At 43.1% G+C, this 72,089-nt stretch overlaps 7 protein-coding genes and 1 long non-coding RNA gene across 9 annotated transcripts in view; 5 read left to right on the top strand and 3 right to left on the bottom strand.

Annotated features, from left to right (window-relative positions):
- Positions 1–13,281: 13,281 nt before the first annotated feature.
- Positions 13,282–14,232, top strand: LOC134179573 (uncharacterized). Its single transcript, XM_062646509.1, has one exon. It carries the CDS (start codon positions 13,666–13,668, stop codon positions 14,230–14,232), a length of 567 nt encoding a protein of 188 aa, XP_062502493.1. The 5' UTR covers positions 13,282–13,665.
- A 10,833-nt stretch (positions 14,233–25,065) lies between these two features.
- Positions 25,066–27,831, top strand: LOC134179574 (uncharacterized). The gene is made up of 2 exons (XM_062646510.1): positions 25,066–25,082; positions 26,058–27,831. The coding sequence occupies exons 1-2, from the start codon at positions 25,066–25,068 to the stop codon at positions 27,658–27,660; spliced, it is 1,620 nt and encodes a 539-aa protein (XP_062502494.1). The 3' UTR covers positions 27,661–27,831.
- Positions 27,832–30,103: 2,272 nt separating this feature from the next.
- LOC134179575 (uncharacterized protein K02A2.6-like) lies at positions 30,104–34,228 on the top strand. The gene has a single exon (XM_062646512.1). The coding sequence runs from the start codon at positions 30,104–30,106 to the stop codon at positions 34,118–34,120; it is 4,017 nt and encodes a 1,338-aa protein (XP_062502496.1). The 3' UTR covers positions 34,121–34,228.
- Positions 34,229–34,625: 397 nt separating this feature from the next.
- Positions 34,626–37,111, bottom strand: LOC134180062 (uncharacterized). The gene is made up of 2 exons (XM_062647143.1): positions 36,928–37,111; positions 34,626–35,121 (listed from the first exon to the last, which is right to left on the bottom strand). Exons 1-2 carry the CDS (start codon positions 36,960–36,962, stop codon positions 34,770–34,772), a joined length of 387 nt encoding a protein of 128 aa, XP_062503127.1. The 5' UTR covers positions 36,963–37,111; the 3' UTR covers positions 34,626–34,769.
- Positions 37,112–37,215: 104 nt separating this feature from the next.
- Positions 37,216–39,009, top strand: LOC134180063 (uncharacterized). The gene is made up of 3 exons (XR_009969929.1): positions 37,216–37,445; positions 37,508–38,003; positions 38,780–39,009. It is a non-coding gene; the product is annotated as an uncharacterized LOC134180063 (long non-coding RNA).
- Positions 39,010–61,708: 22,699 nt separating this feature from the next.
- On the bottom strand, positions 61,709–62,641 carry LOC134179942 (uncharacterized). The gene has a single exon (XM_062646982.1). It carries the CDS (start codon positions 62,639–62,641, stop codon positions 61,709–61,711), a length of 933 nt encoding a protein of 310 aa, XP_062502966.1.
- Positions 62,642–63,124: 483 nt separating this feature from the next.
- LOC134179941 (uncharacterized) lies at positions 63,125–64,069 on the bottom strand. The gene has a single exon (XM_062646981.1). The coding sequence runs from the start codon at positions 64,067–64,069 to the stop codon at positions 63,125–63,127; it is 945 nt and encodes a 314-aa protein (XP_062502965.1).
- Positions 64,070–67,693: 3,624 nt separating this feature from the next.
- Positions 67,694–72,089, top strand: part of LOC134180316 (uncharacterized) — a 4,547-nt gene continuing 151 nt past the window's right edge. Inside the window, exons 1-7 of one of the 2 annotated variants that reach the window (XM_062647447.1) lie at positions 67,694–67,813; positions 68,004–68,043; positions 68,109–68,140; positions 68,413–68,472; positions 68,644–68,700; positions 69,027–69,107; positions 71,648–72,089. The exon at positions 71,648–72,089 is cut by the window's right edge and continues 151 nt beyond it. In XM_062647447.1, coding sequence (XP_062503431.1) covers positions 67,720–67,813; positions 68,004–68,043; positions 68,109–68,140; positions 68,413–68,472; positions 68,644–68,700; positions 69,027–69,107; positions 71,648–71,886 — 603 coding nt within the window. In that variant the 5' untranslated portion in view covers positions 67,694–67,719 and the 3' untranslated portion in view covers positions 71,887–72,089. The remainder of the gene's footprint in view (positions 67,814–68,003; positions 68,044–68,108; positions 68,141–68,412; positions 68,473–68,643; positions 68,701–69,026; positions 69,108–71,647) is intronic. The other variant, XM_062647449.1, reaches the window with a different exon arrangement.

Genomic DNA, 72,089 nt, shown 5'->3' on the forward strand with positions numbered 1-72,089 from the left:
CTTCAGGCTTACAAATCTACCTACAGAAAAGAGCAACGTTGCGGAAGTGACACCTACACAAGGCCAGGTAATATATTTCATCCTGAAGGACGATCGACATACTTCGACATGACAGTAAGAAATTCTCTGCAGTTGCTATATCTTGTTCAAGCGGCACACCATGTTGGTGCTGAGCAGGACAAAGATGACCATCATGAAAGTCATGTAACAGTGGGAGGCGTCTTTCATCCTTTGGTCTGTGAATCCTTGGGCCTATGGTCACCAAACTGTCATCAAGTCATTAAAACTATTGCACGCAGGTTGTCTCTAAAGGAAATGTGACAGTCAGTAAAGCTGTTAGAATCTTCATGAACAACTGTCTGTTAAATTATGATCCTACAATGTCAAGATGTTGCTATGTAGATTAGCTTTAGACAGTAATGTCCGTGCACTTTTCGGTCTTAGTTTTATAACAATAGCAATAAAGTGCCCTATTATAACAGGTAGTGTCACAACAACATTCGAATCACATACTATCAGTCCTGTAAAGGACAAAAGGACAACACAAACAAATAAAGCTAGTATGCAGAAACAACGTAGAGTTTCTCTATTATGGTTTTTATTATCAGCTTAAACATCAATCAAAAATGCACAAACAGTCATCTCTAAAGTTGATAGTCAAAACATAATGCTTACCTTGTATTTAGTTCAATGACTATCAAGTCGAGCGTTGCTCTACTCTTCAAGAACCAAGAAGGGAATCGAGGCTCCTCAACTGCAGTCTGTCTAACCACACGCACTACACCAATAAACACGATAGATCCTCTTGGAATTTCAGTAGCAAACGGTAGTTGATTCCAGTAGCAGTGCATCTGACCAGATACATGCACTAGCTAAACAACGATACAGAAAACCCAATTTAAAAATGACAATAAAATAAGGGGCTGTCTGAAATTAATGGTCTTTTTCAAAACTAAAATCTTTTGTAAGTGGTGGGTGGGGTAAGGTAACCTCGTCCCCAGACTCACGTGAGCTTGGCAGTGTCCGGTTCCCATATGACATTTTCAACCCTGCCCCACCCCACCCCACCCCTGTAAATCTGGATTCACCACGCCTACTTTCACAGACTTACTTCACTACATGTCACCCCACATCACAGCCTTGACACACCATGTAACTAAATACTACCGACGTCACAAACTCAATTAGCTTATATCTATCTAATGTGTCACCCAGCAGATTGTGTATCGCGCAAGCCTCCAAACAGCGCATGGTGATTCTCCACGGTGAGTGATTCACCAAGTTCATGCTCTCCAAATTCTCAGGACGACTTCAGCATGTGAAAAGGTGAGTGTATTCTTATGTTATTGTCCTGCTTGTATAGACTAGCAAGTCTAGTTACATCAATCTGCACTACGTGTGTAGTTCACTCGTCGTTTCATCGCACATTTGCTATCTGCACGACCCTTCCTAGTATGCAGACTCTATTGTAAAGGCCAGTAGGGCGTGCTATGGCCACAAAAGACATTGACGTGGAATCGCAGTCCGCTCTTCGTGTTTTCAATTATGGTGACTTTTGGGAGCGTCAATTTGAAGCCTCCAGAGCCATCCTAAGGGAAAGACATCTTCGTCCGCATAAACGAGTGAACTACACACGAAGTCCGGATCACTGTAACTAGACTTGGCAGGCTCGCCAGTCTATACGAGTAGGACTACAACGTAAGAATACACTCACCTTTCCACATGCTGAAGTCATCTTGGGAATTTGGAGAGCATGAACTTGGTGAATCATGCAGTGGTTAATTACCATGCAATGTTAGGAGGCTTGGCGTGATACAGAATCTGCTGGGTGACACATTAGATAGACATACACTAATTGAGCTTGTGACGTAGGTAGTATCTAGTGATGTGGGGTGACAAAACTATGACATGGGGTGACACTTAGTGAAGTAAGTGTGTGAAAGTGGGCGTGGTGAATCCAGACTCACGAGAGGTTGAAAGTGTCATATGGGAACCGGACACTGCCAAGCTCATGTAAGTCTGGGGACAAGACTTGGGTGAGGCCTCTTTTGTTTTAAAAAACTATTGAAAATTATCCAAAAGGTATCGGCACATCCAGGTAGCTATGCCGGCAGTCCTATCTGTGAAATGTTTAAAACCACGCTGTTTGGATCGTGTACGAAGATGCCATTCCTATTTTCTAACTTGGGACAAACCATTGAACCGTACGGTATAACCAAATGTATTTGAGACTGCAGAAACAAACGGTTATATGGTATTAAGCTGTTATGTAATAAAGGCTCTTTCGAAGCTGGATCCATCTGATACTAAGATGTCCTACTTGGAGAACACACAAAAACTGTGGAAGGAAACGTACAAGCAGGATGCAGTTGCACGAGACAAGTTGTTGACAAGGTTGCCATCGGCTTCCTCCAAACAGACGTTGTACACATGCAATTCTTCCTTATTCGCTTCCTTGGTTAACCGCAAGCACCCTAACCCTATAGACCAAAATTTGGCTATCCCTAGACCAAAACTTGGCTATCCCTAGACCAAAAAAGACACAGATATAATTTTGAAAATATACTGCGGAGAGTAGCCTGAAGTTTGTTGCCTGGTAGAACTGACATAGACGCAATAGTGTATTTAATTGCTAGATCGTGACAATTAATATATTATATAAGTATTATAAACACCGGTGGTTGGTCGGTAGGTAAAGTACAAAACCAAAAATTTTGTTCTGAAAGACATCGTTAGCTTCGGATGGCCAGTAAATGAACAAAAACACACAAATTAGTATAGCAGTAGCCAACTCTACAGATTTTACAAACACTGACTCTACAAGTGTTCATCCAGATAAACTCTACAACATTAAGTTAAATAAATCTACAACGGTTTCCTTGGTATTCTTCACAAAATTAACCTCAAATAGTACAGCCAAGCATAATAAATATCACTTTACTGAATCATGGGTACTTTTACCCAACACAATGCATAAATCCTGTGTGGCAGGGCTCTACAAGGACTACTCTACTTTCCTCATGCCGGACAAGTGGCCAACCTACATTTGCTCGCCCAGCAGATTTCTCCCGATGTTCATGTGAGACTTTGTTACTGCGCTTGTGAGAAGTTTCCCAATCTTGTCAAATAATGCTCTGCACACTCTAGGGAAGCATCTGTTCTGAGATGGCACAAAAAGCCATTCATGTCACATGCAGGTCCTTCAATTCTGTGCAAGTGCAGTACTAGCCTACTAGCTCCGGATGGCAGATGCATGCAACACGTAACACTACTCAATGCTGCAGTGAGGAGTAGCCTAGGATAATTAGTAAGATGCCTGGGTTTCATCAAGTCAAAAAAGGTCATAATTCAGTCCTTGGCATGCAACGATAGTATGAGTACATGTTGATAGTAGTTTCAGTGCACATTACTGCAATGATATCTCTCAGGCTCTGTCTATTTTACTTTTGCCCAATGAGCTGTGGCTTATTACATGCCAATGAGTGTTTGTTGCTTAGACTGTACAGCTTGATCGAGTAGAGTGACAGAGACAATTGACCTCTGCTCAGCAAAACACAGTGAAAATTAGGAGCAAATAAACACATCTGTGGTGGGAAATACTCACCATTGGCATGTGGCAAAAAGGCCATAGCTAGCTCGCTACAAAGAAAGTTTAGTCGCATTTGCGAGTAAACTACTCGCCCATCATTTTGGAGGTTTCAGTGAAATGCGTAAAACAGGCAAAGAAAATAGGACTTATGCATATCAAAGTTCAACAGAGTGAATAATGGGCTGTTCTTATGTTAGTATCAATTTCATACATCTTATATAATGATATACACATTCATTGCATGATTTGATATTTAAGCCATGTCCACACTGGCAACTGGATCGCGTTAAATCCAACCCACATTGGGAGGTGGTTTTGATCGCGATCCGATTCTGATTAGTTGAATCCAATTAGAAATAGCTGAACGTTACCTTCATGCACACTACGAGTGTTGTCGGTACATCTAGCCCTGCTCACTCATCTTCGCTCTCACTCACCGTACGTCACTGTATCAATGCTTTCCAAAAGCAAAGAACCCACATGTACACATCAGTGATCGGCCACATGATACAGAAAGAGGCAAAGGTATCGTTTTCAAAATGTAGTGCGGACCTCGTTAACCCGATCAGATCACGATCAGCACAATTGCGATCCTATCGCGATTCATTCTGGTCTAGTGTGGAGAGGCCTTTATTGGATGTCGTCCACTGCATCTGTGCTGATGAAGTGTCGGTCTTCCTGGTCCATTTCAGGTGTGTCGTCTTCTTGCCCCAAATCATGGTTACATCTATAACGTCCACGTTGTCCCCGTCCTCGTCTATGCCAAATTCAATAATACACTGTTCCACACAGTCCTCCTGGAGTCCATCTTTTTTTCCAAAACTTGTCTTCCTCTTTCTCTAGGTGTTCGCACTGTTTGATCAAGCTCCAGGAGTTGCTGCTTGAAATGCAGCTGAAATCAACTACTGGAGGTCAGTTAAGCCCGGTTCACAGTATGATGCTGGCACAGCGTCCTGTGAGCGTCGGCAAAGACGCTGGCGTTGTACCATTCACAGTATTGCATCTGACGAGCGTCCATCGCACAAAGAACACACTGCGACAGTGGTCTGGTGCTACAAAGTAACCACATGTGTACAATGTACTTGCGACAGACAGGGATGACGACGTTTTGCTTTTGTTGCTGATGCGCCGTAGTCCTAAGCGTTCTACTTTATCCTTAGGTCCTTGTAGTTTTTTGACTGAACTTGTCAAATGCATGGGGAAACCACGCAGTGATGTACACACTCAATGAAAACTTCCAGTGACGAATCAATGATCGATGCCATGTGAACGAATCGAATATCCTGAATACGTCCAGTTGCTCTGACTGACTTTCGACTGGTTGAAAAAGAGCATGTGATTTCATTGGACACTGGGTCACTTCCGGCTAGAACGCTCGATTAGAACTTTTCTCTATTCCAGCGTCGGGGACACTCGCCTAGCGTCGTGCAAAGCTGACACTTGGACAGTGTGACGCTGATGCTCGCTCATCGTCAGCACCCAGGACGCTCGTGCTAACGTTGTACTGTGAACCGGGCTTAAGCCTCGTTACCAGACTCGCTCGTGCTAGTCTTGTCCGGTGACCTGCCCCTATGATAATTCCAAGTACGAGAGATGTCTGGTATCATCCTGCCTACTTCCTGCCATCTCTCCTTACTAATTGCAGATAAGTGGACCGCTAAGTGTCATCCACTATGTCACTAAATGTCACCTCCAATGTCATTAACTGTCCACTAACTTCCAAATCAAATTAGTGTGAATCAACTCGTGTCCGACCACCTGTATGCACATGGACAGCGGACGATCTCAGTTGGCAAGCTGGTTTGGAAATGTCTTGGCATGTCAACCATGAACGTATACGCAGAATGTGCATGGCAAAGTTGCCATGGTCGCTGTCTCACTCTACATAGTTCGTCGGTACGCATGAAAGCGCGGTTTGAATCTATCTGCTTGAAAACCATGTCAAGATCAACCCCTTTCCTTGTCATTGCGAGCTTTTGCTATAGACTTGAGTTTGCACGCAAACGATAATGGCTGCATATCAGACATGAGCATGTGAACTACATATGGAAGATCATCGTGATCATTCCGCCAATTGTAGGACTCGGGCTACAAGCCTACACTACACCCGTCACAAAAACTATAGACTTCCCTTCTCAACATGCTCAGTTGTCTGCAAGTCCTGGAAAATGCAACAAACACCAAGCAATGGTCATATCATCCCTATTATATGTTTATTGAATTAGTTTAATGCTTACAGCACAGTTGATGAAGTTGGGGCCGACACTTAGTGACATTGGGGATAACACTTAGAGGTCCACTTATCAGCAATTAGTACGGAGAGATGCAGGAAGCAGGGTTCTAGCCAGGTTTGTGGTGGTAGGGAGGGACTTCCCAAAAGGGCGCAATCTTTTGTAAAGGGTGCGGTTCGACGTGGTTATGGTTTGCTGAAAACGTAGCCCTGGCAAGTTTTTGTGACGCCCTCTGTTTATTAATAAATCTAGTCTGAGTAACTTGGCTGTTTTTAAGATGATCTTTGCAGAAAGAGAATTAGCTGTTTGCATTCCAATGTTTTGTAAGAGACAAGAATGTTATATAAAAATCCCACATCCTCTTTCAATTATGATGCTTCCCATTTAGTCATCATGCTTTGTAATACAATCTGTTAGAGAAAACAACACCCAAACAGTATAACTTCCAGCACAGTAAATAGCACACCTACTCAGGGTTAATTAGCACTTTCTATAACTGTAAAGTTAAAGCGAATAATGAGTAGTCCAAACTTGTGTTTCCTATCCTTGCTGTAGTGTGAACACAGCCACTAATTCCACCTGGAATGTTTGTTCCCATGGTGTGGCGATCAATCCCAAAGCATGGCAGTCAATCCCAAAGCATAGTGGGTACCTCATTTTGAGAAGTAAAGCGTGGCGGCCCGCCACCCCTTAGTATGCCTGGCTAGAACCCTGGTCCATAGGCGGCATGATACCAGACTCTCACTAGCACGAGAGAGTCTGAGGACGAGGCTAAAGGTCAGCAAGCTTAAACGTTGTATTGTGATTTCGCAAATATCGCTTCATCAGACCAAACAAGCTCAATAGGATTCAACTTGCAATCAAAGCACAACACGACCTCTGGCAGCCTCATTCGTTTGGTAGAGCTATCTGTTGGGAGCAGCGAGCTTAATCTTGGCAAATAGGTCTTTCTTCAAGTCTGTATGATCAACGGGATATTCTTCATGATCAGTTGTTCCTGCATTGCTTTTTTTGTACTAGATTTTGTTGGTACTTTTTCTCCACGACAACGTTATGATGCAAAGCATTGTTGAGTACAATTACCGAATTAGGAGGAAAGTGGGTCAACAGCTGCTTTGAAACCACTCCAAAAATGCTGTCCATTCATTTATGTGGTAGTCTGCACTTTGGTCTTCAATCAAAATACAAGTTCTGCATCCACCCTTTCTCTCAGCCAGCCAAGCAGAATAATAACATGTTGGCCTTTTGCAAAAGGTCTCTTCTAACCTCCTCTTCCTTGATCATCCACCCATAGCCTCTCTGGTGCTATGTTTGAATTTGCCCACGTTTCATCAAGGTAAATTACTGGTCTATTCTCTTTCCTGTATTCTCTGATCTTCTTGAGATAAAAGTGACATTGCTCGATAATGTCTCTTCATTCGTGGAAAACATTTTTTCATCACTCTGACAGTACTTAAAGGTGCAGGGTCATGGTCGGACATGCGCACCGCTTCCCTCTGAAAAGGGTGCACTTTTTGAAACACTCAGTAGCCGCGAGGACTTAGACGCTCTAATTTGCATTGAAGGCAAAGCTGACTAAAGTCTCTCTATAGCCTGAATTGGAACAATCAAGACGTAGTATGAGGTTGAGTTAGAACGTGACTCTGGTAGCTAAATTCTAGGCTTTTTACACGTAGCTCTCAGATTTTCTAAAACCTCAAACTGAGATTGCTACACTGCCGTTTCAGTAAAATTCATCAAGCACCCATGCACTTCGAGCCAGATCGAAGTTCCTTACGCTCTGCACGTGACCAGAAAGCACACACCATGTTCCCGTATGTTGCATCTGCCGTAGTCACGTCTTTCTCTCAGAGCAACCAAGCGTACTCCGTTCACAGTGAGCACCAAGAATGTGTATAGTTTAAAGCTCACACTGCTGCTGTGCCTGTCAATTGACACCTAAATAGCCAGATTTGATAGCAGTTTCGTCTATTGACCTTTGCACATGCGCAACATACGAACAGCATTTGAAGGGCTACTGGCGATCAAACCTGATTTTCTTGCCAGGACACTTGAACATATGTTACATACAATAGCTACGACGCAAAAGCTACCTCAATTGAGATCGGCTCATGTGCGCATGTCCAACCGTGACACTGCACCTTTAAATCACATACTTTGTGGCAGAAGAAAGACCGCTGTTCGTCCACCAGCAAATATTGTTTTCATGAATTCATACAAGAAGTTGACAGGAGTTGGATATTGTCTTTCTTCATACATCTCATGAACTGTTCTTCTAACGACTGCCCAATCAAATTGTCTACATTGATTGCTACACGAGATATTCTGTATCTCTTTCTTTTTTGGACTCATGTACTCTCCCTTGGCAAGGAATTCCTTGTGGAGCTTGGTGAGTGTTAGTAATTTAGTAGTTTCTGCTCATCTCTCTGCTACTCTGTTCAGGCTCAATCGATGTTTGGCTTAACATTCTTGCTCAAAGAACTGGCGAACTCTTTGAATAACACGCTTTACCGCAGATGTTAGGTGCATTTCTTTTTGAAATATTGTAATATATTTTCAATCTAACAGTAGATATGTACTGGTATACTACAAAGTAGGAATATGCTTTACACATGTGATCAAGCTAGGATGACGTCAGCTATGGTTGAATATTGGGATCTTTGGACATCGGTACTTTCAGAATAGGTCAAAGGTTAGAACGATGAACTACTTGGGGCATACCTGCGTGTAAGTACAGGCAGATCTGTTAGAGTACACAAACGTTGTTGAAATAACTCTACACTTGATAACATTTTGGAAGTTGTACTTCAGCACCCATCAACAAAAGCATGGCAAATATGTCATCATTTTGCGAACTTTCTGTTGCTATATTTACACAACTAAATCCAATTTCACAATACAAACTTTAGTAGAAATAAAAACATTTCTATAGAATGAGAAGAGATGTAAATATTGCATAAAAACAATAGAAACAAGTTTTACTTCATAGTAGTGACGTCATCTAGTCTTTCTAACCCAGTGGACAACAATGTAGGGAGTGTGGGTTGGAAAACTAGATGACGTCACCACTACTAAGTAAAACTTCTTTCTATTGTTTTTATGCAATCCCTACATCTCTCCTCCTTTTAGAAGAGCATTCCAGAGATATGCGCTAGCTGCTGGCTCCGCCTTTGCTTGCTAATGTGAAATCCATACTAACCAAGTTGCGTATCTGAGCGCTACCTCAGAGGAAACCCAACAGATGAACGTTAAGAACGTTTAAAACTTAAAAATTGACAGAGCCATTTCAAGAATTTCGTCCTCCAAGTGAAGTGTTATTCTTGCGTGCTATCAGATCACGTGAGCCTTAAGCCTGGTTTACAATATGACGCTGACGACACTCGCAACGCTTGCGAGAATGCTGGCAAAGTACGAGACAAAATGCTGATGCTGATGCTGTACCATTTACAATATCATTTGATGAGCGTCAGCGATGAGCCACTACGTGCATGCTCATCATGATCATATACCATGAATACAAAAGTCTGTGATTTGGTTTTCATTTCCAAAGTTTTCTCCCTCCCAAGTTGTCGCAGAGACGCTTCCACATTATTTGGCAGCCTGCTGTTGGAAGCCCGGTTTTTCGATACGTTTTCCAAGCGTTTCCTTGTGCCTCGCATCTCTAGGCTACCGTGACTTGATCTGCCGCAACTTATGGCAAGCAGCCGTACCTACACGTATACACTTTCAGTAGACTTCTCTTCCATAGTTTACTTCCAATTTTAATCTCTGATTTGTCAACAAAAGGTATGTGCTTCTGATAGACGCTAGAGCACTTCCGGCTTGGATGCTAGAGTTGAACTTGAATCGACTTTAGCGTTGGCGACACTGACGACGCTCGTGATGCAACATGCGAGTGTTTACAATATGATGCCTGCCTGAGTGTTGTCGCTAGCATCCTCGCTAGCGTCACCAGCATCCTCGCTAGTGTCACCAGCGTCATATTGTAAACTTAGCTTAACTGACGTAATCATGTTCCCGGAAATGGTCTCTCTGTTGTTTCTGTTGCTCCAAGAACAGCGGAAACCGTCGTGCTACTTTCAGACTGTCGACAGACTGACCTTCTTTTCGTGTGATATATTTCCATCCGGCACCATTTGAGACAATTGGCATTCTGTGAGATTCTTTGGCGCTAAAGGAAATGGATGCTGTCGTTGATCGTGTTCTAACAGTTTATGAAGCACTCATCCGTACGCAGGAACTCTTTCCGCAAACTCCGTCGATCACCGGACCTCACTATTTCGGCTGCGCACTATGCTTTGCATTAAAGTTGCGCAATTCTACGGAGTGTTCCTTTGATGTTTTAATTCTAGTTTAACTCGTTTTTATTCTAAAGTAGGAAAGCAATAGTTGGCAGCGTGAAAAATCTTGAATCTCACTAAGTAAATGTCGCAAACAACTAATTCTTAACATCATTAGAAAGCTACTGATGACAAGAAGGCAATTATAGAGCTTGTTTCTGATCAGTATTGTACAAGTACAAAATTGGCTACTTCCTGTCTAGCATGCTATATGACTATGCCCTAATGGCCAATTACAATGACCACCTGTGACTTCACACAAATCGCCATGTAGTATACCTCTATGTAAAGTTTGTATGTTACATTCATAGCTGATAATTCATTGATTTATTGCTGCACTATGTATGACATCAAGAATATACAATGTTTACCGCTAAACGTGCTTCTGTGGTGATGTGTAATGTAATCTACATACCTTGCTGCCTTCTAGCAGGTTTCGAAATTAAATCACTTCCAAAACAGATACTTGCTCAATTTTCAAATTAGTTTCGCTTTCGAAATATACTTGATTTACATTATTGCTATACCATCTTGCATGACCCAAATCACTGAATTAGAATTACCCAGCAATATAATTATTCTTTGCAAAAGCAATCTTTTGAAAGAACATAAACTAAATGAAGAAGCATTAAAGTGCTAAACCCTTGGCTGCTAGCTTTAGGTTACGGAACATGCAGATGCTGCACACTTACTGACACTAATTAAGAAAATTAACTAATTAACCATTTATGAACGCAGTTGTTTGGGCATGGCACCCTTTTCACATTTCTGGAAAAGTTTATGTGTGTAGCCTGAATTTTCGCCAAGTGAGAGAATTGCAAAACGTATTCAGAATTAATAGATTTATTTACACATTTAGCAGCAGCAGATATGTTTCCTAAACAATCGAAAAACACTGCCTACTCTAAAGATCCTGTCACATATTTGTACATCAGCACTCTATCACAGAAGTAATGGACTATGACACGCACAACACAATTCGACCTATTCATGCAACTACTTTGTTCATAACTTTGGGTTATATAGTGCTACAAAATACCAAGCCAACATTCTAAAAAAAATTTTCTTCTTAGCAGTGTCGACAGATTACTTGGTAGAAACTCAACTCAGCAAGAACATTGGATAATTGGCGACATCCCCTCTTGTAACAATGGCCGTGTTCACACTAGAGCTAGAAAACCAAAATTTGCGCTAATTAATCATAACACCCTGCCTTGCTCTCATGCGCAAGGTAGGTAGGTGTGTTCTCAAATCAGGGCTCCAAAAATCTGTCCAACTAGTCATCATTTGACGAGTTTCCAAAAATTTTAGGTTGTCAATTTTCAGTCTAGGATGTCATGTTGATATCAATCCTGATGTTTAGTGGTATGCCGCCATTTTGTACAGCCTTCTAAAATTCAGTGCAGTGCAAGCATACGGCGCACATTACCGCTGAGCCAATGGATACAACGTGTTACATTTTACAGAGCTAGACATCTTCAAGACAAAAATGATAGCTAATTGAATTAGTGATTAATCCCCTATCTTTGTCAAAACAAGGCGGGGTTTCAACCAGACTTCCACTTGTCACATTGCAGAAGTTGTCCATTTCTTGCCACCGAAAAATCATAATCTACCTATTTCGACATACAGGATTTACCACTTCCTGACGTGCTCCCTGGTCACAAACGTCATGCCTTATTCTGTCGGAATCCTGATATTCTCCCAGTTTCATTATCCGGGATATGAGCAGTTTGTCAACGTACGCTGCTGGTGTATTACTACGTGTACATGTCATTGTACGACAAATGCCCCAATGTGAGCGTCAAAGTGGTGCATGTTTCAGTACAGTACAGTCATCCGCCTGCATACCGAGAAAGCCATTACAAACTAGCCTTGGTCTGCTGTAGTCATCATTTGATGACCTAAACTACAACGCTAGTTGTCAGTTGTAAAATTTAACTCGTCAACGACTTGATGACCAATTTTTTAGCCCTGCACATGTTGAGCTTGAGCTCGTCCAGTTGCCTCTAATTAGTCATAATAGGCTATGTGAACTAACTGATTGTATCATGTACTCAAGCTACGCTCCTCAATTCCCGTGCAAGAATTGAAACGTATTCCGACCACTTTCCGTCTTCGAGTGCCTTCTATAGGTGTAGGAACCACGTGTGTGTGATAGAACAGCAACAGTTGCCTGAATCTACAGATGCAACGTCTTTCAGTACAGAATTCTGCAAGTCATACTGCGGATTCAATTCGCTCAAGAAAATACTGCCAGACCACCACAAAGTAGAGTAATCTTCTTTGATTCATATCTGTATGGCAATATGAATAAACTGGAATGTTTTGACAAGCGCTAACCCCAGCTAAACCCAGCACTAACCCTACATTTCGGAAGGGCTAGGCTAGCCCTTCTCTAACCCACATTCCTGACCAGATGTATTCCAATTGGTTATGCTAAACAGTAGCAAACCCAGTTCTACACCCTAGTGTAACACAACCAATTTACAACACACAACCATGGTAACAGTAAACCTACGAGTACGTATGTGGAGTAGATAATACCACCCACATCCGTCTATTGACCCACCCACATCTGTCTACCAACCTGCCATGTGAACGCTTAAGCATTATATCATGTGCATCGCTGTCATGTCTCTAACTATGGAGTCTGGGAGGGACTGCAACACTATACATGGGATTGAGGGGAGGAGCTAATAATATACATTGGGAAGTAGTCATTTGGAGAGTTCAGTTCGCCGGTCGAAAAGGAGACAGGAAGAAGGAAGAGTGCAAGAAAAAAGGAGAGTGAGGGACGAGATAGAAGAAGTTCCTTGACGAAGGGACGGTGTGACTGAGAGTAATGGAGAAAGTTACTGTTAACTGTCATCAGTGTGAAGTTTGACAAGTTTGCTGTACATATATACTTGTGTGCAAATATATATATATATATGTATATATATATATATATATATATATATATATATATATATATATATATATATAAACTACCTTGTCTTCCGCGTAACGGACGCTCTTGAATACTCGCTCGTGACAATTGGGGCTCAGACGGGAAAGCAGCTATTCTGGATTACAGAAGATGCAACACGGTTCAGAAGTGAGAGCGTAGATTAATTCGTTATGGAGCGACTAGTCGCAATTGGGGAGAAGATGGGCTTGACTGGAGCAGACTTAGGCCAATTTGTGACGGATCAACAACTATTGAGAGAGAAGACAAACAAAAGGGACAAGAATTGAAGAGGGAAGAACAAGAAGCCACAGAAAAGGTTCTAAAAAGAAAAGGCTGAAGAAGCAGAGAGGGAAATGGTGGCAGCGGAGAGAGAATGACAACATGTCCTAAAGATGAAAGGTTAGAACTAGAGGCGGCGAGAATTTTAGACACGTCCATCAGAGTAGACCATACTAAGGCAGCAAAACTACTAAAAATCGCATCTTCTCAAGACAGCAAGAACAAACTGGATAGTTATCTTCTGAAGTTTGAGAGGTTCGCCAGGGCAAATGGATGGGAGGAAGAATGTTGGGCTGGCACTTTAAGGGCCTTGCTGACGTATACTCCCGGTTATCAGAAGAGGCAGCCGTGGATTACAAGCAATTAAAGGAGGCCCTCTTAAAGAGATACAACCTAACGGAGAATGGATACCGGCTCAAGTTTAGGAAGAGCAGACCAGAGCCTGCAGAGAAGCCTGATCAGTGTATCCATCGCCAGAAGAACTACTTGAAGAAATGGATAATGTTTTTAAAGTGTAATCCAGAGTCAGCTGAGGAAGTTGCAAATATGTTCTTAAGAGAACAATTGTTTGAAGTATGTCCGAAGGACCTGGCGGTACATCTAAAGGAGAAGGAGATAGCGAGCCTAGAAGACCTCGTGAAGGTGGCTGATCACTACCTGACAGCGCACCAACGGAAATTTTGCACGGTGTCAAATGCTCCGATACATCAACAACCGAATACAACTAATGATGATGATACCAATGCGACTTCAATAGGAGAGAAAGCATTACAACAAGGTAAACCTTCATCCAGTTGTTATATTTGTGACAAGCCTGGTCACAGCGCAGTAGACTGCTGACTTCGCCGGAAGAGACAGTGCTTCAAATGCCAGAAAATTGGACACGAAGCCAAGGACTGTTGGAGCCCCGTCGGTACTTCATGGTGGGAGAGCAGCCAGAAGACTCCTTATTGAGTGGGGGCAGCAAAGATCACAAAGATGGGCTCAAGTCAGAGAACAGAAACTCAACTGGTCGGTTACCGAATGATGCTGGCACTAAAACGAGCAGATGTTTATTTGGGGACGCGAGCGAGTGCCAAACACGGGTACATATCGTATATGGAGAATGCCCGCAGCAACCGAGCATTTCCGACCAACAGAGAGATGGCAATATGAGAGGGGAAAGTGGATGACAGGGTTGTACAAACCTTGAGAGACACAGGATGCAGTGGCATACTGGTGAAACAAGAGCTGGTCAAACCAGATCAGTACATGGGAAAGTTTGGATTGATCAAGTTAGTGGACTGCACAGTCAGGGAAGTCCCATTGGCAAAACTAAAGATCGATACTCCATACCTCACAGGAGATGTGGAGGCTCTATGCCCGCGTGACACAATCTACGTTCTCATTATTGGAAACATCCCCAATGCTAAAGATCCCAACAAACCGAGAGTAAATCGGTGGGAAGCCGGTGTGTTAACCAGGGCGGCTTCAAAAAGGACCAACCGAAACAACCCGTTGGTGACGTGCACTCACAAGGAATGGATGGATGTTGACAGAACGCGACTATTGCACTTGCAATTGGAAGACACATCGCTGCACAGGTACCAAGACGAAACCAGAACGCAGACGAAGGGATGCCAAGGAGTGACAATCAAACTCAAAAAAGGCGTGTGATATTGACTGTATAAGCATCCCAAAGCAAATAAGGGAGAGCAGATACGTCAAGTGATCGTCCTGAAAACACTTCGTAAGCAGACTATGGAGGTCGTGCACGAGTCGGTGATGAGCGGACACCTGGGTATAAGAAAGACGAGAAACAGGATCATCAACGACTTCTGGTGGCTCGAGATCCAAAGCGACATGACTAGGTTCTGCAGATCATGCGGCATATGTCAAAAGACTGCTCGTAAAGGCACAGTACCCCGGGTGCCTCTTCAAAGGATGCCTGTAATTGATACTCCATTGAAGAGCGTAGCCGTCAACTTGGTCAACTTGGTTGCACCTATCTATCCTCCTAGTGACATCAGATACAGATACATCCTTACGTTGATTGACTACGCTTAAGAAAGTTACCACAAAGGACGTAACGGAGGCCCTCATGAATATTTATAGCCGCGTTGGGTTCCAGAAGAGAGTTACTCACCGATAGGGGACCTCAGTTCACTTCAGAGTGTATGAAAGAAGTATCACATCTACTCAGCATCCGACATCTAACTACTAGCCCATATCACCCTGTGTGTAACAGATTAGTGAAACAACTCAACGCCACGCTAAAAACTATGCTAAAGAGACTATGTAGTGAGAAACAACGTCAGTGGGACCGCTATGTCAATGCCCTCGTATTTGCGTACTGTGACATCCCTCAACAGTCTATGGGATTTGCTCCCTTCAAACTGCTCTACAGGAGGACCATGAGAGGACCGATGAGGATTCTAAGATCGATATGGACAGAGGAAGAGAGCAAGACAGAGATGAAGACTAGCTATCAATATGTGTTCAAACTTAGAGAGAAACTGGAGGAGATCATGAAAGTGGCTCGCGAGGAATTAGAGAAGTCTCAAAGACGCTACAAACGATATTTCAACAAAAGATCAAAGGACAGACGGTTTGGCATGGTGGACAAAGTACTAGTGCTATGACCAACAGACAATAACAAGCTGTCAATGCATTGGCGGGGACCATTCCGAGTAACCAAGATCGTCGCAATCAAGATTATGAAGTCGAAGTACGGGGAAAAAAGATTTACCATGTGAATTTACTAAGAAGGTACGGCTCAAGGAGTGTCACCGACGGCAAGATTTGTGAAAGAAGAAGCTTTTAGAGGTAGCAAGTGCGACAATATTGTAAACAGATGGATGGGATCAAGACGATTCCGTGAATGGGAACAGCCTGCTCGAGCTAGGAACCTGTTGACCCAAAAAGCTAGTAACCTGTTGACCCAAATAGACCACAGAGGACGTAAGAATAAGTGAAGAGTTGACGTACGAAAAAGAAGATAAGCTCAAGCGGTAATCGAAAAGTTAGAAACGTTTTCACTAATCTTCCAGGCTCGACCGACTTGGACGTACATCGGATTCAACTAACGTCTGATCATCCAGCGATGTCTAAGCCGTATGCAATACCGTTTGATATGACGTCTGAACTAGAAAACGATAGCAGGGATATGCTGAAAATGAATATCATTTGGGCATCAAAGTTGCCATACGCATCTCCAGTGGTTTAGTTTAGAAACCGGACGGAACAACCTGGCTTTGCGTGAATTATAGAAAACTCAATCATCTGACCATATGCGACCCCAAGCCTATGACACCATTGGTGGATGTAATTCAAGATCTTGCCCAAGACCGATATTTACAACAATAGACTTGTCTAAAGGCTACTGGCAGTTCCTCGTGGAGACAAGATATACACAAAACCGCATTTGTGGTACACAACGGTACCTATGAATTCATCAGAATGCCGTTTGAATTGGTCAACTCCGCAGCTACTTTGGTAAGAGGATTGATAAAGTTACTGGAGGGACTGGAGAATGCAAACCACTACATGGATGACATCGTCGTTCACACACCTACGTGGGGAAACACACGTTACCGCTCTCAGGGGCGTTCTGAGGAAGATCTCCCAAACCCATCTGACAGTTAGGCCATCTAAATGTGTTGTCGGAGCCCGTATGCTGTCGTTTATCGGCCACGAGATTGGACACGGCCTCAATTCACCCGAGTGAGGAAAACGACCTAAAAATTAGGAAAGCTAAGAGGACCGGCACGAAGAAAGAATTGCATGCATTTCTAGGACTGACGGTTCTCTATAGGAAATATTTACCGGACTATGCGGCCATAGCACTTCCTCTGACCGACTTGACAAACAAAAGATTGCCAAACAAACTGGAATGGAAGGAAGCGCAGGATAGGGCATATTTGGCATTGAAGACAGCGCTATATTATAGCCGACCCGTACTCAAGTTGCCTGGACATGATAGGCGTTTTTCGCTTTGAGTGGACGCGTCAGATATAGGGGTGGGAGCGATGTTGATGCAGGAGCACGAAAGAAAACCATTCCTGGTAGGATACACAAGAAATTCAGCAACTGAGAGAGAAAATTCTCTACCATCAAAAAGGAGTGCTTAGCAGTTGTATGGGGGTCAGAAAGTTAATGAGATTCATCTATGGAGTAGAATTTATTCTCCAGACGGACCACCAACCGCTAGCATACTTGGATAGAGCAAAATTTGAGAACAATAGAATCATGAGGTGGGCCATGTATCTGCAAAGCTACCGCTTCACGGTGCAAGCTATTAAATGTTTGAAAAATGTCAGAGCCGACTTTCTGAGTAGGGTGTGCTAACGACAGCCAACAGAGACGTGTTTGAGTTGCAAGAAACTAGCGAGCAATTTCTTTTCCAAATGAAGAAGATATATGTCACGTCTCCAAATATGGAGTTTGGGAGAGCTGCAATACTATACATGGGATTGAGGGGAGGAGCTAATAATATATATTGGGAAGCAGTCATTTGGAGAGATCAGTTCACCGATCAGTAAGGAGACAGGAATAAGGAAGAGTACGAAAGAGGAGGCAAGTGAGGAACAAGGTAGAAGTTCCGTGACGGAGGGACGGTGTGACTAAGAGTAACGGAGAGAGTGCTGTTAACTGTCATTGGCATGAAGTTTGACAAGTTTGTTGTACATATATACTTGTGTGCAAATATATATATTTGATAACGGTAATCCACTACCTCTCTACGAATCAAACTATCTTGTCTTCCGCGTAATGGAGGCTCTTGAATACTCACGCACGACAATCGCGTCTTACTAAATTCAAATTGTAAATGGCTCAACGTGACATGCGCAATGCAACACGTCCAAATAGAACTAAGTTCTATTTGAGCGTCAAACTGGAAGCTGAGCACGTCGCGTCAGAAGTATCACCTTAATTTCGACCAATCAAAGGCAACTAAAAATGCATGTCTGGCTTCTGTGAGCGATGATTACTAATTTCGGTACTGTAGTCAATGTTGAGCAGTCTACAGATTGTGTAGGGAGCTGTCCTTGCTTGTGGATGATCAACTGTAAGGTGTACAAAGACCTGAGTGCAAGGGAAAACGCATGGAAATGAACTCTGAGCAAGCTGGGGGTTCCTGCAAAGTTCTGCAAGTAGAAAATCTAAGCGTGAGAGTGGTCAGTTCAAGAATTCATGCAGCGACATCTACGGCATGCTGAAATCATATTGTGAACGACATGTGCCACTCCCACAAAAGACAACATGACGCGATTCTCAGGTGTTGGCATATTGTAAATCCAGCTTAAAACTACATAAAATAACAGCTATACTGTATGTCTACACCATAGCAATCCTACTCTTTCCACAGGAGGCAAAAAATCAAATCCAGATAAAAAAATTAGCCCACTTTCCAATTTCAAGTAGATATACTGTAATTGGGAAACTTTGCGAATAAACAATTTAGCAAATTCAAGTTGGAGACAATTAGCAATGTTAACTTTAGTGATTAGGCATTTAAAGATATAAAATCACATCATAAGATCATGTGTTGATTGCACACGCATGAAGCCAAATGAACAAGACTGTCATCGCAAATCCTAAGTGCCATTTGCAAATTAGCAACAATAACTTTTAGTAAACCAGTAGATTTTGCTAAATTTGTTAAAGCTTACACACATCGCTAAATTTCCCGATTTACAGTAAAGTTTACAACCGCCTGTAAAAATTTATTCACTTCCTTCCAAGCCAAGCATAAACAAAAATCAATGCACAAAAATTTGCAAACAGAGAACAGCATAACCAGGAAACTTAAATTAATTAATCATATTGAATTACTGACTTTTTGGCCTGGACATTTCGTTCGACCATTAGGTCGTCTCCCTTGGGCACTTCTCATTTGACAAAAAAAGCTTCGATGTTGAAGAGTACTCCCAACTACAGTACCAATCACCAGTGTAAATAAGACACGTCAGACCTACCTCAAAGCAAACTAAATACCATGTAATGCCAATGCCTCTTTGACAAACCCATGGTCCTGCCCTACCACAAGGCTAAACAAAGGTTGACCCATGAGATCCACCATGTATAGTCCAAGATGATCAAAAACTGATTCAGACACATATAAAATGTCTACAGCACTGCTTTGTAGCTGAATGACCAACAGAAAGCCATCTAGAGCCTGAAAGACAATAAATATTGATCACCAACTAATGAAAAACAAACAGACAACCTGCAACAACAATTACAGACAAACTGTAACAACTACAACAGTTTCATTAATTAAAAAAAGAAATACATTAAGTAAGACCACACAAAAATGTCTGTTTTTTATTGCCAAAGTGAAAAATGGAGTTAGTTGGTCTTCTGACTGACTTAATTAACAGAAGTTCTGCCACGCTCTATACAAAACATGTAGTAATACGTGATATAAATTATTACTTACACAAAATGTACTCAAGAGGATGCTATTATTCTTGCTCTTCAAAACCTAAAGCAATGCAGCAATGCAAATGAACTTATTTGTCTATAAACATAAGCAATGCATGAAATGACCTTGACAACCACCAATAACTACACTGCATAATTGTTCTTATTTTTTTCGCTTCTGCTACTGCATTGTCCAACTTGATTGCAGACAGCCTATCAAGTCAATGTCATATTCTCTATGGGGCTCCTTGCAGAAAGTGATTGTCAAGCTCAACCTCACGATACGACTAGAAACCTTAGTCACCACATTTGTGGGATTACCAAGTTGACATGTACCGTAACCCTATCTTGCCATTGTTGACCTTAACATCATACTCTGAAATATTGAGTGACCACATCTTAACTATCAGGTCCTTTAGTAGACTCTTTCATACCCCCTCTTAACACAAGTGACTTGAGTGAAGTTTGGATATAAAAAGAGCTTGTTTTATACCACCTTTGTATGAGTGGGCAGAGTGTACACAAATGACCTTCGCAGTCAGCCTGCAATCTGACTAGCAGCTTCTCTGTCAATGTGCTTTGTCTGAGGAATGGCTGTCTGTTTCTAGTAAATGTCTCAACTATCGGGCATCCTTTCCCAAGCTATGTGCAGGTATTTGCAAGTGACATTTCAGTTGTGCAGCACCTCACACCTTGCAGTGTCTAGGGTAAAATAATTGCTTTGATTTAAAAACTGAAACGTCCATGTCTTTTTGTCTGAATATGTCTAAGGTGACATAGAAACACTTGAGCTCGCACATTTACTGTATAAATTAGATCATACAGCATTTGTTTGTCAGTTCATACTGCATGTTCCCTATTATCTCTTCATGTTTTAGGCTCTTAACCTGCACATCTTGTATGAGTTAAAAGGAAATGTGAAAAAGGCTAGTCTTTCATTAATTATAGTTCAGCTAAAAACTGTTAGCCTACCTCAAAGTCAAACAACAAAAGATGTACAGCAGTAAGAAATATCTAAAACTCAAGCATACTTTTCAGGCACTTGGCTCTATCATCATCCTGGTGGTGACACTAATAAATACTACACATGTAAAGTGAAAGTAAACTTGATCATTCACAAAATCCAGTTACGGTACTGTTGCAAATAAAGCAGACCTCGATACAAGCCGATCTCAAATAAAGCCAAAAATTGAAGACCTCATGCTGAGTACAAGCCAGCCGCTGCGTTTAGAAGCTGATCTTTTGTTCAATACGCACAACAGGCGTGCGCGCAGAGCATTCAATGACACTGTCAATGATGACGAAGATTCAGCTAACGTTCTTGAAACTGGCATCTCATGGTAGTCATGTCTATATAGCTTAATGAATCTTGCTTATTCAATGGTACGGGGTTATCATGTCTATACTTTAGCATGTTGAAATGGCATATAAGCCCATTTTGAATATCTAAGCTTGTCTTATTAAATATTAGCCTGAATTCCAATTCGGCTTATACAGAAATTAGTACAGCTTTTATTTGCGACATTACAGTAGGTTGGGTTACCAGAAACAGAAACAAGTTTGGAATCAGCCTGCCGTGTAAAGACTTTTACTGTTAAGTACATTTGCATAGCAGTGCCTCTGCCATGCAAGTAAAAGTGCAGCAATTTAGTGTACAACAAAGTATCAACAAGTGCAGCAATTAGTGTATAATAAAGCATCAACAAACAGCCATTTTTTAAAACTTATTGCACCAAAGTTCATTTTAAACACCTATTGAACAAAATCCAGTTCGTTCGCTTTAAGTTAATTCAGTTTGAAAACACAAATATAATTTGTAACGGTCTTCTCAAAGGATAGGCGAATGTGTGCCACGCTACGACGTTCGACGACGATCAGGGTCGATGATACACACACGCCTTACGTGCTTAGTCACCACAACTTCCAAATCGCACAAAAATTCACTCTACACAACCGGCGTATATATATATATATATATATATATATATATATATATATATATATATATAGCAATCCTACCCCAGTCATTAGTTAACCCCACCCAAAGGTCCCTTATTTGGTAACCCAAAAGTCAGACTGTGGCTTCTTGTTAGACACGTGTTACACCCTCGTGGTAATGCAATGTTAGATTGCCATATAAATGTCAAACCAGAAAGTGATTGATTCTTGCGTTATCAGTTGCAGACAGGTAAGTTCTGTTGTTTATTTCCAACAAGATCTGCCAATCGCAACATCAATTACACTGTTCTGGTAAGAAACTCTTTTCATGAATGTTTAACAGACCTAGTTGGCGGTTCACCCATTGTCTATGGTTGCCACATATGACAAAACAAAAATACTGCTCTGTGATAAGGTGACACAGGAGGCATGACATCTTCCTAAACAGTGACAAGACATACTAGCAAGGCCGTAGGAGCCTGGCTGGTCTGGCCATGGCTGGACCACTTTTTTCTAAGATGAACTACAGTAGGACACCACTTATCCGACGGGCATGGGACCAAAAGGACGTCGGATAACTGAAAACGTCGGATAACTAACGCATTTTGAAAAATGACTGCAGAATACTTAAAGAAGCTCAACATCTAATGGTACATGTAGCAGCTAATACAGTACAACTTCTTCGATTAGGAAGAACACTAATGAGAACTGTCAAGACTTAATGTAACCACTAATCTTAGTCTGGATCAATGCTTTCGCTCTTCTTGCTGTCATGGTTCTGACTGGTCATGGTTCTGCCCTTACACACCAGTTCACAAATTTCAAGTTTGTCTTCAATCGTTAATACAACTCTCTTCCTCTTTCGTGGTTTGCTAGCCATCATTTGACGACACGTGGATCACGGATACAGTACTGTACGCACAGGAATCATATATCCTAGCGTGTGCACAGCCTTGCAGTTCAGACAAGCCATGCACCATCGGATAATCCGTGCTGTCAGATAATTGAGTGTCAGATAAGTGGTGTCCTACTGTATCACCAGAGGCCTAATTCATGCAAAGCCCCAGAAACCATGTATGCAGTCTGGTCAGTCCGGTTTGCCGGGGTATCTTTCAAAAACTGGACTGTTTGTCGGCTACTTTCACGCTCCTAGTTTCAGATGCCATCACGATAGTGCATGATAATGCTCTTGTTTCCACCCATTTCCAGGTCACGTGCAACAAGAAAACAATCGAGAAACAGCTTTGTCGTTCAACAGCAAGCTATTTCGAGACGGTAAATGGTAAATGTGTAGATAAAGAACCTAAGCAGTTATCGTTAGCTTTCTCGAAATGTCAAGTAGAGTCCTACATCAGTTATCAGACACTCCCCAATATCGGACACTGGCGTACAGAAACCAGACAAAGACTTCTTGTATCTAAGTCATGAATGTAGAGAGTAGTCACACGGTAACACGAGGGGCTACAATCAGCTTAATCACTTGGCGTATTGCTGTTCACGGTGAAAAATAGAACTTCCGCTGCTTTTCCCGTATATCGGACACGCCCTTAAAATATCGGACAGCCGCCGGTTTTGCTTTCGACGGTACTACAGTTCACTGTCTGCGCCTTGACATAATAGATACATGTCTCTTCTACTTGCAGTGATAACAACAGATCGGCAGCTTTGCACGTTGCTCTTCAGGAAGCTAAAGAAGAGGTGCGAGTCTTGTTCTCTAATATCAGACACCCGATTTGCCTGATGCAAGTGCAATAGAGATGAGAACCGTGAAGAATTCTGTTAATGCTGACTGCAGACGTCTACTAAATGCCCACCGAGCACGGAACGTCTTTGACTAGTCTCCATAGCAAACAAAAGTATTTGGAGAGAAAAGCAGATTTTGAAATGACTCCTATGATGCGTGTATGCTCAATATAGATGCAGAATAGACAACTACGATTGCAAAAACCCGTGTTCTAGATGTTAAGGCGACGTGTGTATAATGCGGCGATAGGGTCTGGCTACGCAAGGCTATATACTGCTCATGATCAAGCCCAGCTACCGCCGTCTCTAGATTCATTTGTTCACGAACGATGGCATGTTCAGGACGTGTTAAATACAAATGTTCTCAGTTTAGCACATGTAGATTCAATTCTTTCGATACAGAGACGAGTCAAAGGCTCTTCATGCTCGTCGAGAATTTACAAAACGTCCGCAGTCAGTATTAACACTTCTTCACGGTTCTTGCCTATTTGCACTCACATCAAGCAAAGTCGGGTGTCCGATTATAGAGAATAAGACCCACCCCTCTTCTTCAGCTTCCTGAACAGCAACATGCAAAGCTGCCAACCTGTTGTTATCACTCCGAGTAGAAAAGACATGTACCTATTATTTCAAGGTGCAGACAGTGAACTGTAGTACCGTCAAACCGGCGGCTGTCTGATATTTGATGAGCGTGTCCAATATTTAATGGGCGTGTCTGATATATGGGAAAAGCAGCAGAAGTTCTATTTTGTCTCCGTGAACAGCAATACGCCAAGTGATCAAGCTGAATCTAGCACGTCGTGTTACCGTGTGACTACTCTCTACAGTCATGCCTTAGATATACAAGAAATCTTCGTCTGGTTTCTGTACGCCGGTGTCCAATATTGGGGAGTGTCCAGTAATTGATGTATAACTCTACAAAGAGCAAAACTGCCGTGGCAGACAAGAACGTGATGCGCATTTCTCTTTGTGCTAGGAATACAGACTGTGTACGTCATAGAACATGTTGCACCCTAAGATGTTTGCTTGCTTTGCTTTGTTATGACACAATTTGAAATCGTGGCACGTTTCAAGTTTACGTGGGTGTGTTTGCACTTGTGCGGTGAATCATGAGTGGGCACCTTCAAGTTTGAATATCTCCAAAAAAAACAATAAGATGGTTTCATTAAAAATATATAATAATAAAGTCAGATCAAGATGCTGCCAGGCTTAGGTTATTACAGGAAAAAGGTGCTGGAGCATAGCTTGATGGTATTTTCTCATCATACAAAAACACGTCAAACAGAACCCAGGAACAGATACGTACAGACTGAGGGAGAACAACACATTAAATTCTATGACATTGATTCTGATGTCAGCCATGAATGTGATGTTTCTTTGGCTCACCAATGGCAGAAAGACATAGTGAAAGGAGCTGCAAAAAACCTGCTAATATACAGTGACATAACAGGAATTAGAAAATCTTACAAATACAGAGCTGCCAACTCTTTTGCATAAGTGGGAGACTCACGCATTTGGGACCCTTCTCCCGCCTACCCGCATTTGGCCTTACATCTCCTGCATTCTGACCATTGGTGGGTGTAACTAATGGGTGTGACTGACAGGTACAGGTGTAACTGACAGTTACAGGTGTGCCTGTTCTGTATAACCGTATATGCATGTACAGAACACATACTAGTAAATACCTGATACATTAACGTATATCTAGACGTTTATATGTGTCAGCCCCTCTCTTTATCCGGTTCTTTCTAAATTTGGTCAACTGGATATAGAAGGAGTTGATTTTGGAAAACTCTTTAGATAAACTGTTACCCCATACATTGAACTAATTTTAGTCTCACATAGCCAGCCCCTCCCCTTTTCTATTTTCTAACCATGAACATGCTGCTGTCACTCTAAAGAAGCCCTCTGCAAGTGGTACTCTACTCTCTGAACAAAAGCTATAAGTGAAACCTGCTTTCTAAAGCAAACCAGACGGTTGAACCAAAAGATGTGCGACTCTGACTAATTATTATATATTAGCTACATGCACTATAATTTATTAACTTAAGTTAATGGCTACTACTCCGATCGGGCATGCAATGTTATTTAACACTTATTACAACATAAAAGTTATTGATATTAATGTGCTATTGTAGCTGTGGCTAAGAAATTTATATCTCCAGCATTCCTCCCAAAACTCACGCATTTTGATTTAGCTAGGTTGGAAGGTCTGCTTGATATTCAAAGGAGATCTTGCCACGACCTAGCCCCAAAATTGCTCCACTAGTTTTTTAGCATTACAGGACATAGGGAACATAAGCAGAAATTAGCTGCATGAATTGGGAAGAAAACAAGGATCATTGAAGAAAACGAATAGATACCGAGTTCATGTTGTACTGGTGATGGCGTTTTTCTGTGACTTTTCAAATATGTAACAACAAACTTGTCTAAGTTTTCAATGAAGAGACTAATCGAGGATACTGTAGTTAGTAGAGACAAATACAGCCTGTGCTTCACACATTAAATAATATAACTTGATTGATGAAGCACTTTATTCTAATGAAAGTATGTAGACATGTTATGCCCTAATAAAATAGACAGCCAGCCAGTCAGTCAGCCAATCAGTCAGTCCTATTTGCCTTAGGAATTCACCCTACAATCACCAAAATTCAAGCTGACTACCCGGAAATAGTAGTCTTAGCCTACCTGGATGACATCTTTTTGCTCGGCAATGAGGGGCCTGTACTTGATTCCTTTGCTAATCTGAAGCTTTCATTGGCTGAAGAATCTGGTTTACTGATTGCTGATCAAAAGTGTCAAATCTACTCTCCAGGGTCCACTGAAATTTTGGCTCCTTTTCCCAGAGCCGTGGAAGGATCTGTGTTACTGGGGACACCCATTGGGAGATTCGACTTTGTTGCATCACAGTGCATCGAGTTCGCCAAGTCAGGCAGCTTGCTTTGCCAAGAGATTGTGTCGCTGGATGACCCTCAGAGCTCCATGCTCCTTTTGAGGCACTGCCACACAACTCGCATGAATCATTTGACAAGAACAGTTCCTCCTTCCTTACTCAAGCCTGCGGCAACCATCCATGATAGCATAACGCATGCGTCCTTTAGTCACATCATAGGTGTCACCAATACATCTGAGGCTCAATGGTCGCAAGCCATCCTGCCCATAAGAAAAGGGGGATTCGGAATGACTTCAGTCGAAAAAATTTCACCTGCATCTTTCCTAGCAGGTTGGGTACACTCATCAGCAATACTGCCGAAAAGATTCTCATATATCTGGGAAAGCTCACAGTCAATATTAGACAATCTGGGCGCAACTGGACAGAATCTAAAAGAAGCTAAGCAGCATATCGATTCTCTCTTGGCGGGCACGCCAAGCACCCTTGGAGGGGTTTGCTTCACTGACTTAACCGATCAGCCCATCAAGCTACAACATCGCATCACGGACGAGTTATCTACAACTAGTCTTCAACACCTTCTGGATCAATCTCAGGATCAACATCAGGCTGCTCGTCTAAGGTCGATTCAAGGTCCTGGATGTGGCTCATGGCTAGAGGCAGCACCTTCCTCAGATAAGCTTGCATTTAAGCCTTCCGAATTTCGGTTAGCGGCTCTTCTGAGGCTGGGATGCCCAATGCCCTTCAAGTCCCTGGCACCTATTTGTGAGTGTGGGAAAGAAGCAGATGATTATGGATACCATTTCTTGACCTGCAAACACGGGGGTGGACCTGTATGGCAACATGACAGTGTCGTAGCAGGCTGGTGCGAGTGCCTCAAGGAGGTGGGTCTTCACCACAGAAAAGAAGTGCGAGACAGGTACACAAACAATAGTAATCGACCGGACATTGTGGTTTTCGATGCTGGAGATGGTTCTAACATTGACCTTGATATTTCACTCTCCCACCCTTGGAGCTGCGAAGCTTTTCCCAGGTCGAGTAGTGAAAGTGGATGTGCTGCATCCAGAAGAGAAGAAAAGAAGAAGGCCAAATACTTAAAAGATCTTTTACCTGGAGGTTCCACCCCTAACTTTGCGCCGTTAGTCTTTGAACATTTCGGTCACTGGGGGAATACTGCGACAGACTACCTGAACACTTTGTCATTGCGATCAAGGGACAGCGACGGAAAATGCAACAAGGCTGAATTCCGTTCCTACTGGAGAAAAAAATTGAGTGTAATCCTACAGAGATGAAATGCTAAAGTCTTGCTGAAGAAGATTGACAGACTTCATTTACAAAGTTCTAGTGCTGATATAGCTTTAGACTGCGAACTTCAAAGTAGCATTCATTAGTGGGTTTTAGATTTCAGTAGCGACTATTATGTTTCGACTTCCTATGATGTACGTAGTGCCTTGTATGTTCAATAAATGATCTTTATCAGTCAGTCAGTCAGCCAGCCAGTCAGACAGTCAGTCAGCCAGCCAGTCAGTCAGCCAGCCAGCCAGCCAGCCAGATAGCCCTCAGACCAGAAGTCAGTTCACCCCTATTCATTTTGAGCTACTTGCCAAGTTTCGTGACTCTCAAGTCCCGTTTCTTATGGTTCCTTCTGAATTAGAATGCAAACATACTAAAAATAATCAATATATTTTTATAAATGCACTACTTCCAGCAGTGCAGATCTCTAAACCTCTGGTCACATCTGGTGTGTAAAACAGGGCATATGCATCTAAAGAAAAATAAAAGTGACACAGCTGTGTGTGTGTGTGTGTGTGTGTGTGTGTGTGTGTGTGTGTGTGTGTGTGTGTGTGTGTGTGTGCATGCGTGTTGCAATAACATGAAGTATTAGTCATGTGTGTGACAGCAAACTTTATTTCTCATTGCGTTGTTACTTCTCTTACCTACGAAACCGTTATCAAGTAACGTACGCTTGAAAACTTTGCCAATGTAATACACTTATGTGATTAATCGTATTCACATGTAAAAACACAACACCGAATCTGCTCCTGACCACTCCTCAAACAATGCTTGAAACTGTTAAAGGCTTTTAAAGTCACAAGCAATTTTTACTCAGAGTTTAGTATTACAGAGAGCATCTCATATGTTTGCACTTATTTTCAAATGTAATGCATTTCAAACCATGACCCCTACCTCCCCTCTATTCAAAACCCTTATCGCACATTTTGTATCTGTGTCTCCACATTCTCGATTGACACTGTACACTATTCTGTCACCAATTGACAGAATGAGCAAGCAACACTAGAAGTAGAAGTTGATACAACAATTGTCTCCCAGGTAGTTCCTGGTCAACTATAGACGGCAAAGTAGAAATTATGTAATTTGTACGTTTCAATTCAAAAGTTGTTCTGACCCTACCTCCTTTTTGAAATGCGTTACATTTTTTCGAAAATAAGTGCAAACTTATGAAAAGCTCTTTAGTTCTGCGCAATGCCGTAAAGTTGTTTAAGCTGAAAATGTGGAGTAGAATTTGGAGATAAATCCAGGGTGGTCCCCAGCATGCTGGACTTCGTGATGCTTCCTACTGTTTAGTTAGTGTAGAGAAACGAGCGCAAAGACTGTACAGCCATGTTGTGCACAAAAAGACAATGCGCAGACTCTGTACTCTCTTGTCGTTGACTAGAAGACTACGTAATAGCGACTAGGCTACTGCACATGTACGCTTTTGTCTTAAACTATCATCATGCTCCCGGAATAGATTGAAAGCCATTGTGACTACACGTGAAATTTCTACGTGGCTGAAGTCAGCCTGAAGCTACTCCAGAAGCAATCGCTCCACGCGACTAAAAGAGATACCTTCACTGCTGCGATGTAGGGAGAATACTGGAACTGTTTGCAACCTACAAACACGCCCAAACGATATTCTTCGGTCAGTACACGTCTTGCGCACAAGCTGTTGTAGCACACTAAATGACACCTGTAAGGTGAGCGATGGTTTGCTGATTTTCGCATGGTTCAGAGGAAATAATCAGGAAGTAACTTAAATGTGATTTACAATCAACCAATCATCATTTGCAAAATAGATCAGGTGGCAAACTAGTTGTCACGTGACATAGAGTTACTAGGCCTCCCTTCGCTTTACGGAGACAACATCACGTGATACCACCTCGTTATCCTCGCTTGGAAGGACCACCAAAAGCAAAGAAAGGCCTAGTGTCAAGGCTAAATAATCATCACGTGTCATGCGTGTCAGACTGACTGACACCCGGTGACACAAGGCACCGTTTTGATTTTCTGTTAACTTCGTGTTGATGGTCTGCACAGAAAAGTGGCTATGTTCATCAACACTTACGAAATGGCAAGTTTAGACACTTACACAAAAGTTTTTCACTTACAAAATTTTGTTGATTTACAGTAGATATATACATGTATGGCTAATGTTATAAAAGGACCCATAAAAATCAAATGCATATCTGAAACTCAGTGTTAAAACTGTAGTGCAACAGTTGAAAAATCACAAATTTTTTCTCAATGAGAAACCCACAGTAACAATTATTGATATCCAAATAATTTCAAATAAGCATACGACAGTTTAAATCCTCATAATTGACATGTAATGTAATTAGATTCACTATCCCGTATGTGTAATCGGAAATAGACCAGAGCGATTCTGACTGTCACGAAGTGCACAGCGGTAACCGTTATCTTACATGGTGTCAGGAGGAAAGAACCGACAACAGCATGGCAGAAGGACTGAAACCGCCTCAAGCATTCACAACCACACTGGAAGCAGCCAAAGAATGGCCACAGTGGCGGGACCATTTTACATTCTACATGACAGCAACAAAGAAGGACAAAGAAGACGAGAAAACGAAAGTCGCAATACTACTCACGGCAATGGGAGGGGAAGCCATCTCCGTCTACCGAACATTCACTTGGGCCGCAGACGGCGACGAGGACAAACTGGACTGCGTCATTAGAGCGTTCAACAACTACTTCAAGCCTAAAAGTAATGAAATCTACGAAAGATTCCTGTTCCTGCAGAGGAAACAACAACCGAATGAGCCCTTCGACAGCTTCTACACAGATTTGCTGCGCCTGGTGGAAACCTGCGGATATCACCAAGAGGAGAAAACGAAGATCATCCGGGACCAGATTGTAATCAATATCACCGCAGACAACGTCCGCGAGAAACTGTTGGCAGAATCTGACCTAACCCTAACCAAAGCTGTAGACATGTGCAGGTCAATGGAAGCGACAACCCGTTACATTGCCAGTATGACATCAACCGCCACAGCCTTGAAAGAATGCGTCACCGACGCGGCGGCGGTACACATGGTGAAAGCCATGAAGCAGCGCCCTTGCCACTACTGCGCGACAAACCACAAACCAAAAAACTGCCCAGCATGGGGAAAACAATGCAAATATTGCGGCATTATGAATCACACGGCGGAAGCATGCAAAAAGGCAGAAAAGGACAGACTAGCCCGACGACAAACAACAAAGGAGACGGCCAATGCGATATCGCCACAACGAGCCACACCAGACACACCAGAGAACGAGGAGAGAGACCATTTCGCTTACTGCACCGGTACCACGACACAAACCAGTAAAACAAAGGCTAAAGTCTGGAACATAATACTGGACATAGGAGGGAGAGGTTTGAAAGCCAAAATCGACACAGGTGCAACGTGCAACATACTGCCATTCACTGCTTACCGCGTCCTCTGTGCTAGCCCTCCCACGCCAACAGAAGTTCAGCTAACAGCATACGGAGGAACAAAATTAGATGTCTGTGGGAAAACAACCATGGAGGCAACATTTCAAGGAGTCACCCGCAGGATGGAATTCATCATAGTACGAGAGAACGTGGAGACGCTCATAGGATTGCCTTCCATCACTGACTTGGGACTAATACAACAGACCCTAGCAGTGGATGCAACAGGGGACACACCCACAGCTATATCAGAGTTCAAAGATGTCTTTAAAGGACTGGGACGACTACCAGGAGAGTACAGCATCAAACTAAAGACAAATGCACAACCAGTCATCCAACCAGCTAGAAGAGTTCCATTTAGGTACAGACAGGAACTGAAGTCACAACTGGATGAAATGGAGAAACAAGGCATCATAGCCAAAGTAACAGAGGCTACTAATTGGGTCAGTCCCATAGTCCTTGTAACAAAGCCAGGTAAAGACAAACTAAGGATATGCATTGATCCAGGAGCGTTGAACAAGGCTATACAAAGGGAGCACTATCAATTGAAAACACCCGAAGAGATATTCGGCACGTTGGCAGGCTCACAATATTTCTCAACCCTAGATGCTACATCTGGTTTTCTACAGATTGCCCTAGACAAGGAAAGTAGCTACTTGACAACAGTGGCAACTCCTTTTGGGCGCTACCGGTATTGCCGACTACCTTTCGGAATCAGCTCTGCCCCAGAAGTGTTTCACAGAATAGTGACAGAATCCTTTGCAGACATACCTGGGGTACACACCTATGTGGATGACATCCTTGTATCAGGCTGTAGCGTAGAGGAGCACGACAAACGCCTTCAGATGGTCCTCGAAAGGTGTAGGGAGCTGAACCTTAGACTCAACCGATCCAAATGCCAGTTCAGAAAGACTGAATTAAAGTATCTGGGACATGTGCTTACATCAGAAGGGATAAAACCTGACCCAGAAAAAGTCGAGGCCATTGAGCAATTCCCAAAGCCACAGTCCAAGACAGATGTTTCAAGACTCCTGGGCCTGGTTACATATTTGTCGAAATTTTGTCCTACTTTGGCTGAGACAGCCAGCCCACTGCGACAGCTAACACAGCAGGAGACTGCATGGGTGTGGGACTCCGTTCACGACCGCACCCTACAGCATGTGAAAGATCTAGTGACAAAGGCCCCAGTACTACGACTTTTTGATCCAGCATTACCAGTGAGACTAACTGTGGACGCATCACAACATGGGTTGGGAGCAGCTGTTATTCAAGAGGGGCACCCAGTAGAATACGCGTCAAGAACAATGTCCAGCATACAACAGAAATATGCACAAATAGAGAAGGAAATGCTTGCCATCCAGTTTGGACTAACAAGATTCCATCAGTATGTGTATGGACAAGATGTCATAGTGGAGACTGACCACAAGCCACTACTTGGAATACTGAAAAAGCCCCTTGCTGAAGTCAGTCCTAGGCTTCAGAGAATGCGCCTACGATGTCTCAAATACAACTACACGCTAGAGCACCATTCCGGGAAAGAAATGGTCCTGGCCGATTCTCTGAGCAGAATGCCATCTACAACACCCTATACAGACTATGATGAACTAACAGAAGAGCAAATCGACTCCGTCACAGAGCAAATCATTCCCACACCACTTGGACGTGAAAGATGTACGGAAGCGACCAGACAAGACCCTACAATGCAGGCACTCATCACTTACATACACACAGGATGGCCACCTACAAGGAGGAGTGTCCCGGGTCCAATCAAACCGTACTGGAATGTGAGACACGACCTAACAGAGAAAGACGGCATAGTCCTCAAAGGAAGCCAAGCTGTCGTCCCTGTGACAATGCGCAAAACGGTGATGAACAGTATACATGAGGGACACTATGGAATAGTGAAGTGTATAGAAAGGGCCAAGACGTCAGTGTACTGGCCTGGCTACACCAATGAAATACATGACATGGTAGCGAGTTGCAGCAAATGCCAAGAAAATCGAAGCCAGAACCCAAAGCCAGACACTAAACCTCATGATGTTCCACACTACCCCTACCAGAAAGTGGGAACAGACTTGTTTGAACTACAAGGGGAACATTACCTACTTACCATCGATTACTACAGCAAATGGGTGACCATAGATCACCTCCAGTCAACAAAAGCAGCTGATGTGATAACTATCCTAGACAAGCATTTTGCCAATTTTGGAATACCAGAAACAATATTCTCGGACAACGGGCCACAATACGCCAACGAAGAATTTCGCAAGTTCTCCAGGAAGCTGGGATTTCAACACACCACATCCAGTCCAGGCTACCCAGCCAGCAATGGCCAAGCGGAAAGAGGTGTCCAAACAGTCAAGAAAATGATGGCCAAGATGTTGGAGGAGGGCCGTACAATCAATGACGCTCTAAGAGTCCTTAGGAACACACCAATAGGAGGAGACCTGCCTACTCCTGCCATCCTGCTACAGGGGAGACACCTCCGAACCCAACTAACAATAAATACTGAGACTCTGGTTCCACATAACATGGATGCAGACAAGACCAGACAAAAACTAATCGCCCACCAATCCCAATATGCGTTCTATGGAGCCACAGGAAACACAACGAACTCACCTCTGCTTCCTGATGAAAGCGTAAGGACAATGAGAGGAAAAAAATGGGTACCAGCAAAAGTCATTGGACACCACACAGAGCCCCAATCCTACATCCTCAGACTAGCAAATGGACGGACAGTGAGAAGAACTAGAACACACATAAACAGGACAACAGAAGTGTGGGATGACAACACAATGTTCGCTAAGTACACTCCGACGGGACAACAAACAAACACCAGCCTGTCAGAAGGACAACCACCAAATCAACCTGAAGAGACAAACGTACTGCCAGACACGGAGATCAGATCTCCGAATACAGAAAGCCCTCCAAAATCTGCCAAGTCCCCAACTGCACCTGCAAGCCAACCTGCAGTCAAAACAACAAGGCTGGGGAGGATCTCAAGACCACCACGACGCCTACTGGAGGACTACACTACGTAATTAGCAACCATTGCTTGACACTGCACTTTTGAGTTGAAGCCACCCAGAGACAGATAGATGACATGTAATGTAATTAGATTCACTATCCCGTATGTGTAATCGGAAATAGACCAGAGCGATTCTGACTGTCACGAAGTGCACAGCGGTAACCGTTATCTTACAATAATAAGCTAAGTTATACTAGATAGATAAAACAAAAATTGTCTTTCTTATAGTCATAATGTAATAGATATTTTGTAGACAAGATGTCGCTCAAAATGCATCCACCAACACAATGAACCCTCAAGTGCAACACGCCTAGAGTGCAGTAAGATAAAAAAATGCAGTGTGTACTACAAATAACAAAATCATAAGTATCGAAGCTTGTCATTAATGGTCTGTCAATAACCAAACTGATGACCACTTGAGCTTCGTGGTTACAGAAGACACAAGCTGTCATGTGAGCATTTCTTACTAAACATTAGGTAGCCTCAGCAAAAAAAGCATTTTTCAGAATCCTAACACAATGTCTCCATAGGAAATCAAAGCATCATTATGCTTGTGTTTGCTATATCACTGCAAAATTAACAAACCATGGACTCACTCACTGGCAATCTGACAAAATTTTTTTAAAATCTCAAGTATTTAAATTAGTTGTCTATTTAGTTAATCAATTGTAACCACTGACATTGAGAACATCCCCTGATGGCAGTTGCAATGACTGGGACATATGTAGTCTCCTCTTCTTTGCCAATGAAACACCTTGAAGAGGTGCAGTAGTTCTTCTCATATTGCAACTTTTCTTCCCCCTTTCCTTGCCATACAACGGCATTATACTGCCTTGAATCAATTGCTTCATTCGAATGTAGCTAACAGCAAGCCGGAGAATGTGATTCGTTTTCAACTTCTCTTTGTTAGTTCCTGAAGGTAATGGGAGAAGTTTTGCTAGCTGAGAAACAGCTTCAGTTGTTGAGTTACGACGTTTCTTGGCTGTCTTAACGAGTTTGTTTTGAAGCGCATACCTAAATTGTGACAGCAATATCAATACCAAAAACAGCACCTGTAGCAAAAGACAAAGTTGTATATATAAAAACTAGATTCAGCAATGACAGTGGCAAGAAAAGCCTTTCAAGTTGCTTCAAATTCTGGCACAACTCCAGTATCTCCCAAACTGGCTTTGCACGTGAGGTCTTGTGACTACTCCAGCAACTCCTATACCGAGCCGATTAGTGAGGCTCTAGAGCATAAAGGAACAAAGCAACTAGTGGAGTGGGAGCACCCAGTGAGTCGTCAGTATACTGCTCACTGCCCTTGTGGCGTTGTCAATAAGAGTTGAGACAAACTCCTAGGGGGTTCTAAGAGGGATGGTAGAGTTGGCTTCTATCCTATGTACAGTCAGTGGAAGAAGCAGTTGGCAGCCGGCGGTATGTACAGTTCACGAGACAGGTTCGGGAGATGCTGGAGTCACTCCTAAATTCCTAATCTGTGATAGTGATTATAAGACAAGTACAGTATGTGTAACACAATACGTAACACCTAGACATCTTTCTAGACTCATACTAGTCTTGTGTAGCCAAACCCCTCCCCTTTTTATATCTACCTGCGGGGAAAAGGGTTTGGTGAAATTGCACACTAGTACAGATGCCAGGCATACGACCACAACTTTCCAACTAGTACAATGTAATTAGATTAAGGTTAAGCTGACAAGTGATAATTACTGGAACACTCTTCTCTGTTGTCCAGGAGGACTCACTTGTTGGAAGGCTGACAACAATCAATGGACAGACTTTATGATAGTATGGTATCGTTCATGGTATAGGGTGTCTAATTAGCTACGAATTCACCGAAACTGCGCGCTAACCTCTGCTTAATTGTTTCGACCACTAAGCCTCGGCTAAGCACCTGCCGATAGGCTGCGATGCCATTGCCTTGATCTCTTCCTGCAACCCTTGAATTTGCTGATCGAGACTGTGAAACGAATCAAGCTTTGTTTGGCAAATGCATCACAAACAGGCTCGATCCAGCTGCTTCTGTCTTGCCAGCTGGTCTCAAAAAAATGTTCGACTAGTTTACACTTGCCAAGATGTCTACATCGCTTGAGCATTGCAAGAGCCGTTTCTTTTTCTTTGGTGCGTTTTGCTGGAAAGAGACTCCAAGTACATAGCACAACAGTCCCATTGCATAACTTGAGTGGGGTTGATTGCACATTTACGTTAATGTAATTATCTGCCACCCTGCCACCTGAAAGTCAGTGGCGGCTGGCACCAGTCCTTGCATGCAATTTCACCAAACCCTTCCCTGCTGCTAGATATCAAAAGGGGAGGGGTTTGGCTACAGACTAGACTCATTTAACCACAGTGACTCATCACTAGTCACACCACACTGCCAAAGGCTTTGAAGTGAAGTGAGTGTGCAGATCCATAGACAGCCATATGAGAGAGTCCGATCTCTTCCAACAGCTCTTAATCTTACTTTACGATTACCGTGACAAGGAAATACCTACCCAAACACAGGTACAATGCTAGTGTACGTCTATCTAGGTCTAAATTCCAAGAAGGCATGAAACGCGAAGATATAGACCACATAAGCTGTCTATAAGTTGATATTATAACGTCATTAGCTCATAAATACAAGCCGAAGCGCCATTCCATTTTAGGAATCGTAGATACGGTTCTATAAACAGAAACCTACGGAGTCCTCATCACAGTGCACCTAGGAACGGCGTGAACTTGACTACGTCATTACACATTATAAGTTACCATTCCCAACAACAAGAAGCTACATACCACAGAAGTAAGCAACATGCTGCTAATACAGTGATTTCTTACTGTTGAGGAGCAGTGTCGCTAGGGATGGTCGCCATATTGCAGTGTCACAACCAATGCAATGAACCAAATAGTCGAAGCAGCTAAGTGCTGAACGTTTAGCGACTCAAGACGATTATGAAGTGCTTCGATCAACGACACATAGGATCAACAAAGTCGTTGTTCCGCTTGCCGAACCAACCCGTTCCTTTTTGTCTTCTTTACGTGTGCTGTAGACGTGTCTAATACAGTCAAAGCACGTAGCTGTCACAAATCTGAACTCTCTAGACACAGTACGAGTAGGTTTGCATTCCCAGACAGCATATGACCGTTTTATAGAGTCCCGGATCTGATCTCGGTCATTTCCTAATCTCGAGAATAGGTGCGATCAGTTTTCAAGTTCTACAGCAGCAACGTTACGACGGATACTGACGTGACCCACTCTACCTAGTTGCTATCCAGTAGGACTATGACGCTGGCGTAGCAGCTAGGTCTGGCTGCAGCTATTTGGCGGAGAACAAGTGACAGAGTATCATATCTCGGTCAGTGCTTGCCATCTCGTTTCTACAACTCCGTTTGAGACGCAAGTCATCTGTGTCGATAGGCTCCTTATATGACTTCCTTTTGCCAAATTGTTGGTTTTGTCTTGTCAACCTCTACTCTCGCAGACAACGAAGAAGACGGATGACTCACGGGACATAATCTCGGTCACCTGATCTCGAGTGATTTTCTCTCTTCAGACGCAGATCTGAGGCGTTCTTTTGGCTAATGTTATAGTCATCACCGCTGGCTACTATGCCTACGGGGTGATGTTAGTGCTCATCGTACTGTTGTTATGGCAGAACGTGAAATGTGAGAGACAAATACTCGGACATCCGGGATCATATCTCGGTCAGTCGCTTTCATCGCGTTTATACAAGACGAATTGAGACGGTAGTCATGTCTGTTGAAAGGGTCGCTTTGGATGTTTATGCCACTGAATAGCCGGTTTTGTCTCTTCAGTTTTTCTGTTGCAGGGCGGTGGGAAAGGTGATCGACCTATGGGACCTAATCTCGGTCACACTTGTATGAGCGCACTTCTTGGGTTCTACAGCTTTCAGGTAAGTGGTCTTACCTTCATTGGGCATTGTACATACGGTCACAGTCGACTAAGGCTGATTGAAAGTGTTTTGTAGTGAATTTGTAGAACTATAGCAGATTCTGGTAACTAGACTGTTAGGGCGCGTTTCCACTAGTGCCTAAACCGGTTTAACAAGTGGTTTAAGCTAAACTGGTTTAAGAATTGACCTGTTTCCACCTGCACTAAACCAGTTATATGTTAAACCTAAACCTATTTCTTAAACCTACTTTGAAGTAGGCTTAGCAAAGTGGTTTAGGTTTAACTGTCACATGACAGTAGCGCGCTTGTTTAGATGGCTTCTGACAATGTCGTTTTGATGATATTGACTATTTTGCTGGGATAGGATTGCCTTAAAAGATGTAAGGGTCGTTAACAAGGGGAGAGAAATCAGTAGCTACTGAGAGAGACAAGACGGTGTCTTTGGTCATCGTCATGCAAATTCCTACTAGCAGATGCTGAATCAGTGAAAACCACCAGTTGCTCTGACTCGGCGACAAAGCAGCCCGATACTTCAAAATAAGGCGTTTCTAGACAGTTTGTTTTGCACATCCCAGATGTGCAAGTTCCTAGTGGAAACAGCGCTTTCTTGAACTGGTGTAGTTCTTAAATTCATTTAAGCTAAACTAGTTTAAGGTGCAGCTAGTGGAAACACGGCCTTAGTTGTCCTGTCTAAACTATGTTTTTCAATAATAATTAAGATAACATTTATTTAGTACATGTGGTTTAGTGCTAATTAGCAAATTTTGTGAGTGATAGATTGATCCTCATGGAGATAAACATTGAATCCATTCTGGCACAAGTTGAATGTCACAAGAGTATGCCAGGACTCTGCATACTTGTAAACTGTGTACGTACTACGATCTTGTTGATTGTAAGATTTTAGCTACATCAGTTATTATCAACAACATGCACTGCTTAGCTAATTAGCTAATTTTATACACAGAAGGTTCGTTGGATATTTTCACTGGACTAATTATCATAACTTTCTCAGACTCAAAACTGTGTCATGAGAAAGATTGTTTTCTCTTTGGCAACATGTCACCATTATCATAAGTTCTCAGCATAACTCTCCTAGAGATAAAAGTGAAAAGCAGTTTGTGTGCAATTCTACTTGATAAAATCATCAATCATCCCATCCAAGATAAAGAATCATTATATCTGCCAGTCAAGAATGTAGAAACAAGTAGGAATACTCTCTAGTTAACTGCCAACAAAATGTGAAAATTCAGAGTCATCACGTTACAAGTTTGAAGTGCTAAAATAGTAAGTTAAACACACACATTCCTGACAATATAGCTCTAGAACAACAGTAGACTATAAATCACGCAATACAACCTACTTGATGTACAGTATCCGGGTGCTGGTCATCCGGGGGTTTGATCCTGGTAGTAGCTCTTTCAATAGCCAACCACGAGATATTACACTGGCGACGAGGATGGGATGATTTGCTGCGAGATAGACTGGTAGTGGGAGTTCAAGATGAGAGGATTCAGAGACGGTTGCTGTCAGAGAGAGATCTGAAATTCCAGAAAGCGTACGAGGTGGCTCAAGCGATGGAGTTCGCAGCTAAGAATGCTGAATAGTTGAGTGCTAGCGCAAGTGTGGATGTCAAGCCTGAGACACCACCGGTGGTTGTACAAAATGCAACAGCCAGAAACCCACTCTGTCAAGCTGCTATCGATGTGGCTATAAGGGCCATGTTCCATCAAGCCGCCGTTTTAAGTCAGCAATTTGTCACGGGTCCGAAAAGATGGGGCACATACTTAGAGCATGCAAGGCCAAAGGGAAGGGTGGCAAGCAAGAACAGCAAGCAGCTGTAGTGGAACAGGAATGGGAATTACCTGAGGATGGTGAACAGTCACAACAGTATCATCACTATGTGACTCACAAAGTGAGTAAAGAGGAGATAGTAAATTCTTTGGAGTCAAACCAGAAGCCCTGGTTTACTCCAATGATGATAGAAGGGAAAAAGCTTGACATGGAAATTGACACTGATGCATCAGTGTCACTGATCAGTGAAGCAGTTTACAGGCAGCTGAGGAAATAGGAGCGCCCTGCATTGCGTAATACAGCCATTGTCCTGAAGACCTATACAGGAGAGAAAATTCCTTTGCTGGGGAGGATCATCGTCAACGCAAGTACCCCTCAGACCAGAAAGGGGGTAGAGCTACCATTACTAGTCGTGAAAGGGAGTGGCCCTAGTTTATGTGGGCGTGACTGGCTGAGTGAACTGAAAATGAACTTGCAGGCATCCCACGAGGTTTTGCAACTGGATAGAGAGGAGCTGGATGGTATCCTGGAGCAATATGAGGAGGTATTTAGAGATGAACTATGTCTTCTTAAGGGTGTGGAAGTCAAGGTCCACGTAGACGCTCAGGCAACTCCCCGTTTCTATCATGCAAGAAATGTACCACATGCAATCACAGAACAAGTGGAAGAAGCTCTTTGCAAATTGGTGGACGCTGGAATTGTCCAGCCTGTACGGCACTCTGAATGGGCAGCACCAATAGTCCCAATTTTGAAGGCAGATGGTTCTATTAGAGTTTGCGGAGATTATAAAATGACAGTCAATCAAGTAGCAAAACCTGATAGCTATCCCCTGCCACGGATACATGACCTTCTTGCACGATTGGGTGGAGCAAAGGTTTTTAGCAAACTCGACATGTCACAAGCGTACCAACAGCTGGCACTGGACGAGCAGTCAAAACCCTTTGTCACCATAAACACCTACAAGGGGTTATTTCAATATAATCGATTACCTTTTGGTGTGTCTGCGGCTCCAGCCACATTTCAACGCACAATGGAGAATCTGTTGCAAGGTATTGAGAGGGTGGTAGTATATCTTGATGATATCCTAGTGACTGAGAAGTGTCAGGATCAGCATTTACAGCGGTTAGAGGAAGTCCTCCAGAGGTTGTCCGCGGCAGGGCTGCTACTCAAGAGAGTGAAATGCCAGTTCATGGTTCCATCAGTGCAGTATTTGGGAGTCACCATCGATGCAGAAGGCACTCATCCGAATAAAGACAAAGTTAGAGCTATCCAGGAAGCTCCCGCACCAACATCTGTGAAAGAACTCAAGGCTTTTCTTGAGTTACCAAACTATTACAGCAAGTTCCTCCACAATATTTTAAGTATATTGCCACCACTATACAAATTACTGAAGAAGGGAGTGAAGTGGCACTGGGGAAAAGAACGGGAAACGGCATTCAAGGAATCTAAAAGAGTATTGATTTCTCAGAAAGTTTTGATTCATTACGATGCACGAAAGCCTCTGATCCTAGCTTGTGATGCATCACCAGTAGGTATCGGGCCGGTATCGTCTCACCAGGAAGATGACGGCAGTGAACGTCCCATAGCATTCGCTTCCAGGACGTTGACGACTGCAGAACAAAAATACGCCAAGATAGAACGGGAAGGCTTGGCAGTAGTGTTTGGAGTTACACGTTTTCACGAATACATCTATGGAAGACATTTTACATTAGTCTCAGATCATAAACCACTTCTGAGCCTGTTTAATGAAAGAACTGGAGTGTCCGAAATGGCGTCAGCAAGGATTCAAAGATGGGCCCTCAAGTTATCTGGCCACCATTACACTTTCAGGCATAAACCAGCAATCATGAATGGTAACGCTGATGGATTGAGCAGATTGCCATTAAGAGGACAGCCAGATGTTTTAGAGGAGTTGCCACCCCCCTCCCTCGAAGTTGTTAGTCTCTGGCATCGGTTAGAAGTTCTCGAAAGTCCTGTATCCGCAGACGAAATCAAACGGTGGACACGTGAAGATCCTGTACTAGCGAGAGTGTTGAAATACGTGCTGCAAGGATGGCCCGCTAACTTACTAGGTGATTTTGCAGATGCAATGAAGCCGTACAAATCTAGGGCAAATGAATTGTCAGTGCAAGACGGTTGTGTTCTGTGGGGTGCCCGCGTGTTAGTGCCTGAGAAAGGAAGGCAGGCAGTGCTCACACAACTGCATGATGGGCATCCAGGCTGTTCAAGAATGAAAGGGATTGCATGAACCATAGTTTGGTGGCCAGGAATTGATTCTGAAATAGAAGGAACTGTTCGGAAGTGTCTTACATGCCAGAAGCAAGTGAGAGCACCGCCATTAGCTCCACTGTGTGCATAGGAATGGCCAGGAAAGCCATGGAGTAGATTGCATGTCGACTATGCAGGGCCGTTTATGGGAGCATACTTTTTTGTCATTGTGGATGCTCGCACCAAATGGATGGATATTCACTACACGAGCAATTCTTGTACGTCGGCCATCACAATAGAGAAACTACGTGACTCTTTCGTCACTCATGGGTTGCTGGATACATTAGTGTCTGACAATGGACCTTGTTTTGTGTCACAGGAGTTCGAAGGATTTATGAAGGGCAGTGGTATTAGGCATGTTTGGACAGCACCCTATCATCCCGCCTCTAATGGCCTTGCAGAGAGGGCAGTACAGTCGTTTAAAACTGGCATGCGGAAGCAATCATCAGGGTCTGTAAAGACCAAGTTGGCAAAATTTTTACTCAACTATTCTACCACCCCGCATACAACCACTGGAGTGGCACCAGCGCAACTATTAATGGGGCGAAGGCTGACAACATCCATAGACAGGCTGTTCCCGGATGTGTCGAGGAAAGTGGTCCAAACACAGTTACAACAGGAGAATTACCATGACGAGCATATTACATACCGTCCATTTCAGGTACAAGACAGTATTTATCAGAAAACATGCAAATGGCCCAATTTGGGTACCTGGGGTGATATTAGCCGTCACGGGTCCACTGTCTTATGAGTGTCAATTAGCCGATGGACGTCGAGTACGCCGACACCAAGATCAGTTGCGGAAGAGGGAGGTAGAGGTAACACCTCCAGTAGTTAGAGACGGACTGAGTTGTGGTGAAGGACTACCAGATGATGGAGTTTTCAGAAGGCACCAGACCCTGTGGTTGCTGGTGGTCCTTTCGACCTAACACTGCAGGATTCTCTAGTTACACCAGAGGAGCCAGTGATCCGGGCACTGATGCCAAGTCCATCTACAGCAAGTGAAAGGGAACTGTCACCTGAGCCAATGTCAACGCTGGAATCGGTAGCACCAAGGCGATCGACAAGGATTCGGAAGGAACCGAACCGTTTAGACTTGTGACTGTAAATTGACAGTTGTTGTTGTGTTGCGTAGTTAGCTAAAGGTAGTGGGAAGGGGTGTAGTATCCTGGTGCTGGTCATCCGGGGGTTTGATCCTGGTAGTAGATATTTCAATAGCGAACCACGAGATATTACACTCGGGAAACCGTCTTTCTTAAAATCGCGTGACCGAGATTATGTCCCGTACGCCATCACCTTTCTCACCGCCCTGCAACAGTAAAAACTGAAGAGACAAAACCGGCTATTCAGTGGCATAAACATTCAAAGCGACCCTTTCAACAGACATGACTACCGTCTCAATTCGTCTTGTATAAACGCGATGAAAGCGACTGACCGAGATATGATCCCGGATGTCCGAGTATTTGTCTCTCACATTTCACGTTCTGCCGTAACAACAGTACGATGAGCACTAACATCACCCCGTAGGCATAGTAGCCAGCGTTGATGACTATAACATTAGCCAAAAGAACGCCTCAGATCTGCGTCTGAAGAGAGAAAATCACTCGAGATGAGGTGACCGAGATTATGTCCCGTGAGTCATCCGTCTTCTTCGTTGTCTGCGAGAGTAGAGGTTGACAAGACAAAACCAACAATTTGGCAAAAGGAAGTCATATAAGGAGCCTATCGACACAGATGACTTGCGTCTCAAACGGAGTTGTAGAAACGAGATGGCAAGCACTGACCGAGATATGATACTCTGTGACCGAGAATAGGTGCAATCAATTTTCAAGTTCTACAGCAGCAACGTTACGACGGATACTGACGTGACCCACTCTACCTAGTTGCTATCCAGTAGGACTATGACGCTGGCGTAGCAGCTAGGTCTGGCTGCAGCTATTTGGCAGGGAACGAGTGACCGAGATTAAGAAATGTCCGAGATTAGATCCGTGACTCTACATCCGGGACCTATAAAACACATGCACGTCAATTGTCTTTGGGCGCGTTCGATTTACGGTTCTGGAACTAGAACTGGGTTTCAGAATCGTACTATGCACGAGCATGCGCAGATTCAACGTAATGGCAGCAACCGTTGACAAAGTGGCTATCGTTGCAGCAGTTTAGTTCAGTCTCTGGTCCAGAGGAACAGTTGACGCCGAGAATCTCACTTGAAGTCAGGAACAGGTCGATGGTAGCGTCAGGTGTAAGTTTTCACGGAAACGTCCGGGTAATCAGGTGATAATAGGGTGTGGTCATGCCACAGTTCCAGGTTAGAGTTCGAACTGTTGGAATCGTTGCGGCAGTTCCAGAACTGGAATTTTAGCAAATCGAACGCAAGTTACTCGTTCACCCCCGTTGATTCTAGTTCTAGAACCGTAAAAATCGAACGCGCCCTCTAGGAGCTACAACTGTAGGTGGAGTTATTTATCCGGGATCTGCGCGCCCAACTGCACAATAACTGAGATGAGCTTCATTAATTTTCTTTGAGAAAACTGTGTATTGATTTTACTAAATGTACTCAACTGTAGATCAAACAGAAGATGAACAACTCTATTACTTTTTGCTTCTATTTTTAAATGCCAAAACGTTAATTAACAAAACTGCATGTCCAATAAAATTAGCAGGTTTCATATGAAAGTTGACTTTTCAAGCGGAGTAGTCCTGAATGTCCGTGTTCATGACTGCTATGTTCAGACTCTCCAAAACATTGTTCTTGTAACTGCTAGAATACAAACCACCATGTCAAGCTAGGGACGTACGTACGTGTGTTGCGTGAAGAGCGCACTACAATTTGTCGTTTGTGTTCCCCCATACAGCAGACTACCCCACGCCATCATTAGCTGCTGTCTTCGCTGTTCTTGTATTACAGCAGACTACCCCACGCCATCATTAGCTGCTGTCTTCGCTGTTCTTGTATTACAGCAGACTACCCCACGCCATCATTAGCTGCTGTCTTCGCTGTTCTTGTATTACAGCCTTAATTACAAGGTATGCAATTATGAAACTTAAACACTAATGCTGGTCCAAGGACCAACCGCAATATATTGAGAAGAGGCGGTACCATCTCATACCCGTGGAGGACTGTTTTGAATCGGCGCTACACGGGTCTGCTAGACCCAGAGCCGTGTATATATAATATATGACAATGAGCTCAGCTGCTTATCGATGCCATCGTTTACACTCACCCCATGAGGAAACGACAGGTCTAATCAAGCGCCACTTTTCTGGCTGATGAGATTTGGAATGACGCCAAAAGGGCTACTAAGAACATCACGGTCAGACCCCTTTACTGGTACAATTCTACCAGTAAGTAAGCGATTTCCCTTCGCGTAAGTACTCGACTACCACCGACGCATTCTGTCTTCCTGACAACATGTTCCGTCTAGCCCTATGGCATCCAAAGCGACTATAGTCAAAGCCAATCCAAAAACCCTGTTCAAGTCCTCGTAAGATGTAGATGACGTACTCTAATTCCGGATGCGATGACAGGCAGTGGTTCCACGCCTCCAGTCGAAGAGGAAACGCACCTTTACTCGATGCTGCCGCCTGTCCCGAAGTCTCCCTCAGGTCTTGTGTAGGACGGCACTGGTTTAGAGCTAGCAAGTCTATCACATACCGATGTCGCCCACCAACCTCGTTACAATCGAGCCAGCGCTCGACTGCCCGGAGACTCTGTGCACACCAATTTTATTACATATATGAGAACTCAGAAGGGGTTACACTGTTGCTGTCTTAATTAATTAAAGCCAATAGTTATAAAATGTAATATGTAGCTTCAACTACTTAGTCAGCTTGGGCTGTATAAGACAGTCAGGTGTAGACACTAACAGAGGAATGCACGCAGCAGAAAAGACAACAGCACACGCCCATGTGAACGACAAGAGCCTCCGCAAAGAGGACCGCGAAATCAATATTACCACTAGTGTAGCACAACAGCACAACTACTGTCCAGCACCTCCGCCGCTCGTTGAGCTCAGGACGCGCTCGCCAAATCTTCGTGCAATTACCAGACTTGTGACTGCGCTTCCCACACTTGCGACAACCGTGATTGAATGTGCACCACGGCGCCCCTTTGCATGAGCCCATGTTCCACTTGCGACATGTTAGTCTGGAGCTGTAATCCGTCACCGGCTTAGCCTACGCATAAGGATACGGCCCGCATCTGGTCGAGCTGGCCATGGGGCGTGCGTTGGACTGTGGGAAGAGGTGGCTGACGGTGCGCTGCCAGGCACATTTCGCCGACACGTGATCTAGCTATAGGCATGCAGTTCTCGCACGGGGAAGACATCGCTCAAGATGCCATGGAGCACGACGCGTACATGGACGGGAGCATCTCTCCCCACGTATTGGATTGGTGCACAGCAGCAAACTCACGAATCCTCGCTTCATACTGCCGCCAAGCATCTCCTCCCGCTCTTTGCGCCTCTCTAACAAAGAGCCTGAGGTACGCCGGTTGTCTTGCACCATACTTGGGTGCCTTCTGCCTCGATTGCCATGTATGTGGTGAAGCATTGCACCCACGTGGGCAGTGGCGTCGCTCGCCGTGCCCTTCTCCCCCGACGCATCTCGATGTTATCCGGCAATATATCTGCCATGTCCACGAATTTCAGCGCCTGGATTTTCTTTACCAGCTTTGCTGGCACGGGAGCGAACGCTTAACTTTAAAAGAATGGACCTTCCTGCTGGCTTCTGGGCGTGGCGACATTGGGCGTTTCCTGCGATCGCTGCTCGGTGTCCATCCCCCCTTGGTCAAGTAGGGGCACGTGCTTCAACGCCATCGTTGGTGGCATCACATCCAGACCAGTATTGTTACCTGCACACCAGGGACTGAACAATCGTGGAACAGAGTTAAATTATAACGTTCACGTACAACCCGTTCCGTCTTCACGGACTCTCCCACAATGGCTTCTTATGCAAAAATAAACACTATTTCTTCTTCACATTAGATTAGCGGATATCAGCACTTTGTCGATAGATCCCAGCCGCTCTAATCGTCCGTAGATGGTCCTGCCCGCCCATTCCTTGCCATTCTCGCCAATCGCTACCAGATCTGGATCAGCCGTTCGCTTCCGATGGCACCGCCTGCTGATCGTGCGTGAGCCTACCGTGACTATTATCATCACTGAGCCAGACCTGTAACAGTCGTCCCACCATAGAAAGAGACCGCATGCTGATCGTGCGTGAGCTAACCTGACTAGCACCGGCCCTGCGCCAGACCTGGACCAGCCGTTCCGCCACTTAATGGGACCGCCTGCTGATCGTGCTAACATTGACTCCGACTACCGCTGGCCCTGCGCCAAACACGCGCGGATGGTTCTACAGTAGCCACCAGCATAGTCGCTCTCGCCTTTCGCTGACCAGTCGCACCTGCGTCAGGCTCGGCCCGGTCGCCTCTCTGCTAGCTTTGCTTCTGTACTTACCCGCCATGTGTCTTATTGTGTGTAGCACCAAGGACTAACATGCCTTGATAACGGATCTTTTTGTCGCATCCGCCTCAGAGCTTAGTACATGACACTTATGTTAGCTACCTATGTACATAGTACGCACAGTTGTCCGCCGCTTATGGTTGCCTGTCTTCCGAGCCGCTTTACAGGTTGTCCGGCAACCTGCCGTCCCAAATCACTGCCGTTCCCGGATCATGCAACTCCTTCTTCTGTACTGCCGTCCCACCACGCAACAGCCATTTTTCAGTAACTTAATAACCATGCCGACACCAACGCACGCGCCTACCATAACTAACAGTTCTGAACACTCCCATGAAAGCTGCACAAGCCCTAGGCGCTGGCTAAACGTACGACTGGCAAATTACTTTCGACGCACGTGCACTATCTGACCACAGTACGTCGGGCAGACGGCTACACGAACAAAGAACGCCCAGACAGATGACGCGTTGAGTAGACCACTACCTTCCGCAGTTGCGTTGGTCTCGGCCGAGAAGCCCACGCAATCTCCGTGACTGCCTTTTTAGCTGTCTTGGTCATCAGCTCCTGTAGCTGCTGATTAAACAGCATGTGTCTACCCTGGGCGTCATCTGAGGCTGCAGTTTGTTGTTGCTCTAGCTGCCATCGAAAACCGACACGGAAGCTGCTAACTCGCGCGCAGTCGAGGTAAGCTATACGCCTGCGCGTCAAAATTTTGCGCCAACCGTGTACGCCTTCTTGCACGTGCTGCGGCCGCGCCGATAAGAAAATTCTACTACGTTTAACCGTTCTTTTAAACTTCATTTAACTTCGTGTTAGACTCCAATTATCCCAGTCGTGTGAACGCGAGTTTAGTAAACCCAAGTTAACCCGGGTTAAGACTGGTGCTAAACGGGGTTAACCTTGGCTCCGAGTAGGGTTAATTAAATTGGGTTAAAGCGGGTTAGAGTAGAGTTAAGCGAAGACACGCTCTAATATATGCAAAAGACGCCCTAGAGTCAATCGCATCAACGTACAAATGACTTCTTCTTCTCGTGTTCGGTTATCGGCGTTACTGCTTTCCTATGTTTTCAAGCAAAAACTTAATTAAAGCCAATCGATGTATTTGTTCCACTCTAGATCTTCTGCATATAATTAATCGTGTTCTACGCAAATTGGGTAGAGTGGAGTCATCATAACTGTATCCTAACCCGAGATAACCCGAGTTAACCCTGTGTGTGAAACCGCTAGCTCACTGTGTGCCATCCATCTCATCGTTTTTGTACGCAATGAAACCACGCTATAATAGAGACACTGAATGAGTACTATAGAAGAACTGTTGTTGTTCCGTTTCATGGATCACTTCCTTGGTCAAATATAGATAGTGATTTGACTCAAATGTTGTTGGACTTATTTACTTCTTTTGTTTGTGCAATTGCTCAGGGAAAGATTTTATGAAGCGCAGAAAAAGTCAGTGCTTGGATTATGCCTTTTCCCTCTAGATATGTGTACAGACACTTTTTGGAATAACAAGCGGAAGAGCTTGGAGAGTTTTACCAGGAGCTAGTCTAGTATCTGACTAGAGTCCCAGGCGCGGATCCAGAGCCTCAAGATGGGGTGCGCAATTAATATCAATAAATATAGATTAAAATTAACCCAAAAATTTTCGTACATAATCTTGGTAGTTGTAAAATGGCACTACGCACTAAGCTGCGAATTAGCCATCTGAGCCTAGTCTACGGATTAAATTCCATCCTTAGGGATTTTGATAGCAAAATCATAGATGAAATCTATTCTTATGTCATAGTGAATGTGTAGCTAGGCGAGACCGTTACGTCTTTAATTACTTGTGTTCCATTTTGAAACGTAGGTTGTCGTAGTCCACTGGTACTCGGCTCACAATTAGTGGTTGCTGTGTTGTGTGCATGCAAGTAATTCTCAAAAGTGTATATTTACAATTGGAAAATCCCGTGCCGACTGCTAACTTGCTGCGAAGTTGATGACAAGTTATTTTATTTCAAAAGCCTGTCGTTGAACGTTTCAATTAACATATACCAGCTCCTCGCCCTAAATCGTAGGACTTTATGCAGATCTTAGCTCCTGGTGAAACGCAGCTCAGCAGCGTCGCGTAATAGAGGCTAGAGGGGGCTGAAGCCCCACCACTTTTCGGGGCCATTATCAAAATTTTTAATATCAAAGACCGAAGCCGAAGTCTCAGCAACGAGTCAGCCCCACCACTTTTTGCGCTCACGCGACGCCGCTGAAACGCTCCAAGCTCATAGTAATTGTTTCCAAAAGGTGTCTGTACACATTTCTAGAGGGAAAAGCTTAGTCCAAGAACTGAATTTTCTGCGTTTCATAAAATCTTTTCCTAAGCACAAACAAAAGAAATAGATAATGTCCCAACAATATTTGAGTCAAAATACTGACTCTGTTTGACCAAAAAGGTGATCCATGAAACCGGCGACAACAATTCTTCTATATTACTCTTCTATTGTCTCTGTTAGAACACTTACGTGGTTTCTTTGCGTACCAAAACGATGAGATAGATGGCACACAGTCATGTCTAGACGGTATACAGCTTCATGAACTTTTTCAACTGCATATTGAAACGTGTTTCGACACGTTATCTCCGAAATGCTGAAGCTCGTGGAAAGGACTCTAAATACGTCCCTATATATTCTCTAAAATCTCTTCCATAGAATTTCTATAGAAATTCCTTAAGACACGTCTACTGGGTTGGGAGGTGTACCATCCCTGGATATGCGTCTGACAGTCCTGCGACTTTGGACAAGGAGCTGGTAGATGTTGAAACGTTCAATGAGTCTTTTGAAATAGAAAACTTGCCCTCAACTTTGCGGCAAGCTCTATCAGTCGGTACAGATAAACGGGATTTCCAATTTTAAATATACACTTTTGAGAATTACTTGAATGCATACAAACAGCAACCATTAGTTGTGAGCGGAGCATAAGTGGACTACGACGACCTGCGTTGGAACAGAAAGACGAAACGGTTTCAGGCGCGGATCCAGCATTCAATTTCGTTTAGTGCCCAAGTTAATATTAATTAGATATTTGAACCTCCCCAATTTAATATTAATGAGAAATTTGAACTTGATATTGTTGCTAATATTAAATTTAAAGAAGAACAATACGACTTCATGACAACGAATACTATCAGCAAGAGCCATCCTGTGAAAATGCTTCATCAATAAGGTTTGTAAGTTCCATTCTACGAGGATGCTTCCTAGCAAAGTCATTAATAATATGGCGGATCGACTGCATCCAGACCATCCAGAGGAGCATGCGATGGTGCTGCAGTTCTCCTTGTCGGGCCTTCAACTTCAGTATCTGGTAAAGTGTCGTTACTTGTGTTTTGAACCTCCAACCGAGGTACTTTAAACCCGAAGAGCTCTAAACTTGACTGCCGCTTAGACATCGCCGCCAAACATCCGGGAAGAACGTCCGGGAAATGGGTGACACACCCCCTAGGGACCTTGGTGCCCGGGCACCTCGGGCCTTATGGTAGATCCGCGCCTGGGTTTCGTCTATCTATATACACTTAGTAAGTAGCACTCCGTCGTCTCGCTCTAGCCCCCCTTGCGCAAACTTGATTTTAGCAATCAAGTTTGAAGGTTGGGCTGAACTACAGGCAAAACTGGACATCATAGCGTAGTCACTGTTACATATAAGGAAAACGTACGGGAGCGATTTTGCAATTTCGTTGTTAAAGCAGAGGTCGGGTCGAGCGCAAACCAATTCGTCATCTTTCCTCGGGTCCAAGGCACTAAATAGGTTATGTTACACAGAAAACGAGGTTTGAAGATGCCATCGCTACATATTACGTCGAAAACAAAGCGCATCCGATGATCACGTGGTAAGCAGTAAATAAGTCACGTGATGAGTGCAACCGCACAAATACAGTGCAGTTGGTCCCTTCAGCCTTCCATGCGAATCCACACTCGTTTCGTAACCTAGTAGCACGTCTTCTCCTCTTGCCACACTCGCAAGGGTCTGCAGACTACATACTTCACAACGACCCGAACTCCGGTTCTAAATCATCAGGACAGTAGACAACGCGTACGTCTCTGAGTCTCGAATGACTTCTAAAAGCATTTTGACAGTAGCGAGGCTATAGGCTCTCGGCCTAGCGCGCCTTGACGGAATGCTCATCACGTAACCATCGTTAGCGCTCTGTTTTTCTTATTTACGGCTGATATCTAGGGATCGCATGTTCAAACTTGGCCTATTCGGTGACTTCGACCTCAGGATAGATGACGAGTCGTGAACCGAGCTCTGCTTCAACAACGACGTTACAAAATCGTTCCCGTACACTTTCCTTAGTTGTAACGGTGACTGCTCTCTGATATTCATGCAGTACTTCAAGCCAACCTACTAAATTAATTGCAACAATGCTACGGGACACGCCCACTTTTATAGACACGCCTGTTTCATTGGCTTCTAATTGACTGATGCAGTAGAATCAGTGGCACGTTCAGACTAGAAAAAGGTAGCGTACAGTAATGCATCTGTGGATGGACGGCCAAGTGACTGGCAGACAATTGGAAAAAACAGCTTTGGTCATTACACGTACTTACAGTCCACAATTTTTCCGATGTCACGCCTAAAATGATGAGGCTAGCCCATGCCACGCTACGCCTCTGAACAACGGAGTGTCAATTACTTTAACAGTGGTTTTCGCAACAACGACCGAGAGAGCCAATGTGTCACTTGTACGATTTTAGTACAACGAAACAACGTCATTTTAGTGGCAAGCGCACAATACTTTAAAGTCGCCCAGCATGTCTGCGAAAGAAGACAAAGCAGATGTACTAACACGTGGACATCAGGCACCTGACACGCCGCCATCACTTATTTAGGCACACCCAGCCTCATGCATTATTGTCCACATGCGTGGAAGGCATCGATTGGAAGAATTATATTGAGCAACTCGATTGTTTATTTTCTGAAAACGGAATAACTGAATCACACAGAAAGAAGGCAATTCTGCTTGCCAACATTCCAAAATCAACGTAATCAAAGACTTACTAGCGCCACGGTATAGCTATCAAAATTTAATGACACACGATCACGTACAAAAGGCTAGTGAGTATTAAAACAAAGCGGTACACATTGGTCTGCAGATATGAGTTTGACATAGACATCCGGCAAGCTTAAGAGTATGGTAGCGCAATCATACATTTAATGTTGATTGTAAATATTCTCTAATGGTATGAGAAATAAACGTCAAAGCGAACGTTTCATCTCCGAACTAGGCAATGCAAGATGCTACGATCATTGTCAAAGCAAAACTTCCTCAACTGACCGTTGCACGGAAATTGAGCAAGCTCGCAGAGACGTGTTGATATTGTACAGAAAAGTGGAAGCAAAGATACAAAATTTTCAGAGAGAAAGAAGAGGCCACAGTATGTGGATTCGACTCGGTATTCTATCAATGTTATAACTTGATAGTGCCGCGTGATGCTGTATAGCTTTGAGAAAAAGCTGGTGCTTTCTACGGTTGGCTTTGAGCAGGAACTTGCTCCATCCCTCTAGTAGTCGCAGGTAGCGGGCTGTCGAATGGTTGTTCTCCATTCCTCGTTGCCGTCTCCATCTGGTTTTTGTTGTCTGCTTGATCCTCATGAGTCGGTGCTGTGTGGTACTGTCACAAGTCTTCCGTACGTAGTTGACGACGGTTTCTGCGGTACTGGCGACCCACAGACGTTACCTGGTAGGAACGTGGTCTGACTTGTCTTTGACACAATGCTTGTGACCATTCGGCTTCTTCTGGTCGTTTCATCCTCACTACATCTCCAGTATGTAGTGGTGTGAGAGCCTTGTGTTTCTGTTATATTCCTTCTCTTTCTCTGCTTTGCTTCTTGTAACATTTTGGCTGTAGTAGCTTTGAGGATACAGCAGGCCCGTAGGCTGGGGAGTTTGGGGGTTTGGGGGTTCGGACGAACCGCCCGCTCAGACGTGATGGTCTGCTTTTGATCCAATGTATACTGGCGCATATAGTACGCAAAACGCGTCTCTAAAATTGTATGTGCTCCTATTATGTCAAATTCTCGCTATTGTTTTCAGCAATCCCTACATTTCTCGTCATTTCTATATAATTTTTTTAAGTGTAGTAAAAAAGTGCTTCATAGACGTCGTCGTATGATTGTTTTTTGTTCCGTTTCGTATATACATGTGGTCGCAAACCTCTATCTGCTCCTTTTTACTCCTAAAGCGCACGACCTTTTCTACTTTGAAAAGCATGAAGCTAGTGCTCTTGCGTGGCGGTGACTGGTTTCTTGTACTTTGCTGTGTGCTGGCGTTCGTCTGTAGGTCGCAACGTCACAAAATGTTTGTTCCTCATACGCTCGCAAACTGTTGCAATTTTGCGCTTTACCTTTAAATTAGCACGCAGCCTTTCTCACTTTGAAATAGCAACTGCATGGTGTCGTTCGCAAGTCCTCTGCATCTAAGCGTAGTTGCTCGTCTGTAGTTCGCAAAGTTGACATTGCAGCAGGAAAGACGACGAAGCTGCTGCCCGGCTTGAAGCACAGCACATGTACCCGTCGACGGATCGCGAAAGCTTATTCTAAATCGGAACTGTCGAAGCAGCTGCAAGCGAATACTTTGTCACTTATACAGAGCTACATATTATCCGGTATTTTGTGTTTTCTCCGCCCAATGAGCGCATTGTATGATGCTCCAATTATATATATATACTAGCTGATTAGCCCATTCTTCGCCTGGGCAACTTATGGTTAATTAACACAAATTTCCGCCTATATATAATTTTAAAAGGCTAAAATGTAACATGTATGTGGCGTCATTGGTGCATTTTGGCGTATCACGCACCGCCCACTTCTGAAGCCAGGCTACGGGCCTGGATACAGGCAGTCGTGTCCTTGTGCGTCTTCTAAACAGTCGTGCGGGTGACGATTGTAGTATATATTTCTGTCGGAGCATTTCAAAAATTCAGTAACGCACTAAATAGATGTCTGACTTGGATTTTACCGCTTTCTTCATTATGTGCTTGCATGTTTTACTGCGTTCTCCGCCTTGCCATTCGATTGGAGATATCTCGGCAGCGAAGTGATATGTTTGCATTCCCATTTTTTGGCAAACGTAGCGAAGTCATTCCTGAAGAAATGCGGTCCGGCCGTTGTCGCTCATGACAATTTCCAGTATCCCATGCCTTGCGAAGTGGTACTTCATCTTGTAAACAACCCGTTGTAGCAAGAGTATCCTTGAGGGGTCGACCTCGAAGAAATTGGAGTAGTAATCGACAGTTATGACGTAGTTCGCATTTGTCTAACATGCATAGGTCAACTCCAACTTTTGACCATGGTCGGCTTAACATTTTATGAGGACGGACTGGCCTTTTACTCTGCTCCGGTTTGTACGTTGCGCATACTGCACCAGCAGTCACATGGTCTCGAATCTGTGTGTTCATTTCAGGTTAGTAGAGTGCCTCTCGTGCTTGTCGTAAGCAACCCTCTATGCCAATGTGTGAGCTGTGAACCTTCTGGATCACTGTGCTTCTGAGTAACTTAGAAACAACAATTCTGTCTCCCTTAAATATCAACAGTTTTGAACGGTCATTTCTTCATGAACATTGTGGTAGGGACAAGCAAGAGCTGTAACTTCAATTCTTGTATAGGACCATCCGTATCGCACTAGTTCACTCAGTCACTGCATCTCCTAATTGGTCTTGGCTTGTGACTGTTCTGATCTCCGTTAGTTTGTTGTCGTCGATTGGCAAGTCTACTAGCTGTCAAGTCAACTTCCTCCACTTGCATGCAGAATTCACTTTGCTCGTCGGGTTTACTCGATGTATCCAGATAAGCTCGTGACAGCTAGTGCATCAGCTAGGTACATGAGTTCTCCTTTTTTGTAGGTGATCGTCAGATCATATCATAATGTCGTAATAGCATACGTTGAAGCCTCTTCGGTAAATCGCTCATTGGTTTCTTGGCTGTTTCTTCTAGCGGTTTGTAGTTTGACTCTACTGTAGTATGTCTGGTATAGACAAACTGGTTGACCCGTTTACAACCCAAAACGATGTCTAGCAACTTCTTTTCGATCTGCTCATATGGTCCTTTTCTGTTGGGGTTAGTGCTCTGGAGGCGAAGTAGACTGGATTTTCCTTCTTGCATGGTTACTGCTCCGAGACCATTCTACGAGGCGTCGCACTGGATGACGACTTCCTTCTTGACGTCATAAAACGCGAGCACTGGTGCTGAGGTAACCAGACACTTGAGTTCTGTTCAAGCGTTTCCGTGAGCATTATGCCAACTCCATTCGGGGTACTTTCGCTCCAACTGTCTCAGGACCTCGCATACTTTAGACAGTCTAAGAAGAAAGTTTGATAGATAGTTCACCATTCATAGCACTCGCCTAAGTGACTTTACATTAGTAGGTGGAGGCATCTCACATATCGCTTCGATCTTCTTGGGATCTGCTATGAGTCCATGAGAGGTCAGCTTGTGTTCTACATAAGTAACATTTGTAGTTTAGTCTAGTCATTTTAGAGCTGAGTTTGAGCTAGGTTACGTTCTCTTGCATTCTGTAAGAATGCCGTTAAGTTCCGGTCGTGGTCAATGCATTTAGCGTCCGTGTCTCAGAAACCGATAACCAAAAAATTATTCGCGATGACTTCGATACTATTTAATTTATTGCAAAGGGCATCCGTAGCCATCAATATTGACCAAGTGGTGTGTTGAAAGTGGTCAGATATCTAGATTCTTTGTCTGGCTTGACTTGCCAATAGCCCTGCTTTGCATCGAGTACAAAGAATATTTTGGCCTTGGCTACCTTGTTGCCACATCTTTCAGTGTTGGTAGTGGATAGTCTGACTCTTCAATTGCCTTTTGGTAGTGGATAGTCTGACTTTTCAATTGCCTTGTTCAAGTCTCTTGAGTTTATGCCGATACGTACCGCGCCGCTCTTCTTCTTCTTCGCTGCGACCATGGATGATGCCCATGGTGTTGGTCCAGATACTTGGGCTATGACTTCATCCTTAGTCAAGTCATCCGTAGTAACTCTTCTTTGACCGCGTCGCCCACTGGTACCGGCACTTTGCGTGGTGGATGTACCACTGGAGCAACTCTCGTGTCGAGCTTGATAGAGTATTTCCCTTGTAGGCAGCCGAGCCCCTGAAACACGTCATTATACTAATCTAGTATAGTGTTCTTTCTTTCGGTATTGAGAACCGGTTGGGCTGTAACCGTGTTAAGCTGATCGCTGTCTACTGTTTTCCAGCTGCTGGTTGGTCTTTAGACTCAACATTGGCGTTACTCTGATGGTCACCACTGTAAAGTGCATGTTGTAGGCGTGTCTTCCGCAGTTTATTCTTAACCATGCAGTTCCTTTTTGTCGCACTTCTGTTTTGTTAGGCATCACTAGCACTGTACTTGTCTTGGCAAGTTTCTTGCCATCGTTGCATGTCTCTTGTTGCTTCTACGTAATCTCAAAATGGCAACACGTTAGAGGATGATCCGGTATCAATTTGAAAGGCTAGTCTCTCTAGACCTCCGTTCAACGTAAAGGTAGCAAATGCTTTGTGTGCTGACCTACCAGAGATGTGGTTTAGTTGCAACTAATCCACGTCCAATGTTTTTGAGTCACTTGGGAAAATAGATTTCGTTGACCGGCATACTCTACTGAAGTGTACGTCCCTGCTGTGACTCGTCTTCTCAGTGGCTGCATGGACAGTCTGACTTCCTGGAAAGTGCTTCTGGCCACAGTACATGCACATCGTCTCTGTTTCTCCGAACTTCCGTGTTTGGGATTGTGGTCGGCTACATATACTGCTGTATGACCTCTTGCGGTATGGCTTAAGATCTGTTCAGTGGCAGGCCACTACTTCGTCCTTTCTGTGGTTTCTGCTTCACCACGTGTGTGGGACTCTTCCAATGTGTGGAAGTGCATGTCTGCCATTGATAGTTCATGTGCCCTTTGTCGCGTCACTAGGCAATTGTCTAGTGTAAGTTGTTTCTTTTCCAGCAGCTTCTGACGTATCGCATCATCGCTAACTCCATATGCATGCACTAGTCTGTCAAGAATGTGACTGTCTTTGAGTTCTTCGAGTTTTGCAGGTCTCTGCTAGCCTCATTACAGTTGTTATGTACGCGTTGATGGTCTTTCCTGTTCTTGATTGCGTTTGAAGAAGTTGTATCGTTCGAACGTTTCATTTGTCTCTCAGTTACAAATCGTTCCCTGTATTTCTTCAGCACTTTTGTCAAATTTGTCCTTATATCTTCTTGTCTGTCACCTCAGTCAAAGATGTCATACGTATGTCTAAGGCTGCGTACCTATGACATTCAACAAAGACGCAACTCTCACCTTCTCGTCTTCTTAATTTAGACATGCTATCTCGTAATACTTCAATTTCGCTCAAACTTCTTGCAGTTCTCTCCCTTTTTAGCACGGTCTGGTCTTCTGGGTTAAGAAGTTTTGAAGGTTTAGCTCTCCTGACATTGTTGTATGACAGCTAGACGTTCAGCTCCTGACGCCATGTAACGTTTCGACTATACACTATTAACTCAGTTGTACTAACCGAACTGAACAAGCACTACACTGTACAGTTGCATATATACTAAACTACCCGCGGATACGTCCAGGTTCTATGAACAGCTAGGTTTGTTTCTAGGCTATATATCTAATATATAAAGCTCAAACTGTCTGTCTGTCTGTTTGTCTCTGTGTGTGTGTGTGTGTGTGTGTGTGTGTGTGTGTGTGTGTGTGTGTGTGTGTGTGTGTGTGTGTGTGTTTGCGTTTGGCGGCCACGTCTTTTGTCCGTTCGCAACCCAAATCGGCACGCACACTCGGTACGCACACTCGGCACGCACAGGGGAAGGTTTGCGTAAAAGAATTAAAAATTATGTACCGGGTCCCCTCTCGAGGGGTTGACCTCCACATAAAATTTCTCGATGACGCAAACGCTACACATTCCAGTTTATTCGAACACACGCCCACACCAGTCCTGTGTAGACTGTATGCATCGTCGTCCTTCGCAAAACTTCGAGCGATCGAATATCTATTGCCGACGAAACTTACTCTTCTAGCGCTTTCGTTTCTCTCCAAATTCTGATTGCATTTGCACAGAATCCAACCTACACGTTTTCTGCAGCAAGCACTACACGGGGAGTGTGTGATTTCTATCAAAACAAGCGCGAAGAGCAAGATTCGAATTCATTCAGCACATCCGGGACCTCGCAACAAAGATTGCACGTGACGTGTCCACAGTCCTATCTTTACACGACAGTATCTTGCCCGTACTGTACGAAGGACGGTCCACGTATACTAGTCTAATATATAAAGCTCAAATTGTCTGTCTGTCTCTCTGCGTGTGTGTGTTCGCGTTTGGCGGCCACGTCTTTTGTCTGTCCGCAACCAAAATCGGCACGCACACTCGGCATGTACAGAAAAAGGTTTGCGTAAAAATTTTAATTTTAATATATAAAGCTCAAATTGTGTGTGTGTGTGTGTGTGTGTGTGTGTGTGTGTGTGTGTGAGTGTGTGTGTGTTCGCCTTTGGCGGCCACGTCTTTTGTCCGTTCGCAACCGAAATTGGCAGGCACACTTGGCAGGCCACTCGACACGCACAGGGGAAGGTTTGCGTAAAAAAATTAAAATTATGCACCGGGTTTTCTCTCGAGGGGTCGACCCCCGCGTAAAATTTCTCGAGACGCAAGCGCTACACATTTCAGTTCATTCCAACACTCGCCACACCAGTCCTGTGTAGACTGTATGCATCGTCGTCCTTTGCAAAGCTTCGAGCAATCGAATATGTCTTGCCAATGAAACTTACTCTTCTAGCGCTTTCATTTCTCTCCAAATTCTGATTGCATTTGCACAGAATCCAACCTACACGTTTTCTGCAGCAAGCGATGCACGGGGAGTGTGTCGATTTCTATCAAAACAAGCGCGAAGATCAAAATTCGATTTCACTCAGCACATCCGGGACCTCGCAACAAAGATTGCACGTGACGTGTCCACAAACCTATCTTTACACTACAGTATCTTGCCTGTACGAAGGACGGACCATGTATACTACAGTATTTCTCGCCCAATTATCCGGTTGAGGCAACCAATTATCCGACTCAGTCAATCAATTATCCGATTGGGGCAACCAATTATCCGACTCATGGTTTTAATTATGAGCAGTGTAGATATACGGAAGCGCTGGTTAGAGGAATAATAGCGCGTACTTTCGGATGTTGTCGCCGTACTGCTGCACCAGTAAGGGGTCGTCCATATTTATCGACATTTTCACGAGCGTACAAAACGTACGCTGGGGGGAAGGGAGTAAAACCAGGCGTACGCTTTGGAAAAATGCCGTTCTAACGCATGCGGAGGACGTTCTCACTGAGGTAGTTCAATGGTATTGCACCCAGGTTCGCGTGGTCAAACCAACCATTACGCTACGTAGCAGTTCGCTGCATCCGGGTTAATGAGCAATATCCGGGTTTCTCTTCTCGCCTCGTGTCTTGATGGATAACGTAGAGAAGCTGTCAGAGTTGTCAAACTGTGCGGACTCTGTACATACGCACCCTGTGAATGCCTATCAGCATTTTGTCAACGCTTTTGTATATATCAATAACAGTTACGGCAGACAAGATGCTGTGAGGAAGGCGCAGGAGGTTTGGAAGGTTGGGAGTGATGAGAAGAAGGATTACATTTTGAAAGAAGCTTTTCGGAAGATAGAGATGACGACGAAGAGAAAAATTACGTCGTACAAATTAGACATCTGTGCATTATTGTTAATAATAAATACGAAAAACTTTCTGTGTATCAAGTATGGGCCTATTGAAGCATGTATTATTATTAATATTAAATCAGCATTTTTCGCGTACGCTTTCAGGGAGGGGAGAGGGGGCAGAGAAAAAGAGTACGTTTTGTACGCTCGTGATAATGCCGATAAATATGGACGACCCCTGAACAGAGTAATTCTTGTTTTCGCTATTAACTAATCGCGGAGGAAAAACCATCAGTAATTGTCTGGTAATTAATTATCGCCCACCAGCGCGGATGACCACACAGAGACATAGGGCAGTTGCAGTTGTTGCAGCGAGGGTCAGACTCTTGTCACAGCAAGACGGCAACTTCTGCTAGATTTGTGTCCTGCCGCACTAAAGGACTTAGCAGGTGCTCTAAGCCTCAACGCGCTTTCTAGCTAACATGGACTCACCGTAACACAGGAAAAAGTGCCTCTACAATCAAGCCTAGGATTTTAGAGAATATTGTTGTAGACGTGCAAATCTGATATCTAGTTTACTGAGTTTTAGTAATCATACTTGTCTGATTATAGAGACCATCGTAATTAAGTGTTAGATTTTCAAAATGATTGAAAGTGACTCCACAATCAAACGTATGATTGTAGAGTAGATTGTAGTTTAGAGCCAAGAGAACCTCTGATATATATCAGAAGAAAAATGCCTCTACAATCAAACCTAAGATTTTAGAGAATATTGTGGTAGACGTGCAAATCTGATATCTGGTTTACTGAGTGTTAGTAATCATACCTGTCTGATTATAGAGACCATTGTATAATTAGATGTTAGATTTTCAAGACGATTGAAAGTGACTCTACAATCAAACGTATGATTGTAGAATAGATAGTCTAGAGCCCGGAGAATTTCTGATATATATCAGAGGAAAAAGTGCCTCTACAATCAGACCTAGGATTTTAGACAATATTGTCGTAGACGTGCAAATCCGATATCTGGGACGGATGTAACTATCCCTAGCGTTTCACGCATCGGGTAATTACAGTAGGTTTTAGATTCTAAAGACATTAGAAGTGATTCTGAAGCGTTCGTGGGCTAATTACCGTATACGTGCTAGATTCTCAACTCAAGGTGCATGAGGAGCTCTCAAATCAGTCATCAAGGCTAGAGACATTCTACGTTATTTACGTTTGCCGACGGCGAGCAGACGACGACGACTGGTTCTCGGTAAGTACGATTAGATTCAGAACGCTAAACATCACGAGTTCTAAGACCGTGCACATTGTGAGCTAGCCCATGATGGGCATCCAAAAGGAGGGTTTAAGTTACTGCTTCACAATTACATGTGCATGCATGTACTTCTCAGTGGTATCACAATTGGTCCAAATGAAGGTCAGTAGCTAGGGTTAGAATATTACAAATGTCTACAATTTCCAATTACAATACTAGTTAATTAATAAGTCTATAAGATGTACAAATACAACATTATGAACTAACAGGAATTTGCACAACCAAACGTTTTTGACTAATATCAATTAGAGTACATTTGCATATTAGCCGTCGTGGAGTAATAAAAGGAAAGTGACTTTCACTGTAGTTTCTCCTTTGCAGGGAAAGCAAGCCTGAATCAAAATCAACTGAAGTTGAACTTGGCTTGATCCACTCCACTCTGGCAAGGGTATGGCGTAACAGTTTGATCTCATCTGTTCCAGATTCTCTAATATAAACAAGTGCTTGAAGAAAAAACAAAACATTGCCAATGTATGGCTTCGTTACAAACTGATCTTGGTCATCGAGGATTGTCCAGTACACTAGAACGGCATTTGTTCGATTTGTTCTGTTCATCTCTGAACTAAAGACACATCCATTGACCATACATCGTGCAAACAAGTCAATCTTCCTGGCAACACAGACTAACTTGTCACCATAAAGTTGTTGAAAGCGTTTAACAAGTAAAGCCTGTACATTATCTGCCAAAGTAAAATTTTTTCTAGCTGGGTGACAAAGACTAACTGGCCAAGAGTCCATTGAATCATCATCTTCATCAGCATCTAACATTAGCTGCACGCGCATAAGGTCTTCTTTTCGTTCAGCATTAGTAATTCTAGTAGATGCGGCTAATTGTAATCTACTAGGCAGCCACCTGCCAAAATCCAAGTTTGTCACTATATCAGTCCAACTTTCATAAAGAGCATACAGATAAGCAGGGATTGAAGGTAGCTGTGGCAGATCCACAGGATCGATGAAAGAGCTCTCCAGCTGATATTGCACATGATATCTTCTAAATAACTGCCCTTCAATTGATATTCCATTAGTCGGAGCATTGCCAACAACAGCATTCTCACGTTCATAAGCAAACAACCAAAAATTGTTTGCAGGTCCAAAGTCATTCAGACAATCTGCCGTGTGTAATGCCATGTGATAATTACAATAATAGTTAATTAATAAGTCTATACAATGTACAAATACAACATTATAAACTAACAGGAATTTGCACAACCAAACGTTTTTGACTAATATCAATTAGAGCACATTTGCATATTAGCCTTCGTGGAGTAATAAAAGGAAAGTGACTTTCACTGTAGTTTCTCCTTTGCAGGGAAAGCAAGCCTGAATCAAAATCAACTGAAGTTGAACTTGGCTCGATCCACTCCACTCTGGCAAGGGTATGGCGTAACAGTTTGATCTCGTCTGTTCCAGATTCTCTAATATAAACAAGTGCTTGAAGAAAAAACAAAACATTGCCAATGTATGGCTTCGTTACGAACTGATCTTGATCATCGAGGATTGTCCAGTACACTAGAACGGCATTTGTTCGATTTATTCTGTTCATCTCTGAACTAAAGACACATCCATTGACCATACATCGTGCAAACAAGTCAATCTTCCTGGCAACACAGACTAACTTGTCACCATAAACTTGCTGAAAGTGTTTGACAAGCAAAGCCTGTACATTATCTGCCAAAGTAAAATTTTTCTAGCTGGGTGACAAAGACTAACTGGCCAAGAGTCCATTGAATCATCATCTTCATCGGCATCTAACATTAGCTGCACGCGCATAAGGTCTTCTCCTTCAGCATTAGTAATTCTAGTAGATGCGGCTAATTGTAATCTACTAGGCAGCCACCTGCCAAAATCCAAGTTCGTCACTATATCAGTCCAACTTTCATAAAGAGCATACAGATAAGCAGGGATTGAAGGTAGCTGTGGCAGATCCACAGGATCGATGAAAGAGCTCTCCAGCTGATATTGCACATGATATCTTCTAAATAACTGCCCTTCAATTGATATTCCATTAGTCGGAGCATTGCCAACAACAGCATTCTCACGTTCATAAGCAAACAACCAAAAATTGTTTGCAGGTCCAAAGTCATTCAGACAATCTGCCGTGTGTAATGCCATGTGATAGTTAACAGTGACATTCCATTTCCCATAGGCCTTACAATAGGCCTCATCATGACGTTGTATTTTAACATCTATCAGATCAATGATTTCTTGTGTAGGTGAATCATCTATTAAAAGCTCGACTACTTCTGCTAGCAGTCGAAGACTTGTGTAAACAGTAGGTAGAACAAGTTTTATGAAGCATGCTCTGGCATATATAACAATGAAATGTTTCCATTGACCTGCTGTCATTTTAGCACGATGATCACCGTCAACAACCTTGCCAGGAAGCCTACCAATGTCCAACGGCAGCTGCTGGTTTAAAGCTTTTATTCGTTGTTTCAATATGACTTGATTTGCAGATAGCATAGAAAATGAATCATTACTAGTTCCCAGGATAAGCGATATTTCATGAGATACCAATCCCAAAAAGAAGCAATGCATCGGATCGACAGCTGCCATCTTTAAAGGGTCAAAATATGGCAATCTTAACAGTTCCGAATATCTTACTCCATTGGTTTTCGCAAGATGGTCCTGTTGAGCCTTAGTTGAAGCGTCTCTGTATGCCAGTGCCTGCTGTCAAACCTCTGCTCCACTTCTCAAAGGTATAGACAAAGAAGTCTCCCCATTGGTGTAGTAGCTCATTTCGCATGATGCTCCATGTGTTCCCGGTTCTCTCTCAGCTTGAAATTTGCACTTGCTACAACCAACATCTGCTTTGTGACCCAAAAACTGCAAAACCTTTCGAGATGCTGGTAAATCACAAGACACACACACACGAGCTGCTTTCACTGCTTTGATTGAACCATCAGCTAGAACAACTTCTATACCATTCCACAACAGCTCCAAGTCATCAACTAAAGGTCTTAGAAAGTCATTGATATGTAGCTTTGGTTCAGATGGACCTGGTATAATGCCGACAAGCATAGTCCACCTCTGTTTCATCCGCTGTTTACGTGGTAGGTTCAGAACCGACATGAACATAACACCAACTTTATAAGGTGAACGAGAAAAGGACAAAACCAATCCACATTGAGAGTCAACCCAATATTGAATTTGTCATCAAAAAATTGACAGCCTCTTTGTCCTTCAACTGGCACCATACGTTTCCATGCCAAACATCCCATATTCCTTTACGCAATGCAGGAGGCACATTGCCCGAATCATCCAGTGGAGCATCTAGCAAATCCACAAACTGCTGTCTCTTAAAGAAAGTTTCCAGTAGCTCCGAAGGAAGGTAATAGCAAAATGTCTTGAAAGGAACCCATTTGAAATTGCCAAAGTTAAGATTCTTTTGTAAAGAAGCGGCTCATTGCATACTTTTCTACGAATTCTTTGCTGACAGTGTTGCTCGCAATAATCTAGTGACTTTACCATTTTGCAATCGTCAAAGATATACAAGTGTGAACACCCTGGACAGACAACATAAGTGACAGCCAATTTAGGATGTTTGCTAATCCAGAAACATGCAAGCAGTTTCTGCATTGTTGTAGGAAAATGGTGTTGCAGAGGATGAGTTACCACTGCTAGTAAGACCGCAATAATTTTCATAAAAAGAATCATCACCATATTGCTAACATGGTACTTTAATTGAAGCTTTAGCAGCAGCACAGCAAACCACTGACTCAGAGACAAGCAATCAGCATCTTCTGATGTTTGAGAAGCCTTTGGAGACTGCTGCAGATCACTGTCTTTTTGTCTATCTTCGGTAGATTCACAAGAAGAAACTGCTTGTAATTCTCCACCGATAGCATCATGAACTGCATTTTCCATATCCAACTCATCAGGTATGACTTTTGCTGTTGATGGTTTAGTGTGCACGTGAGCTGCAGCTAAGTCAATCGTATCTTCAACAGATAACTTCTCAGTCTGGTCAGATGATCCCTCATCATAACTAAATATGCCTTGATCATTAATGAAGCTGTCATCCCTTCTGCTTGAAGTTTCATCATCTGATGTCTCTGATGTCTCAAGTCTTGACATACTTTGACTGTTCATTTCAAAAACAGCGTCACTAGATGCATTCTGGCACACAAAAGCTACAGTTACCTGATGTAACACACACACACACACACACACACACACACACACACACACACACACACACACACACCACACACACACACACACACACACACACACACACACACACACACACACACACACACACACACACACACACCACACACACACACACACACACACACACACACACACACACACACACACACACACACACACACACACACACACACACACACACACACACACCACACAATTGTAGTAAAGTTAACCAAACAGCACATCTTTCAGAAACACCAAAATATCCAGAATCCCATACTTGAGACAGAATGGTAAGGTAAGTATGCCAGTACACTACAATTCTACTTACCTGATCAACCAAAGAATGCTGTGAGTGATCTTCATAATCTTTATTCACTTTAGATTGAAGATTTTCAAGATGCTCTGGGAGCATATCATGTACTGAAAAGCCAGCAAAATTGATCAACACAAAAGGCTCTTTTGGGTTTATTAATTAACTAATTTAATTATCATTCAGTTGTAAAAACCTGGGTAATAGCTATATATAGGATAGTTTCAACAGCTAACACCCCCACCAAACAACTGTTTTCAATAGCGTCTGACAAAGTGCGTTCACGTCTTCCGGTCGTCCCTTATAATTAATTACCTTGTGCTGTGTCGGGTTGTGCTTGCGACGTCTGATCTAGACTCTGTTGCTCTACGTCGACATGTTCCATTACACCGAACTCAGTTGCATGTCTTGATCTTGTAGATCTCGATACCACTTTTTTTGCCACGGCAAATGGCACAGTAGCAAGTTACTCGTTTCGATTGAAGACACGATGTTACACCTCGAGCTCTCTTCGACAGCAATCTTTTCCTTCCGGACTCCATAGATGTGCCATGCTCACACGTATAGACGTGAATTTTAGTAGAAACAGCAACCGATGCCTCTAGCCACCACACAACGACTGCTACTACTGTACTAAGAAATTTTAGAGTAGCATACGCTGACCCTTTATAGTGTTTGTTCAATCTGGCGCACGTTAGATAGATGTTTTGAACATGCGTACTAATCTTGTTAGCTAGGCGCCAAAGTTTGAAATTTACAGTGTCATCTCACTTGAAAGGATTCTTCAGTCACTCAATTCTTATTATAGAAAAATGTCGACCAGTGAGCTTTTGAAAGAGCTTGCAGGTTTGCGAGAACGCATTGACCACTTGGAACGATAAAAAAAGAACTGACGACATTTCTGCGACTGGCAATTCCTCAAAACCGAGGCCACGGGAAGTTATTCCGACGGTAAAAGCGCTAATTAATGCGTTGTAGCGAGGTAGATGTCAGTATGAAATTGTAAATTTCCGGAAATGGACCGGAAGAAGGCTTCTTCAGTAGAGAATGGTTATTAATTTTATTTTTCTAATAGGCGGCACTGAAACGGCTCTTTGGCGACATGTCACTTGAAATCAAACCTGCAGAAAGACCATGGCAAGATGTTGCTGCAGAACTAAAAAAGACTCTTGTGCAAATGCTCAGAGCGGGAGGCAATTGTCGAAATATTGATGACACCACAATATTAAGACGTGTGCGTCAGTTTTATGCCGCACGAAGACAGACTGTAACCGCAGCCAAAAACACAGAGAAGAGACGACGAAGACGGGAACAACTTAAAATCAGCGCAGCAACTTACGTAAGCATTTTAATCTAGCTGATATATTAACGAATGCAATTCCTAGTGCAACAGTTTGTATTACCCAGAATTTAAATTGAATAAAACTTTAATTAAAGTTGATTTCACATATGCGTAGATAAATTACGGGTATGTAGTTGTACTCTGAGTAATCTGCATGAAGATGAATAGTACTACTGTATATGCATGTACAGTTGGGTTTCTGTTGCAGACCTACAGGCGTCAGAAAGTGGCTGAGGCTATTAGAAAAACGAGCTTTCAGCAGAGACCAGAGACGTGTCATTGTTCAGATCTTCCATTCCCAGATTGACAGATAAACAAGTTTCGCCTGCACCAAATAGCAGCGATGAAGATGCTAAACTGAAGAAAAAAAAGGTGCAAGTTAAACACCTGAAACGAATGAGAGAGTTGGCAGGAGTAAAGAGGCGAGTTCAAGACAAGGTGTGCCCGGACTGGAGACAGAAAGCAGTTGAAGAAGGCTTCTTAATTAGTGGTATATTTGAGACAATAATGTGTCATAATCTCTAACAGACAATTGGTCAGACTACACATACACCACACACACACACACACACACACACACACACACACACACACACACACACACACACACACACAACATATGTAACTCTTGCATTTAAACTGTTAAAACATTGTACTGGTGTTGTGTTTGTTACTGGTAGATTCAGGAGAAGAGTCGAGTGATGCAGGGGCCAACTGCAAGTGCATTGCTTATTTCAATTTCTGGGATCGAAATACTCTAACATAATCGTTGTTTGAAATTGTAGTGAATTAGCTGACAAAGACAATCAAATGTCAGGTATATCAACTAAATGCAATGGCCTCAGTGGCATGTGAGCACGTGTACAGTAGTAAGTTACTATTTTACTACGTGTAAGGGAAAAGATTATCTTATTTTTACTGTACAAGCAAATAAGCAATAGTATTGATATGCTATCTGGGGGCGAGGAAGATGAAGTGAGCTACTTATAACGCACTATATAATGCTATTGAAAATATTACAATCATGTACATTAGTAGACATGCATAGCATTGCCAATGCAAATTATTTTGTCAATATTGCACATGTAGAGTATGAAGCAGAATATGACGATTCTGATGTAATTCCTGCAACACCAGAACATAGTGCAAGTAAGTATATACAGAGTACAGTATGTCTAATGTTGAGTTTTGCTTGCGATAATTACATGTACATTGGTATAATACTGTTTAGTGTACGTTGTATGTACTTGTAGTGGCTGTATACTATCATGGAATCTTGTATTTAACAAGATAATATATCCCTTATTATTGTGAATTCAGATTATGAGCATAAATCAGATGTACCGGTAGCTGTGACATCTCCAAAACATAGACAAGGTGAGTATTATTATATATGTGCACACTATATTATGATGGCAACTTTTAATTTGAGCAGCTAGCATTTTGTTTGTTGATTAATATTATTGATATTAATATCACTTATAATGATGACATTTATAATTACTATTTTATTCCTGGGGAAAGCCTTGAGTACACATCTTATTTATATTAACAAATTAAACGGCATACTGGTAATTTGTTGTCATCAAGTCTTTGTTTCCTTACTACATTTCCAGAAGGATCACTCTGCTTTTATTTGCAACTATATAGTATCTGTATATTTCTGATGGCAACTTTGCGATTGTAATTTGTTATTATTCCAGATGATGAGGTCGATGATATGTTCGAAGATCTATTGCCTCTTGCAGCCAGCTTTGACGCTTTTCCATCTACACAGAATCAAGGTGACAAATAAGCATTCAAGTAACTGTATTTGTCTATTTAAACACTAGGTGTGCATGTATCTGGTGTTTAAACCTACCCACGATTTTATTGCATTGCATACGTGGAATAGTCAATTGACCTCTTCCCAGCTCTGGGTACTTTGGTAGTAACTATTCAATAGTTATAACATGGGTGGTAGGGATGTTGGCGTGTTATAAGACTCCAAGCCGTGAGGGCTTTAAGCCTTATCACTGAGATAATTGACCGAGCTTCAGGCAAGGTTCAATTATCGAGGTGCTAAGTGCTTGCAGCTGTTATATCGTTGCCTTAGGTGTTGTATCGCTGATATAACACCTGCAATGGACCAATGAGCGCACCTAAAGGTCACATGATATATTATAAATTTGTCAGGACAGCATGTGTCTGTGCCTATCACATTCCGAGAGCTTTCACTTTGTAAACATATAAAACTTTGATAAGAAGGTAGTAACCCAGAGCCACACTGAGACAAGCAAGCCACCTATGAAGCTCTGGAGGTTGGCAGTTTGATGGGCTGATGGCTAATGTAGCCCCAAGAATGTCATCTTTTGTTAAACGAATCAGATTCAGCAATGAGTCAAACAATAAATTATAGTGTGCGTCAAATGTCATTCCATATGTGGTTGCTACCAATTCGAAGTCCTCATCTATCTATCTATCTATCTATCTATATATATATATATAAATTTTATTTTATACACTAAGTGAGCAAGTCCCAAAGAGAGTCACTAGAAGAATGCAGTTGCATACAACCGTGCACTAAACGAGCATTAAATAACCAGAGTTTCAGAGATAATTGTTCTATGAGGTTCTGGAAGGCTTGAGAAAGGGATGTTGTGTTACAGGTGGTAGTCTTCGACGCGATAATCTTTAGAGTCTTCAAGCTTGAAGGTGTCCAATAACCTAGGGTCTCCAAAGCCAGAGGGAAGAACTCTCCGCCAGCAGCAGTGACGACATCATCACGGTAGGCATCTTTTTCCATTTCACCCGCCAATGCGGCGGCACCTGCACTGGTTGCAGCGGCAACGATGTAGCTGGGTTGGAGAGGATTTCTAACAGTTATGTCAAAGAAAGCAGGTTTTCCATTGGTAAAATCAGGATGATAAATGTCACCTGGTCGATGAAGATGTCGGCCACCTATTCTCTGTTCCTTCTTTACTCCACTATTGTCGGTGTGGAGGGCGTGCCAGACAATATCCCTCAAACTGTCATGTCGTTTGTTCGCAAGGGACCACTTCCATAGCTCAAGGCATGGTCCCCAAACTGATCAATGATATTACCACACACACATCTTTGGCATTTGGATGTGGTGGAAATATTGGTAATTCCAGCCAGATCCTATTGATGTGATGAACTCATGTTTTGAAAATGCCAGCCCAAGTTTTTCACTGGGAACAGCCCTGAGCCAGGCTCCAGCGTGAGTGGACGAGATGGTATTGACACGAGCAAGATCTCTTATGCTGCTGTTGTTTTCCAAAGAAACATAAACCACGTCATCTATTTGGCCCTGAAATCAAGCCAGACTTAACACAATTTCAGAACCACATGCTGGAGCGTGGCTAAGAGCCGTTCCCAACCGAAACCTTGGCCTTTCCATGACCAGGGATGAGTTCTGTATTGCTGTTTGTTTATGGTTGGGCATAACTCTTTTTCCAGTACATCCTTCTGCTGTAAGATGAAATTAAGTGTGGTCAGTTAATTGACGGTTTTGGTGACCATCTCCTTGTCAGACTAATTTACGGTCAAAACGTCATGACGTTTTCGGAGACATTATCTTCAATGCTTTATTGATAGATGACAAAGGCACTTCGATTCAAAGGAGCAGAGATTCTTGTCAGACACCTGTGATCACCCTGGAGACGTCTTCCACCCTAAGTTTTTGACTGGTCGTCTTGCTTACTTTTGATATAACTGTATACAATTCATTTCAACCTAAATTTGTGTCAAGTTCAGCAACTGTTGCAGGTGCCGCCAGTCTGGCTGGGGAGATTGACAAAGACACCAAATATGATGACTTCTGCCAGCCTGGAAACTTTGAGAGCCATTGCTACCAAAACAATTACTTCAAACAACATTCCGTAATTTTCACAGGCCTACAATAACCTTATGCAGCAGCTGTCAGTTAGCTTGTGGAAGTTTAATGCTAGACTGATAGAAAGTAGACTACTTTTAGATTCAAATGACTGTTTTTGGGATTTGCCTGTTATGTCTGTTTCTTCCTTGTTATACATATATAATTTACATAGCAAGAAAATCCAACATTCTATCATTGTACTTCCAAAGAGTGACAGAGAGTTGTTCCGTTAGATTCCTGGCAGCCATGGAAAAAGGGATGTTGTTTACTGTAATTACTTTAGAAGCAATGATTTTCAGTGTCACAAGACTTGAAAATACGGATCATTGTTTTGACTAATATATATTGGTTAACTTAAGACAGTTGTTCAATGTCATTTCTGTCAGTCTGACAGTTTCGTCTTTTGTGTCTGTACCAATGGAGTAATAGCAGAATTACTTTTTATAGGTTTGACAGAATTGACGACTGAACATGTAAGGAGCAAAAAAAGGAAAACCTTGTCATTGAAAGAATCCAGCTGCAGGGGAAGAGACCAGCGCATAAAGGTTCTGCAAGAATTGACATGTAATGACTTTGTTGAGGACACATGCACAGAAAATTACTCTCACTTAGAAGAGCCAAGCCAAAGCATTTTGCAGAGGAGAGTAATATTAGAGACACATGATAATGACACTTACGAGTATTAGATAATATTTTAGTTATAACTAATTAATAATTAATTAGTAGTTATAACTAATTAATAATTAATTATAACTAATTATTAATTAATTAATAGCTGTTTTATTTGTAATAGCTTCACTACGTATAGTAAAAAACCACGTTACCATTGTGTTTTAGCCAGCCTATGTTCATTCACTGTGCTTACAGGACCGCGTTCAATCTACTTATC

Source organism: Corticium candelabrum, chromosome 5, assembly GCF_963422355.1.
Source record: "Corticium candelabrum chromosome 5, ooCorCand1.1, whole genome shotgun sequence".
In the NCBI taxonomy this organism is placed as follows: domain Eukaryota; kingdom Metazoa; phylum Porifera; class Homoscleromorpha; order Homosclerophorida; family Plakinidae; genus Corticium; species Corticium candelabrum.

What these genes read in the sequence shown, in the direction of transcription:
- LOC134179941 (XM_062646981.1), bottom strand. Translation starts at nt 64,069, where the DNA reads ATGGCAGCTGTCGATCCGATGCATTGCTTCTTTTTGGGATTGGTATCT.
- LOC134179573 (XM_062646509.1), top strand. Translation starts at nt 13,666, where the DNA reads ATGGGAGGAAGAATGTTGGGCTGGCACTTTAAGGGCCTTGCTGACGTA.
- LOC134179942 (XM_062646982.1), bottom strand. Translation starts at nt 62,641, where the DNA reads ATGGCATTACACACGGCAGATTGTCTGAATGACTTTGGACCTGCAAAC.
- LOC134179575 (XM_062646512.1), top strand. Translation starts at nt 30,104, where the DNA reads ATGGCAGAAGGACTGAAACCGCCTCAAGCATTCACAACCACACTGGAA.
- LOC134180062 (XM_062647143.1), bottom strand. Translation starts at nt 36,962, where the DNA reads ATGGCGACCATCCCTAGCGACACTGCTCCTCAACA. An exon ending in AGCGACACTGCTCCTCAACA is followed by an intron (nt 35,122 to 36,927) that starts GTAAGAAATCAC and finishes GTCACAATTTAG; the next exon opens with GTATGCGCTTCAAAACAAAC.